We start from the raw sequence: 70606 nt of genomic DNA, 5'->3' as shown, positions 1-70606 counted from the left end.
AACATGCAATGCCAGCTTGGTGTTTGGGGCAGCACGCCACGTAAATGCATTATTGGGGAAGCCCTTATGAGGCCACGCCACTGTTAGTGTATAATCACGAAATGTTCTGCTACTAATTAAGTAGTTCAGGGCATGATGCTTATACTTTTCTCGGTTCATCCATCATCAGCATCTTATGTCCACATAATTTCGTAATTATTACAAGTATATGGAATAAAAATATAGTAAATTTATGTAATAAAATCATAGTATATCATACAATCTAGAACGGTTTCTAGTGTAATTCAATATACAAGATTCTTGGAATGACTTATAGTTTCTTGGAATGACTTATAGATTCTTGGAATGACTTATAGATTCTTGAAAAACTTTGACTCTCCAAGATTCTTGGAATGACTTATAGTTTGGAGCGGATGGAGTATATAAAAAATGTAGATCTTGAGTTGTATAATCTTAGTTTTCAAAAGTTTTTCATTTAAGGTCATTTAGTGTCTCATTTGACCAATTTTGTCCAAAATCACTCTAGGGGCAGCTGATGATTGAGCCGCCCCTATAGTGTTTAACTGTAAGAGCGGCTGGTAATACAACCACCCTTACTGCGACCCACCACTGAGTCGCCCTTATAGTGGCCACGGTAGGGGCCGCTAACTAGCTGGGGCCCACTCGAGCCAATGTAAGGGCGGCTCCAAAGCTAGCCGCCCCTATAATGGATGGGGGTGGCGTTCTTTTAGTGCTTTTTTCACGTAGTGACCCTACAGATGTCACATGGTCGGACACTCCGTGAATACATGCATTAAATGAACAAAAATAGATGCAGCTAGTATGTGAACATATCTGTCAAAGTATGTGTGTCTTTGACCCTATATATATAAACCTGATGGGCATAAGCTTCAAAGCACAAAAATGATAGGAAGAGGCAAAAATCTGCATGGTGACGATGTGCTCTTTAGCGTCAAAGAGGGTAACATGACAAATGTTTTTTTTTCTGACTGTCTTAGTAGGCATGTGAGGCGTTGGGAGGACATGCAAAAGGTAAGAAGTCGACCCATGATGTGATACTGATACCACACGGGTGCAGCTAGTACCAACCAGTTCAACTTGAGCGGATATGCATGGGTCGAACACCCAACAACTTAGTTGCTCCTTCTTATATGACATAGCAGTGCTCCTGCTAATTTTTCAAAAAAAAAAACTTAGTTGCAGTACTAGGGAATGTTCTTGGGAAGTTGAAGCAGGCGCATATTTTGCCCAACCGAGACAAGTGGATGGTGCTTTAATTTCTTCTTTTGTCCTCCAACCTCCATATGCAGTTTTGTGCTACATGTTCTATCTGATTTCCAAATCTGACCAGAACATTTGATTTCCAAATTAAATGTGCTTCACCCTACTGCGCAGTCAAGTGCTATTTTCCGAATCGTTCACATAAAGATGTGTCGAAAAACTCATTTCACATTAGGTGTTCATCGGATATTCACAATGAGATGGTTAAACATCTTCGCATTTCGTTTAGTTTTTCTCATCTACCTTTAAGATTGCAATGTGCCTGAGATCATGGTTCCTCCAAACTCTTATCCAGAGGCATGAATTCATTAATTGAGATATCCAAATTGAATCATTGATTGTGATTCAGTCACTACGTACAATAAAAAATATTTTTTGGAGGCAGGTGCTTTTATTTTTTAAAAAATATTCTTTGCCGAGTGCCCTGTCTGGAGGCACTCGGCAAAGAAATTATTTTTTAAAAAAAACTTTGCCGAGTGCCCTGCCAGGAGGCACTCGGCAAAGAAATTATTTTTTTCTTTTAAACTCTTTGCCGAGTGCCCTGTCTGGAGGCACTCGGCAAAGCTGGGAAACCTACTGGGGCAAATGGTCACTTTGCCGAGTGTAATTTTTCCGGCACGTCTTGACATCACATGAGGAGGCTATGATAAAAATTTGAGAACATTTCACAAAAGTTGTCACGTACGATAGTTAGAGCATCTCCAACAACTTGGTAAAATTCACTTGTCAAATCTTGAGTTATAGCAAGTTGCTAATTTGTTTAGCAAAAGAAAAAATGATGTGTCTCCAATAAGTTGCTATTCTCACTTGGTAAAAATAGAGGATGACAGATGAGACCCGCTCACTTGGTAAAAGAATATGTGTCTCCAACAAGTTGCGCTCGGGATAGCAACTTGAGAAATCTTGACAGTAGAAACCTCTGGATAGCAACTTGGAAAATTTAGCAAGTTGAGATAAGGAGTTGTTGGAGGAGAATTTTTATGCTTTTAGCAAATTTGGTAGGATAGCATGTTGAAATACCAAGTTGTTGGAGATGCTCTTATAAACCTACGTCTCTCACTTCATTTCACATGTGATCACATGTGAGAATAGTAGGTTTATAACTAACGAATGTTATAACTTTTGTGAAACGTTCTCCAATTTTTATCATAACATCTACATATGATGTAAAGATGTGTCGACAGGTTTTAAGATTTTTGGACTTCATTTGTAATTTATATATTTAAAATACATTTCTCCCGTAGCTTTGTCGCCATGTTTCGTGTATATAACACGTTCGAAATTTCGAGTATGCTTTTGGAAATGGTCTCAAATTATAATAAGTATCATGAATATTATTTTTCCAGTCATCGAAATCTATGATTTAATGCACCGGTAGTTCAATATTGTATTTTCCGGAAAAATATGTTCAAAAGAAATAAATTAAAGATATATAGCAAATATATTAAGAACTGTGCTAAATTTGAACATGCACTTAAAATAAAGTGTAAAGTTAGTAGAAAAAAATTGAAGGCAAAAAAAAATCTTTGCTGAGTGCCAAATTTGGCTCTCGACAAAGACTATCTGTGCCGAGTGTCACACTTCTGGCACTCAGCAAAGGGTGACGGTATGTACCACCGTCAACCTTTGCCGAGTGTCTCGCTTTGCCGAGGGTCCGACACTCGGCAAAGACCATCTTTGCCGAGGGCCGGCCTTTGCCGAGTGTTTGGCACTCGACAAAGAGGCTCTTCGCCGAGTGTCTGCCTTTGCCGAGTGCCCGACTTTTGGCACTCGGCAAAGCATTTGACACTCGGCAAAGCTCTGATTTCCTGTAGTGGTGGCCTTGTTAGTTTGCAAAAAGTGCTCATAATTTTTCAAGATTCTCTATCACATCGAATCTTGTGGTACATGCTTAGAGCATTAAATATAAATACAAGAAATAACTAATTTTACAGTTTGTCTGTAATTTGCTAGATAAATCTTTTAAGCCTAGTTAGTCTATGATTGAATAATATTTGTCAAATAAAAACAAAAGTGCTACAGTAGCCAAAGCTAAAACTTTTCCCCAACTAAATAAGGCCCAAAATCTAAAAACTTTTCAAGATTCTTCATCACATCGAAACTTAGGACACATGTATGGAGTATTAAATATAGACAAAATCAAAAACTAATTACGCAGTTTATTAATTCGCGAGACGAATCTTTTGAGACTAGTTGGTCTATAATTGGACAATAATTTTTAAATACAAACGAAAGTGCTATAGTGTCAAAAAGAAATTCGGGGACGAACTAAACAAGACCTCTACTAGCTGCATCTATTTTTGTTCATTTAATGCATGTATTCACAAGCTCAATCTGAAAATACTGCAGACAGGGCGGCACACATGTTCTGTACTATCATTTGCATGCAAACAAAGTATAATTACATAGCGATTCATTTTTAAAAATAAAACTTAAATAAATCACTCAAAATTCTGGTTCTCTCGAAGATGCAAAGGAGTCGGATATATTTTCAAGAAGACAGACATATATATTATGCTTGATCATCCATGCATGTTTAAGTTGCACGCAGCACCTAACCATATACAAGAAGAGCTCCACAACACCTTTGTCTGTTCTACCGGGCCACCATCTACATCCTGACATGCCTACCAATAAGATCTGTTTACCATCCCTTTATTTTATAGTGTGGATCCTTTTACCACACGACATAATTTTATTTTCCCTGAGATATAAATTTCTACTTCTCGAGTCAATGACCTGTGAAGATGTGTGTCACCATGAAGTTTTGCTAACATGGAGATGCATGCATGCCTATACTGGGCCGGAGCTGACACTGCAAGATAGCTGCAGGGAGCCAGGGTGCATATGTGGCATGTACACAAAGTTCACGGTTCTCGTCCGGTCTGATTTAATGGGTCACGGTGGTTTGGGATAAAAATCTGAAGAGGCTTATTTCAATCACTGAAGATCCTTGGACCTGTTCAAATTTCACTTCACCTTCAACGAACCTAGAGTCAGTGGTTCGAGAAAGGGTGTGTATTGCGGTGCATACTTAGATGTGGCTATGGTGAAAAGCTTAGTCGTCCATGATAAATATATAACTGTCAAGAACAGACGGTTCCAGTGTCACTGAACAACATTAAAAAGGTGGTAGTTAGGTTTCCAACATCTGTTGTAACTGTTCCCGATATATATTGAAGTTGTTTCAACACGACCACAACGGTAGTTTTAGCTGTGCCAGAGGATGATGCTCAGTGTAGAGATCGTGGAGAAGTTCAGTGCATTTACTTGACTGTAGTAGGTCTGTAAGGCATAGGGAACATGCATGTTGGGAAGAGGCTCTCCGCACTCCCCAGCAACACAGTAGATCGAGAACCTTCTCACTCGGTGCCGTGAGAGGCTTGAGCAGTAACGGACAGTGGGCTCAACAGTAGGTGAATGCGGTGAATGCTCTCTCTCCTTATTAATGGCGGCATCGCGCCCCTTATATAGGGCCCGGAAACCGACCCAACGACATTTACATAAGTGCCCCGTGACGGTGGGGGAATATTCCAGCATATTCTTTCATCGCAGTCTACTGACCCCAATGTACTCGCGTAATTTCACGTCGCAAACCCTTCGTTCATCCTTTGACTGGGGCCTCAGCGGGTCGGAGGCTCGGATCCTCCGCCCAGTTGTGGATCCTCCGACGCTTTGGTGTCGGAGGTTCCGCAGCCCGGCTGGTCGGAGGTTGCTTCACCCGTCCACCCCGGGAGTTCCTCCTTGGTCTGGTCCAGTCGGAGGTTCCTTGGCCTGGCTGCGTTCTCCTGCCATCCTCGGACTCGGGAAGGTCGGAGGTTCCAACCTTTTCCTCACCCGTGGGCCTCCGCCGGCGCTTCAGTCCCTGCACACACCCTGCACGACCAGACGAGTCGTCAACATTAGCATTACCCGTCGAAGGATATCCTCCGACGTTTCAGGCGTCGGAGGTTCCACAGGTGAAGGATAACCTCCGGCGCTACCAGGGGGAAGGATGCAGCTTTTCCCCAACAGTTCCCCCCTTTTTGGGCTAATGGCACTCCTGCGGTCCATGTGCTCAAAAACATGCTACGCTGCGGAGGTCACGAGCATGGTTGCTGCCTTCCCCCCTGGTGCGCAGGATGTGTTTGTTAGCAAATGTTGGATAACTGTTTCTTTTACTTAGTCGCAATTTTTCTTGTTTCTTTATTTTGCCGGGATCCTCCGATTATTGCTGCTAAGTATCCTACGCGCGTTAGATTGCGGAGGATTGCGGAGGATTTTGTTGCCGTTGGAATTAGCCGTTGGCATTGATGAAGCGCACCGGTCTGGCCGATTCCTCCGCTTATAGCCGTTGGGCGCGGGGAATCGCAACGGCCGCGCGGTCGCAGGCCCCCCCCCTATAAAAGGAGGTGCTGGGGAGCTTTGAGCTCTCACCCCTGCTGCTCATTGCCTGCACACCTTCCTTCGCTACGTCTTTCTCTCTGAGCTGCTCGCGTGCGTTTAGTTCTAAAGTGTTGTCGGAGGTTTCACGGTGGCTCAGCTTCCTTCACCGCGTCCTTCGAGGTCAGATTTTTCTGGTCCTTTGCGCAGTTTCCTTAGCGTGAGGTCAGGAGGTTGGTTGCGTAGGTTTGAGGAGTGGATGCTTGAGGTGGCTGCAGCTCAAGATCTGGAGGAGACGTTGTCTGACGTCGAAGCTTCTGTCGGTGATCTGATCAGTGCGAAGGAGTTTGAGGGGATGGCGGCGATTACTTTTGAGTTCGGGCAGTCGACTGTGAGGGCGGAGGATATCGCTGACATGGTTGAGGCAAGATTTTTCAAGGAAGGTCGCGCGGAGGCTCCTCCTGCGGATCAGACTGTGCCCGCGCCTGAAGAGGGGTATGCGGTGGTATTCAGGGACTTCTTTACTTGCGGACTTCGGATGCCTCCGTATCATTTCCTTCGCGAAGTGATGGAGAGTTTCAACGTGGAGCTGCAGCATTTCAGCCCTAATGGGATACTGACCCTTAGCAAATTTGCCTGGGCATGCGAATCCTACGGAGCTATGCCCCACATCGACACTTTCTGCTCATACTTTGAGCTCCAGCGCCAGCCTAAAAAGGTGAAGGATGCCGAAGGTGTTGAGTGCATTGCGCAGTTTGGAAGCTGCGCGTTCATGCCGCGCCGCACGATGCCTGGGCCAAGGTGCGAGATCTCCTACTGCCAGAAGGGGAAGTGGGAGAAGGATTGGATGAGAGCTTGGTTCTACGTGAGGACCCCTGCCGCGTCGAAGACTTTGGATGATGGCAGTGTTGATAAGGTTTATCCTTACGCGTCGCTGATGAAGGAGTTGAAACCTTTCTCGAAGGTTGATCCTTCGCAGGAGATGTCGGAGGAGCGAATTGCTTGTGATAAGGCATTTGCGCTGGCATGCCGATATTCCGGAGGTCGGGATTTGGTTGAGGAGATGGTCGCTGCTGACTATTGGCCACTTGGCCGCAGGACAGATGAGTTCACCATTGAGATGGTGCAAGTTCCTGTTTTTGGTCCTCCGGAGGGGTTGCCGTTTCCCCGGTTTGGTGCGGGTATTCCGGAGGATGAGACCAAGGAGTCCTTTCTTGATCGGGTGGAGGTTTCTGCCCGAAGGATCGTCGGGAAGATCACGGAGAAGGAGTTTCTTCAGCGAAGGTCTGCGCTTGGGACGATGCCCCGGTTCAACCGCGTTTTTGAGGAATTGGGGATCCAGTATGAGGATTATGTTATTCCTCCGGATGTTTTGCTTGGGTTGGAAAAGAAGAAGGACTCCTCGAAGGCTGTTGCCTTGGCGGAGTCGAAGAAGAGGAAGGGGGGTGGCGCAGTTAAGCAACTTGCGAAGAAGCGGAGGGCGGAGGTTGTGCTAGAGGCTCCTGTGGAGTCTTCCTCCGCTCGCTCATCTGGTGCCGAGTCGAACTCGGTGGCTTCTGCGCCTGCGGAGGCAGCTGCTGCCGGTGGAGCTCCTGAGGCTGAAGCTTCGCGTGCGGTCTCCTCCGTGCGCGCGCCTTTCGCGTCTCTTCTTGGGGAAGAATCTTCCGACGCGGAGGCCCCTGAGGCGAGCCCTGTGCGGGAGGCAATTCCTGCAGCGCCTGAGGGTCCGCGCGTTGCTTCAGCTGGCGGAGGGTCTCCGCCTAAGGAGGTTCAGGTGGAGTCCAGCGACGAAGCTGAGTCCGCCTCCGTTCGGAGGATCAGGAGGGCGGAGGCTCCCCTTCGTTCGGCTGGTGACGGTATTAACTCGTTATACATGGGTAATGATTTTTTGCTGATTATTAGTTTTTCTGCAAGTTTTGATTGACCTGGTCTCATGTTTTTGGTTCATCTTTCAGCGGATGTTTTTGCTGGGCTGGCCACCGCGGAGGAGTTGGCTAAAGGCGCCAGCGTTGCGCAGGAGGGGCTTGCCGTTCCTCCGCCGCGTGAGCCTGCGCCTTCTGCGTTGGCCAACAGGCCTTCGCCTGCTGATGTTCTTGGTCCCGGTGAGTTTCCTCTTTTTTGGTTTCAACGGTTTGGTTTGCTTTTGGCATTTTATTCTAAGGTTTGTTTTTGTTATGTGCAGGCGCTTCTGAACCTTCGATCACAGGTTGGACTGATGCCTTGCGCGAGGTTCATTCCTTGGTCGGAGGTTAGTGTTCTGGCCTCCGCCAATGGTTTTTTGTTTCTTACGATGGTTTTTCTTAATTGTTTTTGGTTTACAGATCGTTTTCGTCAGAAGCTTCGGGGCATGGACTTTGACACGCTCCTTCGCGTGCAATATGAGCACCATAGCCTTGTATGTTTGCGCTTTGTTGTATCTTCCTTCGCGGTTTTTCACTCGGAGGTTTGTTGTAAGTAATTATTTTTGAGTAGGGTCATCACATGGCTGCCGCCTTGGAGGAGCGTTGCTCCCGGGAAGTCATCTGCCGTGATGAGGCGATCGGTGCTCTGAAAAAGGAGAACGAGACCTTGGAAGCTGAGAAGGCTCGTTTGTCGGAGGAGGTTAAGGAGTTTTCCTCCGTCAGGAGGGAGGTTGACTCCCTAAAAAAGGAGAGGGATGACTACAAGGCTGGGTCGGAGGCTCTGAGGAAGGAGAAGGAGGATGCCGAAGCTTCGTTGGCGGTCCTCCGCACAAGTGTTGCTGAGGCGGGGAGAGTTAGAGACGTAGCCCTGCAGCGAGCCGAGAAGGCGGAGGACATTGCTGAACGCCTTCGCAAAGAGCTTGACGCTGAGCGGACGTCTGCAGCTGAGCTGCAGACTCGCATACAGAAGGCGGAAGCGGAGGCTGCAGCTATTGTCGGACTCTATGCCGACTCGCTTGCGAAGTTTGGGGGTAGCACCTCTGCTCCTCCGCCCGGCGGCGATGTTGGGGCTTCCCTCGCATGGCTGAAGTCCCATATCCGCATGCTCCCCGACTTTGTCGGGGGTGCTGTTGATTTTGGGGCTTTGGCCGCGGTTAGCTCCTTCGCTAGGCTTTTACGCCGCGGAGGTTGCTCTCACGCGGAGGGAGTCGCCAAGGAGGAATTTGCCGCGGCGGAGGACGTTGGCGAAGGGACCCCTTCCCTGCGCAAATCTGTCCGGAACTTTATCAGTTCGTTCTGGATTAGGTTTGGGCGGGATGAGGCGAAGAAAATGGCGGAGGATCGTCGAGCTGAGGTTTGTTCTATTCGGTTATTTCTTTTTGCATTTGCTTCGTTACTTTGCGATGTAACTTAAGATGGGTGTTTGGTAGGAGGTTGCGAAGAAGAAAGCTAAGGTTGTCAAGGCCGGTCCTTCGCGTCCACCGAGTGAGGCGTGTCCTCCGACCCAGCCTGAAGCGGAGGCTCGTGATGCTGGTGCCAAAGCTCCGGAGGGATCTGGTGCCAAGGTTTCAGAGACGGCCGAGGCTCCTGCTCCTCCTCCGCCTCAGGTGTGAGGCTTTTTAGTTTTTAGGTTTTTCTTAGTCTTTTTTGCGTCCAAGCATGTGTGACGCTTTTTTGTAAGTAAGGCCGGAGGTTGTGCTTTAATTTGTAAAGACTGTTGAAAATATAATATATTGAGTTGTTTTCAGATAAGCCTTTGTTTTACATTTTGATCCTGCGCAGGTCTCTGGCGGAGGACCTGCGCAGGATCGTTTCATTACTCCCCTTTCGTATTTTTACAAAGGAATTTATGTTTCTGGCGAATTGTGGGAGTATTGGCGAGTTGCCTTCCCTAACATGAGATTGGTGGATATGTTCGAGTTTGTTGGGTATGATATTGATGGCGAAGGATCTGGATTTATCCAGTCGCTTGCTCGCCGAGGTTCATGGCCTCCGGCTTAGGTGGATGTTTTTGTTTTTCTTTTCGTTTATCGTAGGTTTTGGTTATATTTTTTATGACATGATTTGATGTGTTTATGTAGTTGCCATATCCTATCCTTCGCATCTTTGGTGAAAGGGATAGGGTACGCTGGGTGGCGGAGGCTTCTGAGGATGTTGCAGAGCCTTTTCTTCAAGGTTTTCCGGAGGTTCGAGAGCTTCGTTTGGCTTTTTAGTTTTATCCTTCGTTTTTGTTGGATTTGAAGTTATTTACTTCGCGCAGGTTGTGAATTCCCCTCCGTTGGAAGATCTTCCTTCGAACTTTGTTGAAGGAAGTTACGTTACCCCGGTGACGTTCAAGCGTGGAGATTTGTACGCGAGGGGTTATCTAATTGACTGGTGGCGCCACAAGTATCCTACGCGTAGTATAGATGACTTAGTTGATTTCCTTGTGCAGGATTACTGTGATGATCTTAGGCTTTTTCCAGATTCGTATGTTAGAATTGTGCGAGGGTCTTAGAACCTTCGGAGTTTTACGGTCGGAGGATGTTTTTCATTTCATTTTTTTTTTTGTTGTAAGCTTGTGTTATGTACATTGTGTACCGTTAATAAAGATCAAATATTTTTACCACATGGATTCGAACCGTTTAACTTTGACAGCCTTCGCGCTATAGTTTGTACGTGAGTCATGGATCCTTCGGTTGTTTAGTTGAGGGATTGTTGGAAATTTGAACTTGTACAAGCTACCCATAACCTTCGACTTTTTATGGGTAGAAGGATGATTTTATTCATTGAACTTTTGTAATGATTTCTTCATCGATAGTAAAGTTTGCTACAACCTTCGATCTCATTCTTGTTGCAACCTTCGCGCTACAGCACTTATATATTGCAACGTTACGGTGGTGTTGATCCTAAGGATATTTGTGTTGCTGTGGCTTGCTTGTTCTTGATGTTTGTTGTTGCGAAGGAGTTCTTGATTTTTTCTTGCGCGGAGGATCGTTGCTTCTTGGGCTTGGAGCCTTCGAGCTTTTTGATGCGAAGGATCCTTCGATGAATTGTGCTATTTTTTTCCTTTGCTCGACTCCCGTGGAGTGTTGTCGAGGAGAACCTTCGGCTATTTAAGTCGGAGGTTCTGAAGGGATGTTACGAGACTTCGTGCGATACCCTTCAGAGACCTCTGAGTCTGACTTCCATTGTTTCTGTTGTGGCTGTACACGACTTTGTGGTCGATGTTCATCACAACGCCGTAGTTCTAATATTACGAAGCTTCGTGCGATACAAAGTTTTGTTGCTGTTGTGAGGCTAACTCCTGCCTCCATGGTGGCCTAGGATTTTTGCTTTTTGACTGCTAGGTTTGCACTCGATGATCGGGTCTTTGTATACTGATCCTGGTTGAGGGTGGGGGGCAGGCTTAGTCGGGTTTTATAGGTTGTCGTGCATTTATTTTATGTACTTAGTTAGGTTAAAACTTATTGACGGGTTATTGACGGTTGTTGTGGTAGTTGGTTTTGCTGTGCCTGACTGAGGGTTATTGTATTCACACTTTGTTTGTTGGGGTCTGCTTAGAGTAGCAAGATACCTTCGACCTTATTTTGGTGAAGGTTATGTGAATTTTGTTGAGGTCTGTATTGTGAATGTTAAACGTACGATGCCTTTTGGCAAAAACAATATAGTTCCTGATGCCTGATTCTCCTCAGGTCTTTGTCAGGTTTGAAGGTTTTGCTCCTTCCGGTCGTGTTGTGATGCCTGAGAAGGACAGGACTTTTTCACTTTTTGGCCATGCTATCCTTGCTGCCCGGCTCTTGGCTAGGTCTTTTGCTAAGGATTTGGTGTTTTTTCACCTTTGAGGACGTTCCGAGCTTTCTTAGCCTTTGGATGAAAGCTACGGAGGGTCCTTGTGATAACGTGATGTTTTGTCGAATGCTACAGCCTCGTTGCTGGCTGTTTTTCGACTTTTGGGCCTTGGTTCTGGGGTGGATTCCTCTTTATATTTCAGAGGTTTTTACATAGGTTCTGCCTCGTTAAAAACCTCACCTCCTGGTAGGAGTACCCCTGTGAGGAAAAGAGTGCAGACCTTGGAATGCGAAAAGGTAGAGAAAAAGAAAACAAGCATATTTAGGGATGTGGATGCCGCCGCTTATTTTGCAGGGGTCATCCTTACACTTAAATGTAAAATCTACGTAGATTGTCGACGTTCCACGTGTGGGTGGAGGTTCTTCCTTCGAGGTCTTTCAGGTAGAAGGATCCCGACCTTCCCGCTTGTATTGCTGTATAAGGTCCTTCCCACTTGGGTTGCAATTTACCAGCGTTTGGGTGATCTCCTTTTTTCCTGAGCACCAGGTCCCCATTTTGTATGTCTTTTCGTACTACCTTGCGGTCTCTCCAATTCTTGGTTTCTTGTTGATACCTGGTAATATTCTCCACTGCCTCAAGTCTTATTGATTCTAAGGTTTCCTTGCAGTACTCTTCATCTTCAGCCAACTGCTGCTTCATGGAACGCAGGCTTTGGTGTTTGATTTCTTCGGGCAACATTGCCTCTTCCCCGTACAAGAGCTTGAATGGAGTGAACCCAGTTGCTCTTGAAACTGTTGTGTTATGTGACCATACAACTCTTGGTAGTTCTTCAACCCATTTCCCCTTGCGTAGGTTGAGTAAGGTCTTGGAGATTGCGGAGAATATTGTTCTGTTTGCTCTCTCCACGGCCCCGTTTGATTCTGGGTGATAAACAGACGCGAAAGCAATTTTGGTTCCTATGAGATGGCAGAATTCTTTGAAATTGTCTGAATCAAACTGCTTCCCGTTGTCAACTGTGAGCAAGCGTGGAACTCCGAATCTGCAGACTATGTTCTGCCAGAAAAATTTCCTGATTGTTTCAGAGGTTATGGTTGTCAGTGGTTTAGCTTCGATCCATCTTGTGAAGTATTCGATGGCCACGACGGCGAATTTGTTTCCCCCCTGGGCAGTTGGCATTGGTCCTACCAGGTCCATTCCCCATCTCTGCAACGGCCATGATGCTGGTATGAGCTGAGTTAGTGCTGAAGGTCCTGACTGAATTGGTGAGAAGGTTTGGCAGGCTTTGCACGTCTTCACTATTTCTTCAGCATCTCTAATGTGAGTTGGCCAGTAGAATCCTTGTCTTAATGCTTTAGCAGACAACGCGCGAGGTCCAATGTGAGACCCGCACATCCCGGAGTGTATCTCTCGTAGGAGTTCTCTGCCCTCGCTTTGTGATATGCACTTCAGCAAAGGTTGGACTACGCCTTTCTTGTACAGGATCCCGTCAATGGAGGTGTAATTCCTTGCTCTTGCCTCCATCCTCTTGGCTGTTGCTTCGTCGTCTACAGTTGTCTTGCCTTTGAGGCAATCAGCTATTGCCTGCCTCCAATCTTCGCTTTCTGTCAGCAGGACTGAGCGAAAGGCTTTTGGCAACGTTTCGGTTGCGGGTGTTGTAACAATCTGGTGGAAGGTTCCTTCTGGCAAGGGGGTGTTGTTGGCTGCTGCTTTCGCTAGCTCATCTGCCTCGTAGTTTTCGGCTCTTGGAATGTACTGCAGAGTGAATCCCTTAAACCTTCTCTCCAGGCCTCTTACGACGGCCAGATACCTTGCTAACTCCGGGTTGTGTGCTAGGTATTCCTTCTCCACTTGCCCTGCCACCACCTGGGAGTCTGTTTTGATGACTAATGTCTTTGCTCCCGAAGCCTTAGCTTTGTTCAGCCCGAGGATGAGACCTTCATACTCAGCTATGTTGTTTGTTGCTTTGAATTCGAGTCGTATAGCAAACTTTAGTTTGAGTCCAGATGGTGCGATTAGAACGGCTGCCGCTCCTGCTCCCGCTTGACCCCAGGCGCCGTCTGTATACAGCGTCCACGGCTGATCGATTACCTTCTCCTCGTTTTTGTTCGAAGGTGTCCAGTCTGCCATGAAGTCAGCCAGGGCTTGAGATTTGATGGAGGTTCTGGGGACATAGGTGATATCAAACTGTGATAGTTCGGCTGCCCACTTTCCTATACGTCCGGAAGCCTCTTTGTTCCTAAGGATATCTCCCAATGGCTGTGAAGTGGGCACTTTAATCTCATGGCTTTGGAAGTAGTGCTTGAGTTTCCTTGATGCACACAGAACCGCGTATGCGATTTTTTCTATCTCCGTGTAGTTCAGCTTTGCTCCCGACAAAGCTTCGGATACGTAGTAAACGGGTCTTTGCACCGTTCCTTTAGTGTCGCTTGTCTCGTGCACTAGAACACCACTGACAGCGTGCTCGGAGGCAGCTACATACAATAGTAGTGGAGTGTCTGGTTCGGGCACTGTTACCAGCAGGTTGGTCGCAATATAATTCTTGAGCTGCCTGAAGGCCTCTGATTGCTCTGGACCCCATTCTGTTTTACCTTCTCTCAGCACCTTGAAGAATGGGAGGCTCCGTTCTGCCGATCTTGAAATGAATCTGTTGAGGGCTGCTATTCGGCCTGTCAGTCTTTGCACCTCTTTCTTATTTGAAGGTTCTGCCATTGACATGATTGCTTTTGTCTTGTCTGGGTTAGCTCTGATTCCTTCGGAGCTGATGATATACCCCAGCATTTTTCCCTTGCTGACCCCGAACACACACTTCTCCGGGTTAAGTTTCAGCCCGGCAGATCTAAGGTTGACGAAGGTTTCCTGCAGGTCCTTGATATGATCTTCCTTGCGCTTGCTCATGACGACAACATCGTCGACGTAGGCTATAATGTTTCTCTGTAACTGACTTCCTAGAACCTTCCCCATCATTCTGGAGAAGGTTGCTCCAGCGTTTTTGAGACCTTCTGGCATTCTTGTATAGCAATATGTGCCGAATGGGGTAGTGAAGCTTGCCTTTCCTTCGTCTTCTTTTTTGAGCCAAATTTGGTGGTATCCAGAGAAACAGTCCAGCAGTGAGAATCTCTGACAACCAGCTGCTTTGTCCACAGAGGTATCTATCCTTGGCAAGGGGAAGGAGTCTTTGACACAAGCCTTGTTGAGATCCGTAAAATCTATGCACATTCTCATTTTGCCATTTTTCTTGGGGACCAAGACCACGTTTGCCAACCATTCCGGGTATATGACTTCTCTAATGACCTTTGCGTCCAGGAGTCTTTGTACCTCTGCCTTTGCGGCTAAGGTTCTTTCTTCGGACATTTTTCTCTGTCTCTGCTTTTTCGGCCTCATTCTCGGATCAATGTCCAGCGAATGCTCTATTATATCTCTGCTGACTCCTTGTAGGTCAGCGGCGCTCCAAGCGAAGATATCTTGGTTCTTTTGCAATACGTCTAGCAATTCGAGCTCCTCCTCTCTACTAAGGGTGGCGGAGATGGTGACCTTCTTATCTGGAACAGCTTCCTGCAGAGGGATACACTTCGTTTCCTCCTGATCGGCCAGGTTTGTTTTCCCCCTTGGCATGTCTGGTGGCTGGGAGGCTTCATGTTGCGTAGAGTCTACGGAGTTTATGTTCCGGAAGGACTTGTAGATTGCTTTCTCTATGTTCCTTGCCTCCTTTTGACTTCCGTGAACCGTTATCACTCCGTGCAGAGCCGGGATTTTCATGCACAGGTATCCCATGTGAGCGGCCGCATTGAACTTGTTTAAGAATCCTCGCCCGAATATGGCATTATATGGGTAGTGCAAGTCTACCACATCGAAGGTGACGTACTCTGTTCTTGCGTTCTCTGTTGTGCCGAAGGATACGGGTAATGCGACCTTTCCCAAAGCATGTATCTGTTTTCCTCCGAACCCGATCAAAGGTGATTCCGAAGGTTGGAGTTGGCTTCTGCTGAGCTTCATTTGGTCGAAGGTTCCAGCAAATATTATGTCTGCGGAACTCCCTGAATCCACTAAGATCCTGCTTACTCCCCAACCCGCAACATTTGTTGTTATGACCAAGGCGTCTGTGTGAGGGTAGCTTTCCAATCTTAGGTCTTCCTCGGTGAAGGTTATTGGGGTTCTGGACCAATCAGTGCATCTTACTGGCCCTTGAACTGCAACGTTGTTGACGAGCCTGAGGTGATCCTTCTTTTGTTTCTTTGTCTGGAACTCCATTGAGGACCCCCCGGCTATTGGTAAGATCATTCCAATCGTGGGCAGGGGTGTATGGGGGCCGATTTGATTATCAGGGTGGGGTTCGGTCTTTGGTGGTGGTGGGGCTTGGAGTAGCTGTAGCTGGTTTGGGGGAGGAGGTAGTGACTGAGTCTCGATGTACGTGATGTGTGGAGGTCGTGGAGGAACATAGTTTGGTGGAAGGTTGTGGTCCGCGGTTTGCTGGGCTGGGCGCCAAGCTGGTAGGAAGCTGGGATAGTAAGCGGAGGCTAGCGCGCTGGGTTGAAGTGGAGCTGGGTGCTGCTGGCTTGAACCTCCGACATATGAATGGTAGAAGGTTTGAGGGAATGTGTGGTTTACTTCCCGAGGCTGAGCAACTGGTATCGGAGGTTGCGGAGCCGACCTGCTCTTGATCCTCTCTTGAGTTTCTTTTGCATCTGGGCAATCTCTGGTGGAGTGACCCTTCTCTTCTCCATGGAAGAAACAATACTGTTTCCGTGGTCGCTGACTTTGATTTTTTCGCCATCCCGCATTTCGACCCCCTCTTCCGGCTTGATTGGGTACGCGCTCCGAGCTCCGCGCCTCCACTGGTGGACGGTTATTTTCCGGCCTGTCATTTTTCGGTTGCTCGATATTCATCATCTGTCCACCAGCCTCTCGCTGTGGCCGGCGTTCATCCCGGCTGAGGTCCTTCTTCTGTGAATTTCTATCATTGCTCTGCCTCTTCTGAGAGTTTTGGTCTTCCAACCTTTTGCGGTAGTCGTTGTCTGACCTGCAATACTTCTCAAACTCGTGGTACAGCTCGTGCATGGATGCTGGCTTTTCTCTGGCCAAATGAGCCGCGAAGGGTCCTATGCGAAGGCCCTTGATGGCCGCTTCGATGGCAACCTCCTTCGGCACACCGGGTGCTCTCGCCTTAGTCTGCACGAACCTCTGGAAGTATTCCCGCAGTGCCTCTCCCTGATTCTGGCGACACTGGAACAGGTCTGTGGAGGTTAGTGATTCAACCGCGAATCCCTGGAAGTTCGCTAAAATCTTGTCTCGAAGGTTCTCCCATGAATAGATCGACCCGGGTCTGAGCATCGAGTACCACGCTAAGGCATCTCCCTCGGCTGCGATCACGAAGGATTTTGCCATCACAGTCTCGTTCCCTCCAGCTGAGGCCACGGCTGCCTCGAAACTCATCAGGAATTGGCGCGGATCGGCCTTTCCGCTGAATTTAGGGAGCGTGATTGGTTTGTAGGTTGTTGGCCAAGGCGAGGTCTGCAATCCTTCGGACAGAGGGGAACGAAGGTCCAACGTGCCCCGCAACATGCCGCCGTAGTTCGTCGGTTGCACATCTAATGTTGGGCCGGCGCTGTTCAGAACAGCGGGCTGAATTGTCGGCTGAGCTGGGGGTTGCATGCTAAGGATTTCTGCCTGCAGGAGTGAAAGCTGCTGCCTGATCTCAGCCGCCTGCGTCGCGGTTACCGCTGCCTCTTGGCTGGCGGCGTAGGCAGCAGCGATCCGGTCTCGCTCTTGCTGAAGGTTCCGCAATTGTGCTTGAAGCTGCTGGAGCTCTTGCGTGGCCGAGGGCTGCGCCGGGTCTGCGGCGGGAGGAGGTTCCTGGCGTGTTTCCGGCTGCTCGTTCTCTGGCTGCTCGCCCTCAGAACCTTCTCCCTCCACGGTCGCGTACGTGCTCCGCACGGCCCTCCTTGGCCTTCCTCTCCTGGAGGGCTCTCCCCGAGGTCTTGTGGTGCTTGTTCTCTTTCCAGCCATCGCAGGTTATAGTTCCGGCCCCACGGTGGGCGCCAATGTTGGGAAGAGGCTCTCCGCACTCCCCAGCAACACAGTAGATCGAGAACCTTCTCACTCGGTGCCGTGAGAGGCTTGAGCAGTAACGGACAGTGGGCTCAACAGTAGGTGAATGCGGTGAATGCTCTCTCTCCTTATTAATGGCGGCATCGCGCCCCTTATATAGGGCCCGGAAACCGACCCAACGACATTTACATAAGTGCCCCGTGACGGTGGGGGAATATTCCAGCATATTCTTTCATCGCAGTCTACTGACCCCAATGTACTCGCGTAATTTCACGTCGCAAACCCTTCGTTCATCCTTTGACTGGGGCCTCAGCGGGTCGGAGGCTCGGATCCTCCGCCCAGTTGTGGATCCTCCGACGCTTTGGTGTCGGAGGTTCCGCAGCCCGGCTGGTCGGAGGTTGCTTCACCCGTCCACCCCGGGAGTTCCTCCTTGGTCTGGTCCAGTCGGAGGTTCCTTGGCCTGGCTGCGTTCTCCTGCCATCCTCGGACTCGGGAAGGTCGGAGGTTCCAACCTTTTCCTCACCCGTGGGCCTCCGCCGGCGCTTCAGTCCCTGCACACACCCTGCACGACCAGACGAGTCGTCAACATTAGCATTACCCGTCGAAGGATATCCTCCGACGTTTCAGGCGTCGGAGGTTCCACAGGTGAAGGATAACCTCCGGCGCTACCAGGGGGAAGGATGCAGCTTTTCCCCAACAATGCATGTGCATTGCATGTGATTCATTTGTTGTGATAAAAGGAAGCCAGGAACTGGCATCCAATCCCTTTAATCTGTGGCGTGCAATTGTCAAGGCTAGCTGCATAGTTGATTTAAGCATGCATGGCAGCAGGGCTGACCATGGCACAATACAAATAATTACCCCTTGCATTTTAGCTTCAATTGCAGCCCACCTTGCGGCCATGCTAAATGAATGTGGCGGAGAGCAGGCTATAGTATGTTAGAAAACAAAATTTACAACAGAAAGAAAAACATGGTTTTATTATCGAAGTTCCGATCCTAACTGGTACCTGGACATACAGGGATCTCCATAAAATGCGACGTCAATGTGCTAGCGAGTTGTATCTTGTCTTCGAAACTCTAGTTGACAGTCCTTATAGCTTTGCAGGTAATAATATTGTATATGTGTACACATAGCCATATTCTTTATTTTTAAGAATATGCAAAGTGATCCCAAAGCCTCATGAGTGTTGTGACCATGTTGGTTTATTTGATGAGACAAATAAAGTAGAGTAATCGTCGATTTTTTTATGTCTACCGCTTTAATATTTCCACCCCCAGGCATGCTTCCATATACCGTATACTTTGCTAGATGCCTACATACATCTGGCCACAAATAAGTGCATTCATTCACAATTAATGTGCCCCCTATATCTGACATTAGTCCGGTCTCCATTGGGTCTGTACAAAAACAGGATGATAACCAAAAAGTTTTTAAGATTTCTCGTCACATTAAATCTTACGACACATACATAAAGCATTAAATATAGATAAAAATAAAAACTAATTAAACCGTTTGCTTGTAAATTGCGAGACGAATCTTTTGACCTTAGTTAGTTCATGATTAGGCAATATTTGTCACAAACAAACGAAAGTGCTATAGTGGCCAAAACTTTTTGTTTCGGCGACTGAACAAGGCCTTAGCTGTCTCTTCGGCCTCCAAAGAAATTTGAACTAGAGAACGCTATGTATTCTTGAGAAATTTATACACGAATGTGATAATAGATGCATGAATATACACCCAAGTTCATGAAATTAGCTATACTAGCTAGCTTGCTTCGCCTTTTCTTGTTCAATATATTGACTGTATGTATAATTAACGTACTAGGAGCTTAAACTTCTTTATCATCTTTCATCCAGGCCAAACATACATATAGGGATCCGGGTGCAAAACAACATTGTTAGGTTAGCACTGCCCCTTCTCAAAATATGCACCAGCCTGATCTGAATGTTATCATCTTGTGTGCCATTAAGAAAGATGGTGTCTGCCCTTATGCCACTAAAAAATTGAAACGGACCTCTATGCCATGACACTTATCTCTTTTGTCCAGTACGCCATTCCGTCCATCTCTGCTCTTAACAGTGTTAAATTGTGGTGGAAAATATCTAAACTACCCTTTCCATCACCACGGTGGCAACCACTCGTCTGGAAAATTCCCCTGTCTCTAATTGGATAGCTCTGCTGCTCGATTCGACTGCATGAAGGTCTCTGCTTGCTCTGCTCGACAACCTCGTCGCCGGTGCTCCACATCCGGTCCGAGGACTCGACTGAGGTGGGCTCCTAGGAGGGAGTCCACGGGTGGGCGGAGACACTGTTGCTCCGACTAACTCCTGAAGCCCGGTTTCCGTGCGGACGTCCCGCACCGGCGACAGCACGTGCTTGGCTCGACGAAGTCATCACTGTCGGCCGGCGCGTCTCTGTGGTAGAGACAACGGAGCCTTCATGGTGTCATGCCTCGAGCTCCCCTGCCCGGCGCGTAGGCGAGCTCCCGATCTCGGCCGCCTCCAGCCCTCCTCCGCCCTGTCTCGGAAGATCTAGAGTATGCCACCGTTGTCGGTCGTTCTCCACCCCACGACGACAGCCTCTCTTGCTTTCACCGCTTTACCGTTGACAGCGCCATGGCCCTCCTACTGATTCTACTGCCTTGATCAATGTGGTCGACCATGAGGAGCTCGCTGAGGTTCTCGGCGCTGTCCTTGACCCTATCTTGCGGCTCGCAGAAGGAGGAGGTTGTAGTAGGATCACGCGACAAGGAGGAGCATTCCGGGTGGGACATGGATCTGGATCGACAGGGGGCACGGATCTGGGCCCGGTTGTGGCGCCCATCCCTGCTCCGGCGAATAGCTCGCTGGAGGAAGGCGAGGAGGGGGTGTCGCATTGGGGAGCGTGGTAGGTGGGGAAGAAGATGTCGATGGGGAAGAAAGGGCAACATGGACATTTTTCCTGCCTGGTCCCACACGTCAGAGCTGCTAAACGGTCAAAAACAAACATAATGGGGACAGAATGGCATGCCGGGCAAAAGAGATAAGTGTCATGGCATCAGGATCCGTCACAACTTTTTAATGATATGGAAACAGACACCATCTTTCTTCTCCGTGTTCTCAGATAGATCACATTTTCCGAATCAAGTTAATTAAGGTGCATGTGCATGTCCACGTGTCCCAAGAGGCTGATATGGCAGGGGCATGTGCCCCTCAAGCTTTTGGAAGCATGCATTTTAAAGAGGCAAAAGGTAACATATTCATTTGTGAAGAGTAAACTCCAAAGGTTGAGGCAATTACCACTTTTTTGCATGGTAAAGGCAATACATAAAACAAAATCCAGCGTATATGGGTTGTTTGACCCATTTATATCTAATTCCTCCTTGTTCCACTCCTGATTCTAGTGCTGTTCCCTCCGTGGTAGATCCCGCTCTTTAGGGAACACTTTACAGTGTACGTTTGCCTCCAATATATGCATGATCCTCGTCACACACTCACTTTAGCCTTATGAAGCGTATTTTCTGCTTCCTATAGTTTTCAACCTACTCTCACTGCTCAGATCTTGTGGATTATTCTAAGGTCATCCTCAGTAGGGGTTTGCTAGTTTTCAACACCTCCATATTTTGGAAATAGTGCAGATGAGTTTCATCCTTATAAAACTCTCTACTCTTATGAAACTCTTATCACCTCTCTCTTCATTAATATAGTGTCACATCAGCATATTTAGTGTCTATGAAACTATGATAAAACACTATTAAGCCTGGGCTAACAGTGATTATGCCGGCCACCCCGACACTCAGATTTTTCTGCAATAATCTTCTTTATTGGCCGTTCATGTGGCAGGCCATCTCGTTCCACATAGCACTGAGATTGAGGCAAAGGCGATTGCCGAAGCATGTTGGTTGCACCAACTCCTTGCTTACAAAAATTCATCCACTATGTACGTTGTAATAATGTCTTGGTGGTATACCAGTCCACTAACACTGTGCAACGGCATGTACATAAAAACATATGGAGATTGACATTTACTTGTAGGTGGACGTGTCACTTGGTGAGTACATGTCTTTCATGTGCCTTCGTCATCTCATTACACTGACAAGGGGGTATTGGGATCGATTGTCAAGTCCACTGTTACTTGGGATTGCTTAACTTATCACCATAAAACTAAAATTTCATGTTTTTGTGACAGTAGTAATGTACACTTAATGTTCCATGTGTAACACACTGTAGTTTTGATGAGATGGTGAAATTAATCCCCTACTTGTATGCCTAATCCTTTTTTTATTTTATCTTATTATCCTATAACTTCAGTAGGTAACTTTTAGGGACAAAAGCATTTTTTAGCATCGCTTTCAATCATTACTATAACTTTGGCACTAATAGTAACCTAACTGCAAAAATCTACCGCCAGAATTTACAAGCACCACTTGCAAAACTCTGCCACCGGAAATTACAGGCACCACTTGCTTGGGATGACGGGTTGGGCACCACCATATATTAGCTGTGTTCCAAGAACCATGGCACCATTACTGAATAGATTCAGGAGACAGCGGTACGTTACAAAACTTGGAAGTAGAGCAGAGACCGCTAGCTGTTGCTGATGAGTTGTACGTACCCACTGCAGGTCAACCCAAAAGCTTAATCCAATGACAGAGACTAGCCCAATTCATTTGTCTTCGACGGGTGACGAACTCACGAGATCAGGCTTGAATAGATGCTCCTTAATATTTGTGGTACCATCCTATCATGCTATTGCAAACGGAGTCGTACTTTTCCATACTAGTCACTCCTTACCCTTTGCTCACATGTGTGATCCTGATGCCTCACAAGCCTAACACAGGCTACTGTAATCAAGTGATGACTCCATCCTTTAGAAAGAGGAGCCAACAATATAAGAGTCACATAGTACATATTACTACACCCATATATTTCCCTTGCTCACCTTTCTGAGCTCCTGGGTCACAACTCACAACTCTTCTTCTACTTCCCCATTTGCTGGCACCTGCAATATATATTGGCAAAAGGAAACCACATCGTATCTAATATGTCATATGTTTTGATCATTCAATGCAAGTATCTACCACAGAGTATCCCAATGTACCATAACAGTGCTACTTTCTTCATCTCCTTTAAAAAAACATTAGAATATATATAAAAAAGAAATTATTTGCTAGGGAAAACATGGTCGGAGAGCCTTGAAGCATGTCAAGTGGTGGCTTAGTGTTCCAGAGCTAGGATGGGTAACTCAACCAGTTATACTATCTAAATCTTAATTATGTTTGGAGGGAAGGAACATAGCAGCACATTATACAGGGTTGCTCAAGGGTCAAATTCAGAATATATGTTGACGCATCATATACCTGACTTTTTTCCTCTGGTGTATTCAGCATGATTATCATACTAAGAACTAAAGTAACTAAAAGCTCTTGTTTCTTGAAAAAAATACTAAAAGGGTACCATTGCATGAGTTCATTGCAATGTCATCCGTGTTCATTGCAGCACTTTAGCTTCAATATGTCAGGTGTTAGCCAGCGGCTCTACAACACCTTTGTCTGTTCTACTGCTGAGAGTTCAGAGATAGCAACATAGGTAGCTCTAGTTCGGTTCTCAGACAAATGGAAAAGGCTGGTTCCTATATATTGCACTGTATCAGGTTTAAACTGAATCCAGACCTCCTCTTCGACGAAGGCCATAGATGGAAGATCAGGCATGGATACTCAAAATGAAAATGGAGGACCCCGTCTGCATTTGAGAAAACTGATTGGTTTGCCAAACGAAAGCAGGGTCATACTGTCCACCTGTTCCATCTGACATGAGGAAAAAGTAAATTAAATTCCACAGAAGCTAAGCCTTTTGCAGTGTCTGATATATTCTCTCTTTGCCATCTCTGTCAAAATATCATGTAACTAAATACACACTGCACAGTATGAAACCAAGTAAAACTGACCGCACATGAACCGAAAACAGAGAGAAACAAATACTGACCTCAAGGCTATAAACCAAATCCAGTTTCTATTGTTACAGAGGTACCAAACAAGCCAAGATTTGCTTAAAGCTACAGTGTATTCGAAGATTGTCAAAGGCAGCTCGCTTGTTGACTAATTCTTCATCCTTTCTCGGATCTCAATTACTCAAAAATATCCTCAGGGCAGAGACTAACAAAATACAAGTTTTTTTATTGTTCCCTTTTCCTCCCAGGCCTACTGCATGCTTGCAAAACCCCACAGAGTACTCTGCCCATTTGTTTTTAGAGAAAAGAAAACATTTAATTTCTATCGTATGGTAACCTAACTAATCACAAGAAGTACAGCTCTAGTTGCTTCCTCAATCGTGTATGCACATATCCCTTCCTCTTCTTCTAACAGCTGAACCACTAAGCTGAACATGTAACTTCTGTATGTTCAATATATGGCCAATATCTAGGCCCAAAAGCTTCTCCCACTTGTCTACCAGGATAACTCCACTGAGACATATAACATGTTTATTGGCACCCATCAATCACCTGGAACATTGCATCCTATGGCTCTCTTCATTTATTAAAGGGAAGATATATAATGTGAGAATCATTTTCTAGTATGAACCTTTTGCACAGTGGCAACTACACAGCAGTAAATTAAGGTAAAAAAATAGTTTGTTCAAAGTTTTACCACATCTATCCTCAATTATTGTTCTTTGTTTGTCTGGAATGGTTCGGACTAGTTTATGCTGACCAGCAATAATGTTATATTTTTTACGGCCCAAAGAAACAAATTCCTTAAGATTTTCTTTTACTTCTTGGGCTAACATCCTATAAAGATTTGTAACCTGTAGCCCATCTAACTATCTTGGACCTGGTATAAAAGAACTATCTTGGACCGTGGAGCGTTTTAGTCTATAGCCTTTTTATATTAGCAAAGACCAAGTGAACATCAAAAAGATTTGAAGCCCAATTGAATCATGAAAGAAAATATTTTCTTTATGAACCATGAAAGAAAAAAATATATGGATAGATACTTCACTAGATAAATTGATCGTAACAGTTGGACAATCCAATGATCATAGTGGTCATCGAAGTTAACACCCGGTGAGTTTAACCCACGAGATGATCCAGTGATGACGCTGTTTCCAAGAATTGATTGTGGCTGACAAGAAAAGAGCACCAAGCCCAACAGAACGGTGATGAAGTCAATGCAATCAAGATATTCTATCAAGTGATCAGAAAAGGCATGCAGAAAAGTTAAGTTAATGTCAAAACTTTAGTGATGTTTGCTGCAACATTAAACTTTGTCACTAAAGATTTCATGCTACAACCACTGCACAATTCTTATGATGTTGTGTTGAAATTTTATAATAATTGATGCACATTTGTCCGTTGTCACAAGGAAGGAGTACATCGCAAAAGGTGATATATCTTGTTGTGGTGCATTGTTCTCATATCTAGCGACAAGGTCTATTCAACAAATCTTCATTTGCAAAGACATGCAAAATCTTGCATGTCCTATATAAAAAAACTCTAATCTGTACGGGGTAAGACATCCCCCGGGCAATGCATTCAGAAGACCTTCTCAATCGAGAAAACCCCAAACCTCTGCGTCCCAGTGGCATCATGCTCCATGTGCGAATGACCACGACCACGACCAAGGCTAGACCTTAGACTTGTGCCTTTGTGTGGGACAAACAAGGGGATTGTTTTAACCTTATCTTGAAAATTCGTTCCAATGGAGAGTTGAACTCAAGACCAAAGGAGTTCTAGTCAATGCAATCCACCTAACCAACTTCGACAAAATGAATGTATGTTGATCTAGCTAGTAGTCTGTAATCTAGCCCCTCACCACCTTATTAATTTTTCCTGAGTCCACCAACTTCGACGAAAGGGATCAAACATGATTTAGCCTACCACTCAACCATGTTTGATCCCTTTCGTCGCATGTGTAGACCTGTACCCTCTCGTTGCATGTGTGATCCTGATGCCTCATAGGCCTAACTGACATAGGCTACTCTAACCTAGTGATGACTCCATTGGAAAGAGCAGACTTATAGCACCCATAGTTCACTTTGTTCTCCTTTCTCTCAGCTCGGGCCATCACGGCTCTAGTTCTACTTTCCCCTTGTGCATCAGCTATATATATTGGCCAAACGAAACCACCCCTTACCCTATGTGTCATAATTCATTCAATGCAACTATCCACCGCTTAGGATCCCAATGGACAGCAGTACTGCTTCCTTCATTTTATCTCCAAACGAGCATTTGAAAATATAACGTACGTTTAAGTTATTACAAATATTTGAAGATATTGGCCAAAACACAAAACTGCTTGGATACAACAAGAGATGATTTCACTTTAATTTGCAGAGTTATCATACCAAATAGATGGGTACCGTATTCAAATAAACAAGAGTAAATATGAAGAAATTTGATTTGTTGTGTGTACTAAATTTATCCACGTAACAAGTTATGTAGCATAACAATCTATATATCTATACCATGATGGAGCATGGGTTCATGGGTTGGTATATAACTAATTAATCTCTACCATGTATACTCCCTACTCTACTTCTGATGAAAAAACTGAAATTGCTTTTTCTGTTTGTCCAACTAATTCAAACTTTTCAGGGCCAAATGCATTTGTTTTAAGGATTCACTGGAACAGCGTTAGACCATCAATAAACTTGTAAATTCACAAGCACTGCTTAGTTGCTGCTGTGCACGGGCTGCAGTTATGGGGATGCACTTCATCCACACACGCCCTGCCGATGCCCTGCCTTGCAAAAATTAAAATTGCTCCGTGAAGCCATTCCCTTCAACCAGTGCACAACATGTGGCAAAGCTCAACTTCTTGGTCGCCTAACCTTGCTTCTGCTCACCACCTGACCTTGTTTTTCTTTCAACCGTTGCACTATCGGTCAGATGAGTACATGAGGCAGCGGTAGGAAGCAGAGTAACTCCATAATGGATAGGCAACCAGCAGTGGAGTTGTATGTACAAATCAGTTCAACCCAAAAACTTATGTTTATTATGGGCAAGAGACCTAGCAGCTGATCTGATCACCTTGAGAAATCATACTTTTTCATACTAGTCACTCCTTACGATTTGCTCAAATCTGTAATCCTGATGCCTCATACGACTAAGACAAGCTAATGATCTGATCAAGACAGCATTCTTTGGAAAGAGCACACAGCAATAGCCACATACGTATTGCACCCATAATTCCCTCATCAGCTCGGGTCACAGCTCTTCTTCCATTTCCCCATTTGCTTCTGCTATATATATTGGCCAAAGGAAACCACATCCTTACCTAATATTTCGTGCTTCGTTCAATGCAACATTTTGAGATGTTAAAAGAAAGGATTTTTTTTGTTACTGAAGATTTGGATGGAGCCTTGATGTGAAGTGACTTTATTGTAACTATTACATGTTCCAGTGCTATGACGGGTAATTATTCAACCAGTTAAACTATCTAAATCTTGCACATGTGTTCTTACACAGTTAACCCTCATCAATATAAATAAAGAAAAAAAGCACTGGTAATGAGTTCAGACACATGCATGTATCATTTGTAGATGCAGGTCTTCTTTGAAGGTCACCTCAAAATCAAACAGTCAGACACTCTCCGAATGGAATTTTACTCAAGAACCCCAAAGTGGTAACAGGTTGAGGATTTCAAGCATTATGCACAACACAAGTGATGCTCGGAGAAAACTTGCCAGGTGTCATGATTCCCCAATGAGTCATGCAACACATGAGCCAGAAACAGAGATGATAATAACGTAGGCATGTAGCAGGAGATTAACATAGAAGATGGAAGCAAGACTTTCCCTCCTCGGCAAAACAACAGAAACTTGGAATAGCTAGACATATCTGGTACGATATGAGCAACTAGTGAAGCAGAAAAGTACACTGTGGGGCATATGAAAAATTTGCTATGACATCTATCATTAACTTGGAAGCAAATAAAACGGTTACATGTAAAACATAATCTAAAGATGGCTCTATCTTGTAAGGATTCGTCCTCTGTTCGGCAGCCGAGCACTGACCAAGCTGCCATCAACATGATTCGATCTGCTAGTCCTCTACTGGGTCTTTCTTGAATCCATGCCTCTGGAGACAGAAGCAGCTCAATCCAATATATCAATCCCACATTCTACTCCATGTGGGGAAGTGGGCCTAAAGGCCAACTCGAGCCTTCGCATGCAGCCCAATGATACAACTGCAGCAAAAGAGGAATCAGAAACTGAGCAAACTGTGCTTCCCTTGTCCTATTTACAGTTGTTGATAAAAATGAGGAAATTTTTGTTAATTTGAAGAAATATTGTTCCTGTATCTCCATATGTCAAAGAACATTCACCCAGCAAAAATAAAAGAGCAAAAGTTCTATAATAGGAGGAATTATGCTCTTGCAAAACTGTAAATATCAGCCTAGCTGCAGGCTGCTCTGGTCCCCTCTCTTAAATGCTTCAGACCATGGGCTTTTTTGCATGATAAAAGCAATAGTCCATACCTTAAGACACTTGGGAGAACAACGCAAGGCTTATTAGCTGCTTCTTGTCCTCCTCATGTCGCTGCTTCTCCATTACTGTGTCATTCTTTTACCAGTTCTGACTCAAGAAATCTGTGCAAAGCTGGTGTAGGATGATTAGGAAGCATACTGGCTGCACTCCGGATAGCAGCCTCCAGTGCCTCCACCTCTTTAACTCTGGAACCTTCACAGTGAACATTGACAACAAGATTCCTTAGGGTGGAGAGGTGGCTGATGCCAAAATCTGGAGGACCAAATCTGCATGCAGTCTGCACCTCATGCACTATGATTTGAAATTCAAGAGTTTCAAGCACTGGAACAGCTCCTTCCTTGAACATCATATTTACCCAACCAACAAAACTAAACTTCTTCAAACATCGGAATCCACTGTTGCTGACAACAAGGCACTTTACCTCAGATCCTGCTGCATTTGAGCACAACTTCAGGAATTGTAAGGCAGGGAAATCTCCAAGGATCTGGAGAGTTTCCTGTCTAACTTTAACCTCAACGTCCAGGTAGGTGAGGTTGGTTAACGAGACCATCCACACCGGAATTTTGTTGAGATGCCATCCTTTGATCACTAACTCCTGAAGGAGATGTGGAGTTGGGGACCAAGGTTCCAACAAGAAGTCTAGTGACCATGGACTGATGAGTTTTAAATATCGAAGGTTCGAACTGCCTAGTTTGCCAAGTGAAGAAACAAAATTATCCTCATAAGTTTTTTTATCCCTGTGCAGGGGATTGATGCGCCAATCCAACTCAAGAGTTCTCAATTTGGTCAAGCTGCCCAGCTCTTGCAATAAGGATGTTGAAATAGTGTAGTCAACAACTATAAGTGAAAGAAACTCTAGCGCTTGCATGTTCCCAACTCCATCTGGCAAGTTCATTCGAGGAACAATTAACCATTTCAAGTGCCGAAGTTCAACAATACTTGTAGGCAATTCACCTAGATTAAGACAACTCACAAGATCCAGTATGACCAAACACTGAAGCTCTCCTATGCTTTCTGGAAGTGTAATATTACTTGCCTTAATCCGTAGGTATCGCAACTGATATAACTTCCCTATATCTTTAAGATAACAACTTTCCAAATTCTCATTGCCGTCTAGATCAAGCACCCTTAAGGAGCGAAAGCCTGAAAGAGGAAGCATTTCTTCAGAGTATCTAAATATGTCCAGGGACCGAACATGAGTAGTAACAATGGGATTTGTTCTTAAAGTTTCAAGACCATGGTATTCAAGTGAGAGTCGGTGGACCTTGCCATGTGAGGGCAACATTTGTTTTCCATTAGTAACAACAGTTACGAAATTTTCTTCAACTGCCTTGCATGTAATGAGATCAAGAATCACATCATGAACCCGGCATGTATATACTCTACCATCATACTGGAAATCTACCGGCTGTATTAAGCTTCTGTTGATAAGTTCATTAAAATAGCATTCGCCTTCATCCTCCAAATTTTTTCTACCATGTGCACTAATGAATCCTTCTGCTACCCACCTTCTTACCAAATAATCCCTCTTGATCACATAATCTTCTGGAAACATACTTAGATACAATAAACAAGTCTTTAAATGATGAGGAAGGTGATTATAACTCAGAGATAATATCATGTTCATTTCCTCCACATCACAATTTTTCTCAAGCCTGCAACCAATTGAATTACAAATCTTCAACCAGTCAGCTCTGGTATCCGATTTAGTAGTCAACAAACTCGCCATAGTAATGATTGCCAATGGTAAACCACCACACTTCTTAATTATTTCAACCGAAACGTCTTTTAGCTGGTGAGGGCACTTGTCCTCAGAGCCAAAAATTCTTCTAAAGAATAGCCTTTTGGAGTCATCTTCACTTAGCATCCGTAATTTGAATACGAGATCATGGAATGGGGATGAACAAATTTTGGCAACAGTACCAATTCTTGTTGTCACTATTATTCTACTGCCACAAGTATTCTCAACCAAAGCAAATTTAATTGTCTTCCATACTTGGGTGCTCCATATGTCATCAATTACAATAAAGTACCTAAATATGAAATAGAGCTATGGTTCAATTGAAACTGTAGATTGATATATGCACACTATATTGTGGAAAGTGTGAGAAAAAGCCTCATATCTCACCTTTAAATTTAATAGTCCTAATGTAATATGTTACGGAGAAGTTAATTTCTAGTGTTTGTTGTCTTTGAATTCCTATTAATACTAGTATTGATTTCAGGAGAATCTAAACAATTTGATGTATGGATTAATATTCAGTTTGTGACATAACAACAAAAGGTAATTTTTAAAAGGTGGTGACTTGAAACAATGCCTCAATGCATGTATAAATAATAAAAACAATAACTAACAAAAAAATATAAAGAGAATTTCCTTAAACAAACAAGGTTAACAGTATTCCAGGCTAGTGTAGATAAATTTAAGATACCTCTTGTCCTTTAGGAAATCCCTCAATTCACTAATGAGAAGTTCCTTGTCACATGAGCTGGTGCTATCACACTCATCCTTCTTGACTTGAGTCAGTATGGATTGAAATATGATCACCATATCAGGATTTTGGGTTAAGGACACAAAAGCTTGGCAATCAAATTTCTCAGCAATGTTTATGTAAACTTGATTCGCAATAGTAGTCTTTCCCAGTCCTCCACAACCCACAATAGACACCACCTTTACCCCCTGCGCCCCATCATCAACTAGCTTGATGACCTCATCTCTGGGAACACTGATACCAACAAGGCCACCCAATTCTGCATAGAGTGCTGGCAACCGACGGTCAACAGGGATCACATTGGTGCCACCAAAATTAACTGTATCATCAATCTTGTACCTCTTCCTTCTGTGTCCCACCTCAACAATTCGAGCCTTGAGCTCCTGAATCTGCTCGGCAATCTCATGGCGGGTAATAAGGTCCTTCACTTTCTGGACATACCCAAAGAAAAATCCCACAACTCCACTGTGCCTCTGTGGCTCATTCTGCAGCTGGCGCATGTAATCGTCGACACAATCCTCAATGTCATAGCTCATCTCCCTCACCTGGTCCCTCCACTCCTTCGTCTGCAGATCGAGCATCTCCGAGTCGGCTAGCCTCTCAAGCAACGTGTTCATGCTGCTCAGCTCATCCTTGAGGAAGGCGATCTCACGCCTCATGCCTCTCTGCATATTATAGTCCTCCCCGAGCAGCTCGGCGAGCTTGGCCAGAAGGGAGCTCATCGCCCCCGTCGCTGCACTCGCCATGAACCCGTCCATCTCTCGCTGTGTTACTGCAAAGAGTCAATGAACTGCTAAAGTGCTTCCCCTCGCCGCGGTTAGCTCGACGATTCCTGCAATGTAAATTCAGAAGTCTGAATACTTCAAGACCCCAAATTTCCCCAATCAGGCTATAGCAATCGAGGAGGATGGCGAAAATGAAGTACGCAGGCCTTGGTGTAGGCAGAGCAGAGCCTCCTGGCGAAAAATGAATTACCTGACCAGCAGCCCCGCCCCGCAGCCTCGTCGAGGTGGGCGACGAGGGAAACCTCCACCACCTTCTTGCTCAGCGCCGTGCAGAGGGCCGCAGAACAAGGGATGCGGAAGGAGCCCGGCTTCAAGTCGTGGAGAGGAAGAAAGGGGCACCGTCGAGTCAACGCGGCAAAAGTAAGAAAAGTCACCCCGCGTCTGGTTGTTGAGCTGGGACGCTGGGCCATCGATTCCAATGGATGCCCGCCCACCTGGCCACCCCTGCGGATGCGCGCCGCCGTGGACCCCGCCGCCGCCTCCTTCCCCCTCGCACCGCCATTGCCGCCGCCGGCACGGAATCGAGAGAAGAGGATGCTACTGATAATTCCAGAGAGAGTACTGTGGGACCACTCCTGGAGTTGAGAGACTGTTCGCTGGGACCCACCGCGGGTAGGTGTGGCCATGTGGGTGGGTAGGTGGGCCCTGGGCAACAACTGATGGCACAAAGTTGCCACCAACGGCAGTAGTTGGTCTGGGATTTCAACGAGCACGAACAGCGGCGCCGCGCGTTCGTTCCTCCCTTCGCTTTCGAATCTCCTGGCGCAGGTGAGCTCATGATCCGTTCGTTCTTTGTCCTGGTTTTTCCCCTCTCCCGGACTACTCCCCTGTGGACTTTCAATTCCACTGCTCAAGCGGGGGAGATTTCCGGTCGTTGCGTTCGGTTGTTGTAGCGGACGCGCGTGAGGTGTTCGATGCTTTGTGCCAGTGAAAGCTTTCAGGAATCAGCGGGGGCGATGCAGCCTTTCCTGCTGTCATTCAAACTTCAGGTCGCCTTGTCTGATTTGCAGGTGCGCATGGTATGGCCGGCATGATCAGCTTGCGCACCGGCCCGAGGAGTTCGCCGGCACTTCCTCGGCTGTCGTCTGCTCGGCCACCACAAGTTGCAGTTCGTTTTACAAGCCCGCTGTTTCGTTGTGCCAAACTTTGTAAGAGCCGTAATCTACTGGCAGCAGCACTGGAGGTCTCTAAGGACGGGCCCTCCGCGGTTCTGGCCAATACCCTGCCTTCTGAAGGTTCTTCATTTTCTTCTTGTTTGGGTTGAAAGCCTTCTAAACGATGTTTAATTAGGATATTATACCATGGCATGTGGCTGACCAGTGTCCATTCCAGCGTCCTTAACTGCAGTGTGAGTGAGTTGGGGGAGTAACTTGCGTATTGCTTGCCTGCTTGATGACAGGGGCTATTGAGACATTGCGGAATGCTGATGCGGTATGTTTCGATGTCGATAGCACCGTCATCCTGGATGAGGGCATTGACGAGCTTGCTGATTTCTGTGGGGCAGGGAAAGCTGTTGCTGAATGGACAGCAAAGTAAATTCTCCATTGTGTAGATTGATTCATCTGGGCGGTTGATTTTGTGGGAAGAAGTAACCTTGGCTCAATGTTCTCAGGGCCATGACAGGGACTGTTCCATTTGAGGAGGCGCTGGCAGCCAGGCTGTCTTTAATCAAGCCATCTCTCTCCCAGGTGGAGGAATGCCTGGAGAAGAGGCCACCAAGGTAAGATCACCTTATTCTAAACTTCATGTTAGTCTGTATGGTAGCCACTATTTTAACGTCATTGCTTTCCTTCCTTGTTGATCCATTTGGATTCTGCACTTCTGTTATTTACCTTTTCGAAATAATGGGTATGTGTTATAGGTGTTTAGCCTTTTGCTGTTTGCACCCTAATACATGACTCTGAGGAGAACAAAAAGTAATTAGTAACAATAATTCATTGTCCGAGTTTCTCTTTTTACAGCTAGACAAAATAATAAGTGTAGTTAATACTTTAAATTTGTAAAGCCAACCACAGTGTTATTGTTTTGGCCAATTTTCCTTATGGCTTCTGTAGTAGTGCCCTAAGATTTCTCAAAAATAGTATAAAACCAAGAGAGAACTCACTCAATATTGTTTTCCCCACACTGCAATAGAGTTAACTATTGTGTTTCTACTTACAAACCAGCATTGGACAATTTCTTTTTTCCATTCACAAGATTATCACTAGAACTGTCTTTTGGTTTGCAGGATTTCTCCTGGAATGGCTGATTTAGTTAAGAAGCTAAAATCCAATAATATTGATGTGTTCCTTGTGTCAGGAGGCTTCCGACAAATGATCAAGGTAGGTCCTGCAATATCATAGCATGATTCATTTGTGTTGGCTTGTACTCGAATTTGTATGCTCGTTATATTCTGATGATGGAGCAAACTGTATTTTAATGTATCTGTAGTTTAATATAGACCTACATTATCAGTTGCAATAATAAATAGGGATATAGCTTCTGCTACAAGATCCAAAAAGTACAATTTCTTTAAACCATACTTTATTTTCAGTTGCGAATGTGATGAATTTAATGTGCAAGTGATTCTCACATGTATATATAATGGGTTATCATTGAGTGGCCCACAATCATCACTTTTATGTTTGTCTTGTTTCCAGCCTGTGGCATTTCAGCTTGGTATTCCTCCTGAAAACATCACTGCAAACCAATTGTTATTTGGCACTTCGGGGGAGTATGCTGGATTTGATCCCACAGAGCCCACTTCACGCAGTGGGGGTAAAGCAAAAGCAGTGCAGAAAATAAAACAGGTTTAGTTAAACTGTATATATTTTGGTTGCAGCTTTTTACTACTAGTGCGCTAACCTTTGTTTCTGTTCAGGACCATGGCTACAAGACAGTTGTTATGATTGGTGATGGTGCAACTGATCTGGAGGTATATGACTGGATAATGCCTTTAAAACTTCTATCCTGAGAATAGATATGAACATGGATAATTTGTCTTATTGGGTAAACGGTAGTTGTTAATACTAACTTCATTTTGGTAATGATATGGATGCTTCCTGGCTGATTCAATTAATCAGGCATGCAAACCTTTCTCACTGTTTGTGTTTATCACCCAAATTTCGTAATGTTGTTTCTCTTGTTCATGTAGCATGAGATAGAAACAATAGGTGAGTGAACTTATAATTTATCATGTTGTTACAATGAGTGGGCCAAAGAGTTAAGTTTGCTTAAGTCCTATTGAAATAAATTGGTTTGAAGCTAATCTGGCAGCTGAATGTTTCAGAGAAAGAAATAACTAGCAAAGTGTATTCAAATTAATGATACAAGACTCCTCTGATATATCAGTGTATAGGAATTTTATCTACAATACTGTACCAAAATAGAAAAATATACAGTTACCCTAATTTGCCGTGTCTTTGCAGGCTCGGCAACCTGGTGGAGCGGACTTGTTCATCTGTTACGCTGGTGTTCAGATGAGAGAGCCAGTCGCAGCATTAGCTGACTGGGTGGTCTTTGATTTTCAAGAGCTGATCACTAAGTTGCCATAAATTGATTACTTACCGCAATTTATGAACCTTGCATTCTTGGTGCTGAGCGGCTGAATAATTGCGGCCACATTTCAAGTTGTAGATTTCACTAGTAATTGTTGGAGTTCACTGAATTATCTTGTTGTAAAGTATGTTTTTTTCTCAACTTTATTTGCATGATCCTGAACCACAGATGTGGTTGTTGTGTTCCGAAGTTGTCAGTGAAGTTGAAGTATCCTCTAAGCAATTGTTGAGTAGTATATGTTACATCACAGTTTAAATGCTGAATGCATGAATTACGCCTTTGTTTTGGCAAGTATTGTTGATTTGTCTTAAAATTAAACCAAGAAGGGTGACTTGCTATGTCTGTTGCTATTTGAAGCCTTCGTTGATTTCTCATAATACTTCTATTAGGAAACAGACTATCGACCTTTTGAAACCGAACTATTGGCAAAAACGATACCATTCAATCTCGATGCTTTATTACAGCATCTTCTCTTCTCTTCTTTTCTTTTTCTTTTTGAAAGAGAATGTTCTTTTCTTTTTTGTTGGCATAAAGGCAGAAGCGATCAGGTTGAAGAAAATACAGCACTGCGAGGATGGATGCACACCACTGAATAAAGTACAGGCACTAACACGGTAGGATACACCGACAGAGGTCACCTTATTGCAGAACAAAATATACAATTCCACCAACAGATCATGCAATTGATATGTTCCAAGTCTCCATCACAAAGATGGTTCTGCTAATAGTCAGGTTCACTAATAAGCCATGGATTCCTCCATCTGACCTAATGATGCTTAGTGCCTTTATCTCCTTTCCTATCCAATCTATCTTTCTTTAAATCTGATCTTTTATTCTTTTTGGCTATAGATAGAATACCTAACTCTCAGAACCTTGTTTTAAGAAAAAAAAACCTCAGAACCTTGTGATTGCAATAGCTTAGATAGGGACATATATGGGGTAGCTAGTTGCTGCAGTGCACGAGCAGATGAGACGTCCCTTTCCCCAACTTGTGGCCTCCGATGCTTTCTCCAACCACAAGCTATTCAGCCACCAATTGTGGCCTTTCAGCCTCATCAGCTAGCTTTGCACCTGCCGTATCAAACTCTTCTGGACGCAGCCCACAGCATCAGCTGGGGACCCGAGTTGGGTAATTTTTCCAAATTTGGTCTTACGTTGAGATCGACAAAATTCAGCCAAGTTCAAGCCATAATCTTAAAAGACGTAGCATCATGTGCAGTTTACATCGAGGGCTTGTTTGAATATAAGAGTTTTTACATCAAAAACTCTGATTAAAAACGGCAAAATAGCCATTTTTGTCCCTAAACTATTGCCGAAGGCTCAGTTTGGTCCCTGGCCAGCACTGCATGTGAAATGTCACTCCTACCCTCGCTCCCTGCTTTACCTGTTGGTCAAGCTCCACAGCATTTCCAAGAGACTAGAAGAATCCAAGAAAATAGGAGTAACAATGAGAGGTGGATAATGACAATGTGTCCTAACATTAACAGGAAATTCAACAAGATTAGGCATAGGACACAGTATTTGTCATGTCTTGTGGAATCGAGATGCTGGATTTAAAGTGAGAGAGAAATGGTGGTTCACAATATACATGAGAAGCAAGACATGCGCATGTAGGTGCTGGCAAGTGTTTAGGATTCCATGCCAATATTGTGCTGCTTTATTCAAAAGAGCCTAACAATTACATACATATGTGCTTCTCACTTCAGCCTGGCCAATAGGTAAAGGAAGGAGCGAGGCGTAGGAGCGACATTTCGCATGCCATGTTGGTCATGTGGCGAGACATGAAGGGGGATGGATGTGATTGAGCTGCAAATTCATTGTTTAAGGACTAAAGTGGACAATTCAGAAGTTCAGGGACTGAACTGAGCCTCGGGGAATAATTTAGGGATGAAAATGACTATTTTGCCAAACATAAACTAAATGTAGCTCAGTTGATTTTGTATTACGAGTATTTGGGTCCTAGCTACTGGCTAAACACACCTTCTCAATATTTGGGTCCTCCTCTATGTTGGGAAAAACATGTTTGGATTCCTTTGGTTCTGCTGACCAGCCTAACCTAGCCTCACCCAGCAATAAACAAAAGATAAAAACATATTTGGATTTCTTACCTTGCCGTCTCGATTCCTGTGTAAATGAGTTTTTCCTTGATAGGTAGGGAGAGCCAAATTGGCTTGCTAGGCAAGCAAGTTTAGCCTCACCTAGCCAAGCAAGGCTAGGCAAAACTTGCCATCCATCCAAACGTGTCCCAAGTTACTGAAAGCTTCATACCCAATCCCTCAGAAGTATAGACCCACCAAATCCCTTGCTCCTACTTTTTTACTAGTTATTTTAACACTTGCCATACCCCCCTCCATCTAGTGACACACTACCACCTTGTTGCACTTTCGTGTCGCGATGCACCTATTGTTGGCCCCTACTCGTTCCCGTTTGCCACTATGCCACTTCCATCATCGTTGAAAGGTCCTTGTTTGGTTTTGGTAATTGAGTGACAACTTAGGTGGACTAATAGTGTTTATGTGAGATACACAGGAGATTAGTCCACAGGTGATGATGTGATGATGGAGGAGCTCATTACATATGAGACATGACATGGAGTCATATGACCAAGGTGGAGAAGATCAAGATGAGGCTTGGCTTGATGGACCGGTTGCAAGAGTGAAGGGCAAGTCGGAGGCTTTGAAGCGAGGGACCGCGTGTGACGGTGAAGCTTGAGCAAGACTTGGCGCCGATGGACCGAGGCAACGGTGAAGAGCAAGTGAGGTCAAGATCGATGAACCAATATGGTCACGTGATGATATGAAGTGGATCATATCATTTTGTAATTGGTTGGTGCATGTGTTGCATCAACATTGGAGGAGATGGAATGGAAAGCGCAAGGCAAAGGTATAACCTAGGGTTTTTCCATTTCACCGGTCATAGGTGTGTAGAGAAGTTTATGACCGGATTTAGGATAGATGGCCGTACTATCAAGAGGGGCAAACTTGTTTGCATATCGGTCATCTAGTGCCACTTGAGCGATCTAACTTTGCATACGTGTTAGGATCGAGTGGCGTGGCAAGTTTGAGAGGCTAACTCCTTTGGGAAAATGTTTGTGAAAATGCTAACACACATGCACTTTGGTGGTGTACACTTGTTGGTGTTGGCACTCTTTACAAAGGAGGTGGAGTTCCTAGGGTAGAGAGGGGTGTGGGTTCCTCTCTCCCTCCCGCCGAGCTTGCGAGGCGGGATTCGCCGCTTTCGAGAAAATGAAGTGCATATTTTATATTGCGCCGGTGGGAAATTTGGAGAAGTCGCGGGAGTGTTTCTCTCTAAGAAACACTCACCGGACGCTGGCCTTTAGCGTCCGGTGTGCTGTCGGGTGTAGCAGAGTGCACCGGACGCACCAGAGAGAGTCTGGTGCTCAGCGTCCGGTGTGCGGGCGATTTGGCAACCCTCTCTGCGCATGAGTTCAGTGAGCACCGGACGCTCAGGGTGCGTCCGGTGGCTTGCGTCCGGTGACCGTGCGAGTTTGCGGAGCTCTCTGCGCACGAGTTCGGTGAGCACCGGACGCGTCCGGTGTGGACTAGTTGAGCGTCTGGTGGTGCTGTGTCAGGTGCGAGCGCGTGGTAGCCGTTGGCGGTAACGGTCGACTTCAAACGGCTAGTGACATGTGGCTGACACCTGAGCACCGGACGCTGCGGGTTGAGCGTTCGGTGGCTCCCTATGAGCGTCCGGTGCCCTCGTGTTTTGCCCAGTGAAGGGGCAACGGCTAGTTTAGCCCTTGGGGCTATAAATAGAAGTGGTGGCCAGCCTTGGCTGGTGCTGAGCACCCTTGGGACTTAGTGTCCATGCTTGGGGAGTGCTAGGAAAGCCTCTAACTCACATATGCTTGATAGTGATCATCCGATTGTGTGAGTGAGCGATTCTAGTGCGTTGCATTGAGAGATTGCATCGAGTGGCACTAGGTGTTCATATTGCAAGCCGGTGGTGCTTGTTACTCTTGGAGGTTGCCACCTCCTAGACGGCTTGGTGGCTTGTGACTCCGTCGAAGCACGCAAGGAGATTGTGCGGTGCTCCGGAGAAGAGATTGTGAGGGGTACGGTGCTCACCCCGCGGGGATCGCGAAGAGCAACTCTAGTTGAGCGAGACGTGAAGAGCGACAAGTGGTCCGGCCGGGTCAAGTGCTAGAGCTTGTGGTAAGCACTCCACGTGGGAGAGTGTGACTTGCGGGTCACCACTAGCAAGAGGACCGGTGGCAACCTTGGAGCTTGTCTCAACGGGGACGTAGCTTGGTGGCAACCAAGTGAACCTCGGGAGAAAATCTTCGTGTCAATATTGTTCTTCCCGTTGGTTTGCAAGTCCCTAACACAAGCTTGTTCTTACGTTCATATACTTGTGCTTGTGTAGTTGCTCTTGTAATTAGTCAGCTTGTGTAGCTTGCTAGTTACCTTCTTGCTTGTGTAGCTAGAAGTAGTTCCCTTGTGTGACTAATTTGGTTTGTGTAACCTTGTTAGTCACATTGCTTAGTTTGTGTAGCTAAGTAAGTTGCGCTCTCTAATTTGGCATTAGTTGCCTTGTTATTGAGCTTGCTAGTGAGCTTAGGCTTTGTGAGCTTTGCCTCACTAGTTTGAGTAGGAGCTCCCCCGGTTTGCAAAGTACTAGTTGCATAGGTTTGTGTGACCTTGCTCCTAGAATTGGTTAGGTGAGCTCTTGATAAGGTAGCACCTTGCTTGCTTGTTTAGGATCTTTTCAAGGTGCTAGAGAAATTAGATAGAAGGGTGTAGTCTTGGCTAGACCGATAGTTTTAATTCCGCACTTATTTCGGTTAGTCGGTGCGATAAGTTTTAGAAAGGACTATTCACCCCCCTCTAGTCCACCATCTCGACCCTTCAATCGTCTCCACCCCATCTATCACCACACCATCAGCCTCACTGCCAAACCTTGTCCATCATCCTCTCCACCCAATCCTCCTCCTAGTGCTACCCCTCTTCTCGACACCTCGTCCACCTAGTTGGTAGATGGAGCAACCACTATGGCAGGGTGCGACCCGAGGTAGAGAAACCCTCCTCATCAAATGTAACTGTTGGGGGAGCCCATATGTAATATGGGCTAACTCCCCCTTGAAGAGGCTCCGTGAAGGTAAGTCAAAGATCATGATGAAGGATCATAGGTTGAAGCACTATGAAGATCAGTCAAAGGCTATGATGAAGATTCAAATGTCTAAGGAATATGAGGATCGGTCAGAAGAATCTCAAGTGGAGCCTTCGCCTAGGATCGGGAACAAGGCGAAGGCTACAATAGCCCGATCAACAAAACGGAGGCAAAGGATCCCTGGGTGCCTTTGTTGTGATGAATGCAAAGTCGCTTGGCAAAATAGTCGACAAGAGTCTCTGCACCAACAATGACGGCAAGAAGCTTTCGTACCATGAATGGTGCAAGCGTCGGTGAAACAGCTGACGGGAGTCTCTAGACCAACAACAATGGCTGAAAGCCTTTGCACCATGAATGGCGCGAGTGTCGGTGAAACAACCGATGGGAGTCTCTGCACCACGAACGACGGTAGGAAGTCTTTGCACCATAAATGTTGCTAGCATAAGCGAAATGGCTGACAGGAGCCTTTGCTCCAAGAGCAACGGTAGGTGGTCTCTGCACCATGAAGGGTGCCAAGTCTTCGCGCTAAGACAACAAAGATGGTGCGAAGACCGACACTCTGTGAAGACTGCACAAGGGTTATTGGCTAGGCCTCTTCATGGGTCGAGATGTTAGTATCGGCAAAAGCCCATTAGCGAGAGTGGCTATAGAAGTAAAATACTTTTATGCCCTAGGAGTATATGTAAGAGAGCATAATATTCTGGCATATGTAGTAGTTGTTGCAAGGGCATTTTGTACCACCAAAAGATTGTAACCGTACTCTATAAAAGGAGGAGCTCAACCATCAGGATAAGGGGGCAATTTTGAGTGACTTAAAACTTTCATTATTATCTCAATAAACGTGCAAGTCCCACCTTGATATCTGAACCTCTGCTTGTCGAAGGCCTTCGCCCTCGAGCAAAGCCTCTGACCCCTCAGGTGTCGAGCAGAAGCGAGCTCGCCCCTCACCTTCAATCTCTGTTGAGATCCTCATTTTCCAATAGTAACCACCGGTCAAAGGGTGACGTGGTCGTGCAGAAGAGGTAATAGATAAGAAAGAACGGGAGAAAAAGCAATCAATCCTAATAGTTGAAGGTCTAGGTTTAAATAGTGCCACCTCTCACAAGGCTACTTAAATACGAAAACTGAGAACATGTTTTAGGTAATACTACTGAAAATGTTTTTTAAATTCTTTATGATAGAACATGCCTACTTGACATAGACGCTCGTATTTTTTTTTGTATATATTATATTAAATACTTAACAACATTACTTTTTGTAGACGATGTATATATCATCAACACATACCCCCCATACATCATCAATAAAATCACAGAAACACAAAAAAAAATCGTCAATTAAACGGGAAACCAAAGACAGCCGACACCAAAATATGGCTTTGCTTTGAACGAACGAGATTTGAAATCCAAAAACCCTCGTGCGTTTCGTACGATTTTATGACAAATTCGTTCACAAAATTGAATTCGCGGAGGAAACTTTCCTCTCTGTTGAATCTTGTGATCTCACGGCAACGAACCGGGGGTCGGTCAGGTCAGGTCAAACGGTCAGTGACTCACTCACTCACTCGTAGGGTGGGGCCCACCCAAGCACCCGCTCCATCATTTGGGAATCATGGCGACGCGCCGCCAACCGGATCGGAAATTTCCGAACCGCCGCCCGCGCGGGCCCCTACCCACCCTCGCACCGACGCCGACGCGGTTCCTCGCCGTCCGATCCGCGGACGTCCCGATACCGACGGCCGCGATGCGTCGCGGCGCCGGGGCGGCCGCCGGGCGCGCCGCTATTAATACCGTCGGCCTCCGGCGACCCAAGCTGGAGAAGGATTCAGTAACTTTACTCAGCAAAGTTACGTCGTAACTTTCCTTCCATCGTGTACGTCCATTCAAGATCCAACAGACTCCGTGATTTTAAGTAAAAACACCTCTCACACTTAGGCCTTGTTTAGATACGAAAAGATTTTGGTTTTCGCTACTGTAGCACTTTCGTTTGTTTGTGACAAATATTGTCTAATTATAGACTAACTAGCATCAAAAGATTTGTGTCACGATTTACAGGTAAATTTTGCAATTAGTTTTTATTTTTGTCTATATTTAATGCTTCATGCATGTGTCGAAAGATTCGATGTGACAGGGAATCTTGAGAACTTTTTGGTTTTCGGGATGAACTAAACAAGGCCTTAGCCATTTTCAGCCTGGGCTGCTGGGCACGCTATGCAGGTTTTGTTTAGTTCCCAAAAAAATTCAAGATCCTTTGTCACATTAAATTTTTTGGACGTATGCATAAAGTATTAAATATAGATAAAATAAATACTCTCTTCATCTTAAATTATAAGTTATTTCTAAAATTTTCAAGAGTCAAACCATCTCAAGTCTGACCAAATTTATATAGTAAAATAATAATATTTATGATGTGAATTTAATATCATTACATTCTTCATTAGTTATATTTTCATAATATACCTATTTGATGTTATAAATCTTTGTAATTTTTCTCTATAATTTTGGTCAAAGTTAAAATGCTTTTACTCTCCAATATTCTTAGAATGACTTATAATTTGGGATGGAGAGAGTAACTAATTAGACAGTTTGCATATAATTTGCGAGACGAATCTTTTGAGCCTAGTTAATCCATGATTGAACAAGAATTGTCAAATACAAATAAAAGTGCTACAGTAGATAACATCAAAAATTTTCGCCAACTAAACAAGGCCGCAGTCATGCAGGTAGCATGTACCGAGCGCGCACAGGCAGAGGGAGGCAAAAACAAAGTAGAACTGGTACGAGTCTTTTGACACATGCATGGAGTACTTTACTGTCTGTCACATCGAATATTTGGACACATATATGGAGTACTAAATATAGATTATTTATAAAATTTAAATACAGTTAGAGAGTAATTTGCAAGATAAATCTTTTAAACCTAATTAGTTCATAAATGAACACTAATTGTCAAATAAAATAAAAATACTACAGTATCAGTTAAACTTTAATAACGGACGTGCGGTATGGAGGGCTCAAAGGGCCAACGTACCGGCCAAGGCAGCGACCATGTGATGCACTCTCGTGTGAAGAAAAGAGTCACAACTTGATCTCCACCGTTCGACCTTGATTGGAGGGTGGATGACAGAGGTAAAGTTACGACGTGACTTGAAGGAGTAAAGTCACCGAATCTGTGTCCACCCAAGCTGGCACTGGTGCAAGCAAAGCAGCTTCCTTTCGTTTCCTAGCGGAGCACTAGTCGAGCGGCGAGCGAGGAGGCGGAGGATGGGCCGCGGCAGGGGCGTCAGCTACGGCGGCGGGCAGAGCTCGCTGAGCTACCTCTTCGGCGGCGGTGGCGACGAGCCCGCCGCGGCGCCCGCCAAGCCGACCCCCGCGGCGGTGGAGCAGAGGGCGCAGCAACCTGCGGCTGCTGCGGCGGCGCCGACGCCGGCGGCAACCGTAGACGGCGAGAAGCAGAAGGGGATCCCGGCCGGCGTCCGCGGCAGCCAGACCAACAACTACTTCCGGGCGCAGGGGCAGAACTGCGGCAACTTCCTCACGGTCAGTCAGCCAGCCGCCGGCGACCTAGTATTCCTCCTCTTCCCTCTTGCCTCTCCGGTCCTGACATCGTTGTCTGCCTCTGCCACGGCGTGACTCACAGGACCGTCCGTCGACCAAGGTGCACGCGGCGCCCGGCGGCGGCTCGTCGCTCGGCTACCTGTTCGGCGGCGGGCCTCCCGGCAGCAAGTGATGTGATGGCCACCTAATCCGAGTCCGAGCAGAGCTTCATCGAGAGCGCCTCCTGCTGGGCAAGCTTGATTTTAACTAGTTCACCGTAACCTGCTGGATGTGCCGTGCCGTTAATTTCCATGGAGAAATGTATGTTCATGTGTATTTCTGTGATTTAGAAATGTTCATGTGTATCTCTATCTCTGCAATTTCGTTGGAATCGGTCTCATCAGTACCTGTATGTGTGTGTGTGTGTGAAAAACTGACTTTGTCATGCTTGTTGTTTGCATCTGCTCATCAGAAAGTTCAGAGCATGTGTTCATCAGAAGTTCAGAACATGTGTAAAGTGTTCTTGCAATACTAATGGTCTAGATTCTGTTTACGCTTGAAATTTGGCACATGTGTCCATCTACCATTTCATTTCAGGTTCAGGCTTGAATACTACAGGTGCAGAACATCTTGTCTGCATTTGTTCATCACGCTTGAATAGCACAGGTTCAGAACCTGCATAAAGGGGTGGACCATCTCAGGTTCCAAAACTTTTTATAACCTGCCTACTCTCTTGTAAAATAAGCAGAATTCTATGTGGCCTACAGCACCTCACTACTGCCGAGTCCAAAGTTCAGCACAACACTTTTGCTTCATAAAAAACATCTCACGTTGCAGTTCAAAAAGGTTGGAGCAACTGAAGACCTGCATTTGCTTACATATAACGCACACCAGCCCCAGAATTTTGGACTTCAACAACACCTGGCTAGGATAGAAGGAACCGTGTGTGGCCATGAAGCACAATTAGCGACACCACAGAAGCAAACGATGATCCGTGGAACACCACTACAATGCCAACATTTCAGTCTCTGATGCCAAATAGCTATTATTGCAAAAACTTCCAGAGGGACTCCATATTATGATTATATGAGCGTAGTTCTTTAGTCTACAGCTTTCCGATGAAACTATCACCGGACAACTAAGGCACCTCTAAGCCTCCACAAGGCAGAGGCAGGGGCACAGACAGCGCAAAGGGGGGCAACCCTTCCCTGCTGACTATTTGGAAGAAATCGTAAAAGAATGTTTATGTGCACCATTCCAGCATTTGGAGAGCACTCGTATGGCCAAGAGGAACCCACTACCAATTCAGTATTTACAGGGCGTATTTACAGAGAACTTGCTGGGCTAGACCATCTGTATTTTCAGAATGTCATATGAGATGGTTGTTAATCCATGGTGTAGACTCCAGCCAGAGCATTATGTTGTCTCGTCAAACTCCATCTTCTGCATTGAATTACAAAGTGGGTGGTCAATTAAGTGTCCATCAGAGAGAATAACATTTCGTGAGGGAATGGTAAAATTGATCACAATTGCCATCAGCTATTATACATTTATTTATCAGAGACTATTAATTCTGGATGAAACTTGAGACAACACAAGCCCAGCTTACAATTGACAAAAATCAGACAACAATCAGTGAGCATCAAACTATTACTAATACTTCTTTAGTTTTTAATCTGACTCAAAATAAAATTATCTGCAAACAAATCCCTAATGCAGATAGTCCACGACTCCATGTTCCTTGTGATGTATTTCAGCCTACTTTTATATTGCAGACAGTGCAGATTTCTTGTAGATTTATTTCAGTTCAGCCTACCTTTACATAATTCCAATGACACAACATTCAAACTAAAGGCTTTATTGCATGTTTTATAGCATGTATGTAAAGAAACTGGAATGCAGATATGAGGCGATGACTTCAGTTCCTGTAAGTAAAAAGTTACTGGCTTCATAGCAGAACATGTGAAATAAATTTTGTGTGGTGCTTGATATATGCGTGACAGAAATAATAAACTAAAGTTATAAGGGTGGGTAAAGAAATAAACAAATTACCTTTCCACAGACAGGGCATGCCTCACTTCTTTCCATCCACTCATAAATACAGCCAAGGTGGAAATGGTGTGAGCACTGCATTACTATCTTAGGATTCTCAGAATCATAATCTGCAATTCAGTTACATTAACATATAACAATAGTGAGAATGTGATTATAAAGTATCAAAAGAGAAAAATTTAACATCTTTCGGTCAATTCACATGTACCAAAGTTCTGATGTCATGGAAATGTTACTGTAGCGTTTTGCAAAATAACAGGACATCTCTAGAGAAAAAAAATGATTATTGCTATAATATACCTTCAAGACATGTTGGGCAGACATCTTCATCTTCAGCAGATGGGGAAAAATAGCTGAAGTAATTTCCATGTTCCTTTGGCGGAACCTTATCTCCATAAGCAGAGCTGCAAATTTTCATTTTTGTGTTGTAGTTTGTTTTACTTGCCTTGTCTATTCTACTAGGTGTTTCCATTTCCTCATCAACATCATTTGATCTAAGTGGTTCTGATTCCTCTGGGGAATGGCTTGGGCTCTCACGCCTTAGCCAATCACGAGCAGGAGGGGAAAATCGTGGATCATCATAGGGCAGAGGTCTTGGCGGTGAACGATATGTATCGAAGGAACTTTCACTTGTGTCAACAGGAGTGGCTTCAATAGCTGGAGAAACAGAATGCACTGCTCCAGCTCGGAACAAAACAGTGTACTGAAAACAAAAGAGGAGATCAATATGTAACTAACCATTTCCCATCTGTATCATCTCAACTTAAATCAGCTATTTATTCCAAATCAGAGTTTATGTCAGTATATACAATTAAACACTTTTTTGTATGAGTTCCGCATGCTTGCTATCAGCCAGCCAAACATACTTATATTCATGACAAAAGGTGTTGTTACTAGAGAGCAATGCAATTTTTTTTAACTCAGTACATCGGTATGTAGTACAATATGGCAATTAATTTTGTCCAAGCACTGAAACAACTAATGCAATGTTGCCAATGAGAACAGTATAATACATATACACTATAAAGTGTTAAGTATCCATTCCATAACAAATTTCAATCATTTTGCGTAACTGATTAAAATTGCATTTCATTCTTTCATTTTGAAATATTTACACGAGATATCATTGCATATTTAAGTTTAACAGAAACAGTGAATGAAGTTAACTGCTTGCAATGTGCAGTGGTGGCAAACGTTGTTCCACCGATAAACTGAATTAAAAGGATGTCAGCTATTATTTTCTTATTATCCCAACTCTATCATGTGCTTACCACTAGCTAGAACAAAATTCAGTCAATAAGGAATCGAGCATTCATGAAAGAAAAACATACCGCATTGATCAGCTGCTGGGTAAAGCATCTGAGGCACATGCAGTTCCTAAACGCCGAAGAATTTCCATGGTGGTCAGAATAATCAGGTTGCAGACATGAACAGAAAGCTCCCATAGTCCAAGGAAACCTCAGAAAGGGGTTCCTTGAACCAGAACCAGTGAACCCAACCAGATACCAAATGCTCAAAGAAAGTGAACTGATGCAGATGGTGCACAATCCAAGCTCCCTCCAAAATCCCAAATCGATTCACTACAGATGGATGTCGAAAGTAGGAATGAAGCAACTGCTCCGTCTGCTGCTCGCCGATACCTATCAATGGCAGCCAACAAAATGGGGTCATTCCACAGAAGGTGCTGGACAGACGCATCCACATCCACATCCACAGAAAAGAAAAAGAATCTGATTCAATTGACAACAAAGTTTCATCTTCCTGAAAATTGGGACTTGGACGCAAAGCTCTGGCTCCAGGAGCACCAAAATCCCATCCACTTAATCCCAATCCAATGGCAACATAACAACGTCAAAATCCATACCATCCCATTCGACGCAAGAAAAAAATACTTAAGAAAAAACAATCAGGCCAGGGGGCTCCCAATTCGATTGTAGCGTCTACAAATCGACCAACTCAATCGTATATATATATATATATATATATATATATATATATATATATATATATATATATATATATATATATATATATATATATATATATATATATATATATATATATATATATATATCTATCTATCTATCACGGGAAAACACGAACAGCAAAGGATCGACAGACGCGTAACGCACGAACGGCAAGAAACCGTCGACAATCCAACAACCTTGGCGCAGCGCAGCAGGCCCCCGGAAACAAGATCAAAATCCCACCTTCTACGCCGATTGCCTCGCCTCCGTCCACCGGCGCCGAATCGAGAAGCGAGATCCGGGGAGAGCTGGAGGAGGAGAGGAGGAAGGATGAGGAAAAGAGGGGAACGGCGGATTCACCTGCAAGAAAGAAAGGGAAGGGGCGACGGGTTTACGGAAACCTCGAGAGGAGCCGCAGAGAAGGAAGGAGAAAGAATATCTGCGGCGTTGACCGATCGGCTAAGGAAAGAAAGATCCCAGCGTGTCGGGCGGCCAGATTGGGGTGGGTGGATTCGGCGCGGCGGCAGCCAGGCAGCTGTTCCTTGCGATTCCGGCTGTCCCCTCCCCTTGCCCTGTTCGTGTGTCTCTCTGTGTGTTTATAGGTGGACGCGAGAGACAGGGAGGAGAGCCGAGCAGCAGCCAGCAGGGGCTTATCGGGTCCGGGACCCGGTACGGAGCGGCGCCGTGGCCGTGGTGGTGGTGGTGGTGGTGGCGCCGACGCCGATGCCGACGGCCAGCGAAAGGGAAGGGAAGGAGACAGACGGAAGCTGCGTTGACTCCGTCGCCCTGTGATTGAAGATTCTCTAGCTCTTCTTGCTTGGCTGCTTCCCTCGCTCTCGCTTCTCCAGGGACAGGGCAGGGGAAGAGGGGGGCGGCAGGAGGGAGGAAGGATTAGGTGGTGGGGTGAGCACCGACGCGTGTTGAGCCATCACCATGTGAGGTCCAGCAGCTACAGCTTCGCGCTCACCATGCGGGCGTGGCGTGGCCAGGCCGCGCGGTGCTGTGGCAACGTGGCGTCACGGGATGACGTGTGGGTACAACGGAAATGGCCCAATCCACGTCTACCCACACCCATGTCCAAAAAAAAAAGATACAGTTATAAGATTTGTGCTAGTTGACAAACTCAAATCAAATCTGATTAAACTTAGGCTAGTCTCAATGCATGTTTCATAAGAGTGCCATGCACATTAAATAGAGTGACACATAAGCAAAATTGCTGACTTGGCAGAGTCATTAAATGAATGAGTTTCATCAGATGAGAGAGAAGTTTCATCTCATGAAACTCATCTGGCTCGGTTACCTAGTTTAAAGTCTTGGTAACTGTACCATAAAACTATGCATCGAGACTGGCCTTATAGTTAACTAGGTAGCGTGCCCGTGCTTTGCTACGAGATAGCTAAATTTTTGTTCAAAAACACACAGATCGCATGATAAAATAGCAATAGTAAAAAATTAAATGTCGACATTGAAGTAACTTTTAATCCAAAAATCAAAGTTGGACAATACCCCACGCATTCTCGTGGGTCAACCAAAGGAAGTGATTGGTTGAATACATGATTTTATTGTATATATATATATATATATATATATATATATATATATATATATATATATATATATATATATATATATATATATATATATATGAAGACTTTAAAAACATATATCAAGACTTTAAGTTAACTACCTTTTATAAGTGCATAACAAAGAAAAGCTGCCTGTCATATACACTATTATTTGAAACAATACTTTTTTTAAAAAAAATTGATCAATCGAAAAGAAGACTAAGAGGGGTCTGCACAAAGCAATATCGTAATGTATGTCACGTACATATAGATAAAGCCTTTACAGAGTGTGAAGATCAGAAATTTGATGACGCCAGATTTGAGAGGTACTCAAAGTAGTCCCATCTCTATGTTTCAATCAGCAAAACCGTTGAGTTAAAGTGATTACAAATGCAGAATTATAGGAAGGAGATCAGTAACCATAAATTCACAAACACATTGCTGGAGCTCGGCTTCTGTATTTTTCTTTCTACTTTATCTCTATTGCAATTCCTTTTCTCAGACAGATAAGCATAATGGGGCGAGGTAAACTCTAGATGCACTGAGTGTTCAATTAATATTGGCCATTCTAGCTCTGCTATGATACCTGACATTAAATGCAGCTAGACTTATTTGTAGTTGCTAATTCAATCCTTTATTCTTAAAGAGATCCAAATATCAAATATCAGAGAGGATCCAAAACACGAAAAGTGCACACAAATATTACTGGATTATACCTTAGTAAAGGGGAAGAAATACCTTAGCTCTAAATTGCTCTTAGGTGTTGCCATGCAAATTAGAGTTTGTAAAGAGCTAAACCGCAACCACTTAAGACCAGTAAGCTAATCATATACATATCATATATTAATCAAAGTATCAGTGCATTCTCATGATTGCAACCAAATCATTCTTTATTTAACAACTGCAAGATAGTGTTACGTTCATTATCAGGTAGCGAGCTAGTAACCACAAGGCATGAGAGGATAGATGAATTGCTTTTGCTAGTGCGGAGATGGAGTCATCGGCGTACTTGTATCAGGTCCAGACTCTGGAGCTAGATCGAAATTCTTGTATAATAGACTTAATTCTACAAATAAACAAAGCACATGAGAAGAGATGAAAACCCTTTGCTATGGCTGAGATGGAGTCGATGGCATACCTGTATCAGCTCCAAACACTGGAGGTGGCAGAAAATTATTTAGTATCTGTATTTGTACAGTGGACTTAATTTTACAAGTAAACAAAGCTCATTCTGAATAAACATAAATATATTTATCTCGATAATACTTGCAAAATGGATCATCATTACAAGTTCAACTAAACCAAAAAAATATTTTGATAACTTGTTGCAATTTATTACTGAATCAAGGGATAACACAAACTACTTATCGGTATACAAAGGATTGGAAAACACTAATTTTGGATTAGAAAACACTGATTCAACACTGGAGAACTCGGTTAGCTCTGCATGTGAACTTGTTAAAGCACAGACTACTTAATTTAATGGTTTGCTTGGCATAGGAATTCCTTGCTTTAACCCTTATCTCTGCTTGCTCTTTGCTTTTTTGTTTAGCTTTGCACAAGAATTTGTTGCTTTAGTTGTTAGCTCTACATCAAAAAAATTTAAATCATTGAACCAAGCATGCAGTCCTGAATAACTTTAATCCATGTCTCTTGTTAATTTTTACTTAAACTTAGATGGTACTTGACCAAATCTATATAATATGGAGTGTTGAACGAACAACAAAAGATCAGAAGATCGAACAATCTATCATCTGTCACTTCAGTCCTCACTGTCTAATTACATATAAGTAATCAGTAGCAACTTTTTTTGAGTACAAATAGCAGCACCCTGTCTTCTGTCAGCCTACAAACAGGGCATGAGAACAAACTCAGATGATAGATTGTTTTGCAACCAGAGTTACCAGTAAACCTATTCCAATCATTGTTTCTTCGGCTCTTAAATGTACATGAAAATTTGAGACGTTCATGGACTGTTTGCAAAGGACCTTCTATTTGGAGTTAGAACCTTGTAGATAATCATTTCTACATCTAAATACCATAAAATAAATTTGTGCTTATAGTTCCTGACCTTAAACATTTCATATAGCAAAGCATTCTTGCTGTCCTGCCAGTTTGACTGCAAAGTGCGAACTCACCGTTAGAGAAGCAAAGCAGGCTTACGGAAAGGTGCATTTGGCTAACTGTGCTGCAGCTATGTGATTTTGAACGATTTACAAATTTTGACATCTCAAGAGTCAAGAGAGAAATTGGCCCTCAGGAGAGAAATTATGGCTCATTAGACAGAAAGTTAATTAGTTTCTTACATATTTTGACATCTCAAGAGTCAAGAGCATTAGCTTAGCAATACCAGTACAAGCCCTCAGGAGCATGAGGGCAGCAGGGATCAAAATGTGTTCTTTACCCATAACATAATGTACAAAATGATCAAAAGGTTATCTCTACAAAAGCAAAAGCAAAGCATAAACTGAAAGCCGCAGAAAGCAAAAATAATGGATCCTACCATTGTAGAAAAGATCTTCAAATTAAAAAAAGAAAACATAAGTAAATTTAAATGATCTACAAGTAAAATAACCATTCTTAGTAGATGAGCAATACTGAAGTATGGCTTGTACTGCTCCAAAGATGCCACCTGCAGAGGGCTATGAAGACGAGAGGGGCTATGTCTCTAAAGTCTGAACCGAATGCAACACAAATAATAGAAGGCGACACATCACAGGGAACACAATGTCTAGCTAAACGAGGATTCCTTCAGTTATAAAACCATTTGAATCCAAATAGCTTAGAGATCACACATAATGAAATTTAAATGCAGTGAGATATATAAAGGCACGTTCTCGAAAAGAAATGGATCACAGGATGAAAATTATAAATAAATGAAATATACCTGTTAACACAGATGATTCTCAGATGGAAACGCTGATGACAATGAAGTCAGTGTGCTGACAGTGTGGGATGTGGGCATGTGGCAGTAGACTTCACGATGCAAATGACATAAAATTGGTTTGGGAAATGTGAATAATAGCATAAAACAACAGCAAAAAATAGTAGAAAATGTGACATGGTAGAGACAAATTGAAAAAAAGATAAAAGAAATAACACCAGCCTCACACATTATGCCTAATTTTCAAAACAAAATGTATGATAAACAGGATATAGTAGCCAAACAACAAAGCATGGAACTGCTAGATGAGGACCAAAAAGACATAACATAGAACAATTTTCCTAATAATAATGCAAATAGTTTGCACATTGCAAGTCTGTCAAAACTATGCATCCCAGATATTTACAATAATCAAGTAGCATGAAACTACAGATTTACTGTATTATTATCTCAATTTAACATGAATAAAATATTTGTTTTGCACTATTTCACTAAATAAAAGTGACTCATAAAGCCTCTATGAACCTACATGCTTGAATCTGGATGAATCAGTCAAAAAATTTAAAGCTGATAATAGAGAACTCTGAGAAAACATGGATAGATTTTACATTCCTTCAAGCATTGGCAAACAAAATGATAACACGTGAAAGAATGAGGGACATCTGGTAAAGCACAACAATATCATAATCTAATTCACAAGGCATGACTCAAAGGTTCTCTAAGCTTCCTTTATAACATATCTGTCTTCCCACCTAAAAACAAATGTGCGAATTCATTTTTTCTATGTGCTTCCTATTGATAAATTTATTATCCATGCTCTTTAGGCATAATCAATAATTTTTCATCACCAAGTTGTGAACCTACCATGATACAATATGCATACACATGGAGATTAAAGGACACATTGTTTACCTCATGGGAATTCCCTCAAACACCTGCTATGCAAGTCTGATGTTGCAGATGCAATGGAGGTGGCGGGGTGGTACCAGGACTGTGAACGTTGGTGTAGATGGCCGGGATGCCATGGCTGTTGTCCCCTTCATCTTGGTGCCTGCTAGAAGCCCCATGTTGACAACCATCGCTATGGCATACCTGTCGGCTTCACAAGGGAGGGGGCACGCCCTGGAGGTCCACACCGCCGCATCCACCGCGAGCTGCCTGGCCCGGCTGACCACCGCACTGGCCGTGCACAGGCCAAAAGCAAACCCACAATGGGGGCCAGGCTCTGGCTTCGTTGGGCGATGAAGCCACTGCAAGCCATGTCATGTAGGAAAGGCAGCGCCGAGGGAGAAGGGGATCAACCGGTGAGGACGACGGCAGATCAGGGTGGGTCGAGGACGATGGAGGACGACGACATCGAGCGAGGGCCTTCTCCATCTTGGCAATGCCTTTCAGTGGCAGCGCAACTTCATGGCGAGGAGGGAGAAGAGGCAGCGTTGTGGGCGAGCGTGGGCACAAACCTCGATGGTCCTTCTCCTTCTCGGTGATCTGTCGACCGCGGATCGGGGCGAGGCGAGGATGAGAGCACGAGCACGAAGGGTGAGGTCGAGCTCTGCTTCTTGGTGCTCCATCGGCGGCGGCGGCGACACCGTAGGGAGGAAGAGGATGCGGCAACGTCGATCTGACGAATGGAAGACAGGCAACGGCGAGATCGATGGCGTGGGGAGAGGAGGCGACTGCGTGAACAAGAGAGGGATCTTGAGCGTGATTATGGGAGGAGATCGCACAGGTAGGAGGAAATACCGAGGGCGACATCGATTGCGTGACTTTCCTTCGCAGGAGGCGGGGGATCGCATTGTCGCACGAGAGGGGAGACAGAAGCGACCCCAAAAAATGTCGCACCATCTGGTGGTCTTACTTTTAGTTTTTTTATTAGTTGTAGGAGATGCTTTTTAATATTTATCTTTCTAAACAAATGTATTACAAGTGTTAGTACTTTTTGTTATAACTTCAATTAAAGTTTAAATTATTTGACTCCTACAATTATACTTCCTTCGTCCTAAAATAATTGTCGTTCTCACTTCCTGAGAAATAACTTTGATTAAATATATATTCAAAAATATTAATATTTATGTTACATAATTACTATTAAATGTAACGATCTCTGAATCTAGTTTTTTAACATAATTATTTGGAGATATAAATATTACACGTATTTTCTACGAATCGAATTAAAATTATGATAGAAAAAACTAAAAATGATACTTGATTTGAGACAGAGAGTACGTCATCTCAGATGACGGAGGGAGTACGCTTCACATGACGGGTGCGTGGCATGGCAAGATTTCATGCTCCTAAACTTGTTTTAGATTATTTTAAAACAAGATATTCATAGATGGCAAGAGAGCAAGATTAGACATGAGCCTATTCACATAGTAGAAAAGTTATAGCTAAAATTACAATTTACTAATTTATTATAAAGAAAAATACTACTAAATAATTGCTAGATTTGGTAAATAAGCTTAATCAAACAAGTAGTATAAGTGAATCTCAAAAAAAAAAAAAACAAGTAGTATAAGTGGAGGGAAAGGCACATCGTGGTGAGGAGAGCTTGAGTGAGCCTTGCTAGGCCTGACAAGCTCGGCATCTCTAAGAGGTGCGTGGCATCGCGAGGAGGTAGGCTGGAGTGAGTAGCAGGCGGTAAAAAGGCCTGAGCAGGTGCCGGCGGGCGCTTAAAGAAGAAATATATAGCCCCGTTTGGTTTCAAGCCATAAATTTTAACTTATATCACACTGAATATTTGATATAATGATATGAAATTAAAAATATAGCTAGAAAATAATTAGTCTATAATTAGACACTAATTGCTATAATTACAAATATGCTATAGTACTGGTTAAACTTTACTCTCTTTAGCTAAACATTGCCATAATAGTCCTGTTTGGATCCAGGGGCTAGAGCTAGTTTACACTCAACTAGCCCAAAACTAGCCAAATAGGAGGGCTAAGCTAGTTTTCTACAACTAGCCCACCAAAAAAACTATCTCTCCAAAGGGTTGATTATTTGGGCTAGTTTTGGTAGGGCCCACAATTCCTTTTTTCTCTAAGGTCTTGTTTAGTTTCGAAAATTTTTTGGTTTTCGGAACTGTAGCACTTTCGTTTTTATTTGGCAAACATTGTCTAATCATGGAGTAACTAGGCTTAAAAGATTCATTTCACGATTTACAGGTAAACTGTGTAATTAGTTTTTATTTTCGTCTATATTTAGTGCTCCATGCATGTGCCGCAAGATTTGATGCGACGGGAAATTTTGAAAAGTTTTTTTATTTTTAGGGTGAACTAAACAAGGCCTAACTCAGGCCGCACGGGATCGAGCTTATCCTCTTCCCTAGTCACCAATCATCCGCCACACCGATTCACTGTATTTGTTGTTATTATAATTCTTATATCCAAACATGTCTTTAGCTAGAGCTCTGAGTTAAAAACTAACTCTAACCTTCGGTCAAGCTAGAGTATCAAACACAGTCAATGTGTGATGAGAAAAGTAGTGACACAAATGATAGGCGGGCTCATGTAACTATTTTTGTTGACGGTGTTAAAGACACCATTATCTTCTTTTCAATCCCTTGTACCAAAGAAAAGGAACTGATGAACCTTTCCCCATAATCAAACATTGAAATGGAATACTTTTTTTAAAAAAAATAATATTATACTGGAACGATCTTTATTAACAAGTTTAGAAAGTTAGAAATGCATTTTTATAGTTCTTGGGCCTAAGTGCTTAAGTAGCACCCCTTGACAAGTTTTAGGGGTAAGGATGGCAGCGGGGCGGTTTCGGATCGGATATCCGCGGGTTTCGGTTCTCGTAGGTTCGGGTTTGGGGATCATTTTTCACCCATGGTTTTCGGGTTCGGGACTCTGAAACCTATCGGGTTCGGTTTCAGGTTTGGTTTCCCACCCGCGGATATCCAATGGATATCCAAAATAAGTCATTAGAATTATTTTTCATATTTTATTATGGTAATAATAACTTGTTTACTTAGATTATGAAATTTATTTTAAGCTAACTCGAAAATATTTATGTTTTATTGCCTCTTGTTTATACATGTAAATATGTGTATATATATCATGTATATATTTATAGAAAGTCCTTATTGCTATTATTATGTTGACATAGAAAGCGGGTTTCTTGAATCGATTTTTTTAGACACAGATGCACAACTGCCTAGTTACACCTTCTATTCAAGATATCCATGTGGCTTCCTGAAACTCCCATTGTCTGTTCTGTCATTATTTTGTTTTACTAGCACTCATTAAAATGTACCCTTTTTTTATTCATATATATTTACTCTCTTGTTTACTATAATGATTACATCTATAACTTAGGACCCTTTTGTTTTGAAGCTATCTCACGGTTTCTCTGTATGCCTATCTCTTCCCTTGAAGTGCCTGTTCTCTCCTTGCAGTGCGTGAATTAGATGTTCCTGGTGAAATATATGAACGGAAGACTTATGCATTTGAGTTTGCTACAGTTGAAATGCCATATGAGTCATATAATGGGACAAATGTTAGGTTGAGGTAAGACAGAGATCTTAAATTGCTTGTGTTATGGTACACACGGCTTATCCTAACTAGCTTGCATGATGTGCAGCATCAGCCACTCTAATAATACAAATTCTAAAATAAAGTTTATATTGCAGGTACATCCTGAAAGTAACAATTGGCAGAAATTATGTTGGCAGCATTGTGGAATCGCGGGACTTCTGTGTAAGTGTGGACATCGTCTCATTGATCTATTATTTGTCTGTGTCAGTGCAAACTTTAGTATCTCCAACTTAGAACTGTTGGGTTTTAATTTGAATTGAGCTTTGGCAAATTAAATGCCACATGGCATATATCTCTTCTTTTCATGCACCAATATTTTTTTCAATTTTTTTCATGAATGGCTCCTAGGATTTTATTAAGGTTTTGTAGTTTGTGTTTCTTCTGCACCACCCAATCATACTTCTAATGTTTGTTTTCAGGTAAGAAACTACTCTCCAGTTCCCACAATCAACAACAGCATCAAGGTGTGTCCTCATAACTCTGTGGCTTATTCCACTTTTAAAGCCTTAGCAATTTGACCCAGCTTAATAAGTCATGATGCCTTTTGGGCCATGTAATGAGACTTATCAAGTGTATCAATTAGGGCTTACATAATCATATACTAATTTCAATTCATGTTCATAATTATATGAGCTACCATTTAGCTGCGTCTCAAATACCGTATCAGTATTATTATTAATAGTTTAAAGAGAAGATAAGAGTGCACCCTAATAGATTGCCTGGTGAATTGTTTATACCACCAATTTGCGTAACTTCTGTTACAAATATTGGAGTTAAATACTTGGATGTTTTCATTGGATGAGCATAATGGTCTTTCCTTTTCAGATGGAAGTTGGCATTGAAGATTGCTTGCATATTGAATTTGAGTACAGCAAAAGCAAGTAAGCACTACATACTGTTTTAACAGTCTACACTTATTTTCACCTGGTTTGGCAAGTCAGGAACTCATACTCTCGTATGGTCCAAACCTAATTCAGGTATCATCTCAAAGATGTCATCATAGGAAAGATATATTTTCTTCTGGTCAGAATTAAGATAAAGAACATGGAGCTTGAGATTCGTCGCCGTGAATCTACAGGGTCTGGTCCCAACACATACGTTGAGACTGAGACACTAGCAAAATTTGAGCTGATGGATGGCGCCCCAGTTAGAGGTATTGCTCATATTTCCCCCCCTCTTGTATTTTTAAAGGCATGCATAGCTTTCACGCAAACTTGCTGTCACTTGATTCTTGTTAAATGGTAACAGGTAAACATTATTTTTTGACATTTGAGAAGACTACGTTGTGCTAAGTTTACCAACAATGATTGTGCAGGAGAATCGATTCCAGTGAGACTATTCTTGACTCCATATGAGCTTACCCCAACTTACCGAAACATAAACAACAAGTTCAGTGTCAAGTACTACCTGAACCTGGTCCTTGTCGATGAGGAAGACCACAGGTATTTCAAGCAACAAGAAATCACGATGTATCGCCTTCTGGAAACTCCACAATCTTCATAGGCTCCTATCCTTGCTAAGAGTTGGAACCAGGCAAAGGCATTTTGGTTTAACCTTGCAACAGAACACCAACATTAGTGACCTTAGTTTTGGCCCCGCCCTGTACATAACTCTGAGGAGCAATGCAGTTCTTATGTAAGTTAGATACATAAAAATGCAGTTCTACCATATGGTCTTGCTGTGTTACTTCTTTGAATCTACTTAGTATAAATCCATGAAAAATGTTTGTATCAATGTGCCTTCACCTTCTTTCTTTCTTGTCCCTGTTGGACTTGTATAACTTTAGATAATTCTCCATGTATATGATGTTGATATTCGTGCCATGTTTGGGTTTTCTTTGTTTATTTTCCATTTTCCTTGAAGTCATTGTTTATATACTATTGTTCGAAGATAATTTCATGATATTTGATTACGCTCATCTCTTTGTGAAGATGCGGCTGTGTTTCAAGCCCAAGCCCAAGCCCCCCCCCCCCACCCCACACAGGCACACACACACACACACAGAAAAAAAAGAGAAGTGGCTATGGCCCAGCACACAAGCTTTTGGATCAAAGCTCTCCACATAGCATGACTCTAATTTGTGTGTCCTGGTGGATAGCGCAGGGTTTATTATCCAAACTTCACTACAATGTGACATTGACAGTCTAACATCTTGGCAGCTGTTTGTCAATACCAAAACCATTTCTTTTAACACCTTTTCAACAAGGGATGCATGCATTCCTGATGATATGGTACCAAGTAACATTTGCTAGATCTTGCTAAGATGTTGGTGAGAGCTGAAAGGTCTAGTAAGGTGAAATCAGGGAGAGCTGAAAGGCCTAGTAAGGTGAAATCAGGGAGTGGTAGCACTGAACAGAACAATCAAACACAATGGATAGAGAAGCAATAGTCAGCCTGAATTAGTGTCATGGACACCCGAGGGTTTGTTGTTTGCTGATTTCGTTTTCCCTGATGAACTGTAGTCTGTGGGTCTTTTTTCACTCTAAAATCAGCATTTGCTCTGTAATATTTTTGCATAAGCTCATGGACCGCAGCAATGGTGGTCACAGATTTGCATGGAAACACTGAAGCCAAGCAAAAAGGTTTCCAATGCAATGACTGTAGGAGCTCTGTAACCTCCCTTGTTCTGCTGCCAACACCGGTTGCTGTATCCATGTGGCTGTAGCCTGCACGAGAGGAAGCTCTTTGATGAGTCCCTTTCACCGTACTGCTCATGACCCCCATGGCCAGCCGCTCGACAATGCTGGTGATCCTAGCCGCTGTGCTAAGCTCAACAAGCGGGCATATACTGCTGACTGTCGCAACGATGGGCTCAGGGTTGGAGAGTTTCCATGGATTTGTATTAGCTCGATATAATGCTTTTGATAATACATAACAAGCAAAATCTGGTGTTTCTCTCTGCCTTTTTTTGTCATAGAACATAATATGGTTCGTCTAGACTTTAGTCTGTTTATTACATAGTATTGGCCAATCTGGTGTTTTCCACCATCCATAGCTTGATTGCACTCTCACAGATATGGATGTAGGTAGAAAAAAAATTTAGAGGAGGCTGAACAAAAGAGCTACATCGACTTAGTTCTACTATAACCCTCCACAATAGAAAAGATAATAGCTTGAAGTGGTTTTATATTAAAAACATCAATAAGGATGAAATAAAAAATGCAGTAGGAGTAGGACCAACTTTGATGGTATATGGTGTTGAACGGCAGACGCCGATGACTACGTCCTTCCAGCAAAATGGTTGTATTAATCCTCGAGTTAGGGTTATAAATGGCCTAAGATCCTATATATACGGCCCTCATTATTGGTAAGTTTGTCTTTAAGAACCTTCATATAAATAACCTGGAAAGGGTGAACACATACTACTTTATTTCTTCTCTACACCACCAATCCGCTGCTGGTTTTTTGCTCCAACCTTTCGTCACCACCGATGTGCTGTTGTCTCTTTGCTCCAATAGTTAGTACACAGGGCTTTTCACCAGATTGGGTATGAGAGGTGTTGGGACACATAGAGCTACAGATGGTAGACATGATGCTTCCATGAAAGCTAGAATAATACTACTAACCAGGTCTTACACTGCTCTATTGTTGCAGATAGGCTAGCGAAGACTAATGCCTAAGGCTGCACAGCAGTATAACAAAATGGAACAGTTAAGGCTAGCGAAGACTAATCCTGCAGCAACGGGCTAGTATCGTTTAGTACGCATTAACCCATACTCTCTTTGAACAAAAACTATGTTACTTAAAGTACCCAATGTTTTTGTGCATGTACAAAAAACAATCTCTTTTGTTTAGAGAAGAGGATTTTGCACAAGGACTAGCTGCCTTAGGTAGGTACAGACAATAATGCAAGAATGCCATGTGTGCGGCATAATAAAACCATCACACAATCAGGTGCACTACATCACATTCTGTTTCCATTATCTATTTGGTCCATGAGAGCAGTGTCCATAGGCTTAGGAAGCATCAGGAAATAACTTTGACCAAGGATGCAGTTTGATAGAACATACATGATGTAGCTCCAAATCGCGGTCCAAGTCTGGATTTTTTTGTGTTTCCTGGTGTGTTGGACACTAGCTATCACATCGACTCTAAAAAATGTCAGTGCTCTGTAAATGAAGCACTGAGAGGCCTTGTGGACCTCGACTTCATTGTATTCAGTGACATTCATATCAATTTAAAATGGCACAATATAAATATTTGTTGAGAGGCCTTGTGGTTTTTTATTTTCTTCTAACGAATACTCTATTTAACAAAGTTATTCATCACAAACTGGCTTTTGTTTAATCTACTATAGGTATTCTGGTTTACTAAACTCCCATACTTGAACACAATATCACAGGATGAGTCTCATATCCTCTATTTTGACATCACCATATCCCCGGAAACAATCACAATGCCACGTTTGTAACCAGTGATGCGGCCAGGGCCATGCAACCCGTGCGATCGAATGGCCCCCTGGATTCTAGGTGGCCAAACAAAAAAATCAGTCCATTACTTAATAGTCGAAGTCTTCTGTAGTAAATCCATGATGAGCGCATGTCCCAACTCTGAATAGCTAAATGACTACATCCCTTCCTATTCTGCAGTTCTGTCTACCATCGTGGTTCCATCCATCCCCGATCAAACTCTATCATCGACTCAGCGGCAGCAACCGCCTTATCCGCTAGGAAGCCAAGCTAGGGAATATCAAGACTGTTGATTTGTTGAACTGTCCTTGTTACCACTGCTGCATGATCGGGCATTAGCACCGGTCGGGAAGGGCCTGTTGCCCCGGTTCCCGAGCCGGTGCTGCCCTTCCGGGACTAAAGGCCCACCCTTTAGTCCCGGTTCGGCCAACCGGGGCTAAAGGCCCCCCCTTTAACACCGGTTGGTAACACCAACCGGTGTTAAAGGGTCCTGCCAGGGCTGCCACGTTGCAGGACCCTTTAACACCGGTTGGTAACACCAACCGGTGTTAAAGGGTTTCTTTTTCTTTTTTTTTAGTTCACTTCTTCAGTTCTGTTTATTGTTTATATATAATATATAATAATAGGTTTTTCAATACATGTTTTGCTGATACAATAATATATTTATATTACACGCATATTAAGCATATATAAATAAAAATTATAGGCTTAGCTTAATAATTAAGCTTTGCCTATAATAAAATGAATAGACCACATCAAAAATTAAATAGATATGTAAAAAGTGCTAATATATATATATATAGTTTTATATGTACAAAATTCGTAACACATATATACATAGAGTTTTTTCTCCCAATGTCTACAAACGATACAAATGATCATCGTTGTTTGGAATAAGAGTTTCGTTGCCGTTGAAGTGAAACTCGCCGTTTGGATTGATCACTTGGTCGCGGAGAAATCCTGCTATCGACTCTTGGATAGCTTTGATTCGGTCTGGTTGTAGGACCTTTTCCCTCAGCCATTCCGTCTTTAATTTGAAATAAATAAAAAAGGTATTAGTTATCTAAGTTATTCAATATAATTCAGGAGATAATGAAAAGAGACATGTAACGTACTCTGAGCGTCTCTGTGGGTGTTTGATTGACTTGTGCCATCATGAATTTGCACACGTAATATGCACATAGATTGTTCCCCCCTTCTTGTCTTAAACACCACTGTACGATATATATATAAAAATATTCACGACCACGACAATAAGAAGGCTAAAAGTTAGCGAAAGTTTGTTAGCTAGTAGAACTTACTTGTGGATGTATTATGTTAAGCGGCGCTTTACATCCACTGAGATGTTCACGGTCAATGAATCTTTCCCAAACCCTATACACAGCCATTATATATCGTGAAATAATAATTACAGAGTCATATTATGATATTTTTGTAGCTGAGATCGACATTACGTACCTTTGAATAATGTTTACCATTTGTTGATAATTTTCTTGTGGTTTTCTCATTGAGTTAAAGATTATCAACCGGTTCTTGGGAATTTCAATGACCATGAGTATCCAGTGAAAGCTGTTTACACACATATATATATAGTCAGTCCTCTAATATAAAATAAAATATGCATACACTTAATAACTATATAACTCACTCGAAGTTGAAGGGGAAGAGTATTTTTTGTTTTTCTTTTTGGTTCACAAAGAACCTCATAAGATTGGTGCAGACTTCTGTCTCATGATCTGCTGTCCACACTGCCTGCGGAGCCTTGAAAACAATATAAGGGTCAACGAACCCAATACTATTGTCATTTTTCATTCTGAGCTCTCTCATTTGGTGCCTGCATATATACATACAAATCCTAAGTGTGTAAGGATTATATACATGTAATTAAAGAAGTTAGAAGTATAATAAAAAGAAAAAAATACTTACAGACAAAAGCAGCTGACAAGAGATTTGTCAAGAGCGTCGAGGTGGCATAATTGGTGCAATTCTTCGAACTGCACGTATATGAGGTCATCTCCACGGAAGTAGTGATGTTGTCTAATACGAACAGAAATCCAATTATCTCCCCTTTTAGACGCCTCAATGCACCATTTGTTTATTGCAAACATTTGTGTGCCGAGCTCGTGTAAACGCTTAGGGTCGAATAGACTCCTGCCCGGTTCATATCTTGCCCTCCATTGATCAACTACCTCGGCTTTTTCAAATGTTTGGCATCCAAGAATGGCGGTAATTTCTTCCATATTTAAACCGCTCTGTCCAAAGTAACGCTCAAGCGAGTCTAGCTCAGACAACGCTAAGGATTTCTTTGGCATCAAGTCTTCATTTGAGCCGTATTGATTTGGCACAATCAAAGGGGGCACCGGTTTTGATACTTCTCCGAGCTGTGGGACCCCCTTTCCTACTCTCTTCTTAGTAGGCTGTGAAGACTTGACCAGAGACCGCTCATAGTCCGAAAGTGCTGGCTTTTTCTGAGCTTCGCGTTGCTTCTTTTGATGGTCCGCCACCTTCTGCCTCAGTTCCGATGGCTTCACATAAAAGTACGGCTTTTCTGGGTTAAGCCGTTTTTTCCTATCCTCCTTTATTTTATCAAAAAATTGTTGGACCTCAGCTTTAGATGTAGCAATTACCTCCTCTTCACTCTTTTCGTAAGGTAATTTTTCTGGCGTCTTAGCTCTCTTTGCTGAGGCAGCCTTCTTTGGAGGTGGGACCGATGACTTCGGTCCTTCTTGGGCAGACCGCTTCTTACTACCTCGCTTTGGAGGCGAGGGGACCGACCGTGCACTCTTTGGAGAGGGCGGTGCAGGCGGTGGAGGGGGTGGGGCCGATCTTTTTGACGTTGGAGAACGCGGTGGAGGAGTTGGAGAACGCGGTGGAGGACTTGGAGACCTCGGTGGAGGAGGTGGAGACCGTGGTGGAGGCGGTGGCAGGGTCGGTTTGGCCGCCGCAGGTGTTGGAGGAGATCCAGCATTGTCACCGCCCGCAGCACTATGATGCGCTGGGGAGAGAATTGGACTTAGGTTGGAGGAGTCCCTGCAAAGAAAACAATTACAAGTTTTGTGAGTAAACTTTTTTTAAATTTCAATACATAATAAATAATATAAGAAGTAAAATCACACACAAACCTATGCTGAGGAATAATTATGAAGCGCTTGCGCCAACAAATAAATGTCTTCTCAGCTTCACCTAAGGTCTTCTCTCCATCTCCCCCTTCTATGTCTAGTGGCACATTGCCACAACCTTTCTCAACCCTATCAACCGAGACGCTAGCATATCCACCAGGTACTGGTCGATTATGGATTCTTGGAGTGCCCGTTCGGTCGATAGGGTTGACAACAGCGATAGCCACCTTTTTGGTGGCATTCCCATCTGGTACATGCAGCTCACAGGTAGTAAAAGCCTCTGTGACATCATCCACGGGGAAGTGTAGCTTCGTGTCATCCTGAATGGTTGGTACTTCCGTGGATGCGCAGCTGCTTTTCAACTGGCCTGGGGGGCTAACATTGACCTCAGGCTGTGATGTACCTTGCCCTTTCGTCATTTGACTAAGTGCTGCTTGCACTTGCCTTTGAATCTCTGCCTGCATCCATTCTTCACGAGCTTTCTCGTGCTCTTGTGACTGCAGAACAAAAGCTTCCAGGCGGCGGATCCGCTCTGCCTCCTCATCCTTCTTTCTCTGGCGGCTTCTGTAGGTATCTTGATCGGCTTGGAATGATTGCAGCCATGGAACTGCCCCATAGCCTCTCGTACGCCCACCGTGCTCAGGATTTTCAAGCGCATAGGTGAGTTCATCCTTCTCCCTGTTAGGCCTGAACTCACCAGACTGAACCGCCTCTCGTGCACGGACTAGTCTCTCTGCTGCTCTAGAGATTTCTTGGCCCCAAACTAGAGCCCCGGTGTCTGGGTCCACGCTTCCCCCATGACCGTAGAACCAATGCTTGGAGCGCTCGCTCCAATTCTTTGCTATTGTCTCGGGTGTGACCCCCCTAGCAAGCATCTCCCGTTCCATTCGGTCCCACTTGGGAACAACACTCTTATAACCACCTGATCCCATATGATGGTGGTATGCCTTTTTACTGGCATTCTCTTTGTTTCTATTGGCTCGTTTCTCGCCCTCTTCTGATGTTTTGTACTGCACAAAGTCATCCCAGAAGGCCCTCATCTTTACATATTGCTTGAGGTTGAAATCTGGAGTCTCGTTTTTCTTGACATATTTATTGTACAAAGACTTCTTCCAATTCTGGAAGAGTACTGCCATCTTCTTCATAGTCCAGTCATAAATTCGCACCTTCAACTCTTCATCGTTGGTGTCGAAGGTGAAAACGTCTGTGACGGCTTTCCAAACTAACTCCTTGTCACGATCAGAGACAAAACTGATCTCAGGAGCACCTCGCTTCTCTCTCCATTCACGACAACTGATCGGTATTTGATCTCTCACAAGATATCCACAGTGACTAACATATTTATTTGCATGCTCACCAAGTGGTCTGCCTGTAGCTATCTCAAACTCAGAGATTACATAGCGGCCCTCCAACGGCTTCTTTGGCCCTCGTGGAGGTATGCTTCTCCCCGTAGAGGTCGATCCAGAAGGCTACACGTACATATAGAAACAAAAATACTAAATTAATAACCAAGTAATAAGTCTAAAACCTAATGTAAGAGATGCATTATTTATATATGTTTACATTTACATACCTCGCTAGTATTTTCTTCTTGTTGCACGACAAGTTGTTGCTCAGGGGCATTGCCCTCTTGTTGCTCAGGGGCATTGCCCTCTTGTTGCTCAGTAGGATTGCCTTGCATGATGTCGTGGTAATCAACGAAGTACTGACTACCGTCGTCGATTATATTTTGAATGGCAGCTTTCATATAATCAGGATCATCATGAGGACGGTCAGCCATTTCTATATCTGCAACCATACATATATATATATATTCTATATAAGATAAGAAATACACTAATACTACTACAAATAAAAGTGTTGGAGTGCTCTAAAAATAATACTAGGATCTTTTAAGCCAAGTAATACATTAGAATAAAAAACAATACTAGAATAATACATACATACAAAAAATATTACATATATATATGTGTGTGTATATGTACAAAAAATAATATACATACATACAAAAAATAATACATATATAAAAAAATATAACATACATACATACTATATATATACTAGAATAATATATTAAAAAATAATACATACATACATACATACATACATACAAACAAACAATTATAATTCATACATACAAACTATATATATGTGTGTATATGTACAAAAAATAATATACATACATACAAAAAATATTACATATATACAAAAAATAAAACATACATACAAAAAAAATTACATATATATACAAAAAAAATATATACAAAAAATTACATATATACATACTATATATACTATAAATATATACAAAAAATTACATATATATACAAAAAAATATATACATACTATATATAATATACATACTATATATAATACTACAAATCAAAACACCATATATATAATATACATATACACAAAAAAAATTACATATATATACATAAAAATATATACAAAAAATAATACTACAAATCAAAACACCATATATACATATATATATATATGTATATATATGGTGTTTTGATTTGTAGTATTATTTTTTGTATATATTTTTATGTATATATATGTAATATTTTTTGTGTGTATATATATATATATTTCTCTGGTCTAGTGTATATAAATACGTAATTAATCAATGGCGTCGTTCTCGATCTATACTTAGCACACAACCGGCCGGAGAAGATCGCGCGTGGGGAAGATGATGTACTGTGCAGTGGCCCGCGCGCTCGATCTGGCCGTGGCCCGCTACGGCGGCGTTGGCGGAGGGCCGCGGCGGCGCTGGTGGAGAGCCGCGGCGGCGCTGGTGGAGACGGTGGTCGCGGCGGCGAGGGAGTCGAAACGACGGCGGCGAAGATGAACCCGGCGGCGCTGGAACGAAGACGAAGACGATGAACTGCCGGATCCAGGGCTCCTGCGCATATTTATAGGGGCAGACCCTTTAGCACCGGTCCGTGGCTGGAACCGGTGCTAAAGGGTCTTTAACACCGGCTGGTAACACGAGCCGGTGTTAAAGGGTCACCCTTTAGCACCGGCTCGTGTTACCAGCCGGTGCTAAAGGGTCCCTTTAGCACCGGTTCCAGCCACGGACCAGTGCTAAAGGGTCCAGCGCGCGCTAGGGCGGGCTCCTGAAATTTTCAGGACCCTTTAGCACCGGTTCCCACTATGGGCCGGTGCTAAAGGCCCATTTTTTTAGTTTAGGGTTTTTCAATTGATTTATATATACAGTTTATATTATAAATTGTATAGTAAATTAAATATTTTGCATAATGTTTTTTAAATAGTGACATATATTGTAATTTGTTTTAATGTACACATGAAAATTTTTAAACTTAAATATCTTATTGTATTTTTATAATTTGCAATGATTTTGTAAGAAATGTTTAGTATTTTGTTAATGCAAAAATATATTATTCCAATAAATTTACAAAAATTATATCCAATGAACTGGAAATTTATTTTCACATCATATTGACGTAAAACTTTTTATTTTTGTTATTTATTACTAGGAATGCTAGTTGGGTATAATTTTCATCAAATAAAAAATCATATAAAAATATATATCTTGATGAACACACCCTTTGACCGAACCCTAAATTGTCCCAAATGGAAAAGTCATGAATATAAAGTTTGCTACACTCATCAAGTTCTACATTTTGTCTAATGGTCAACTTTTCATTTGGAAAAGTTTGAACCACTGAATTTTGAATTTTCATAGAACTCATAGCCACGCAGCGGTTTCGGAACCCTACATGGTCTCGAATGGAAAAGTCATGAATACCAATATTGTTTCACTCATCAAAATCTACATTTCATATATAGACCATTTTTGCATTTGACAAAGTTTTGGGAAGGTGTAGTTGAAAATCCACAATTGACACATATAGTTTCATATAGTTTGTGTGAGATTCAAGAATTGGTGGGTATTGTTAACTTAGACTTTCTCAAATGGAAAAGTTTTGTATATAAAAAGTTTAGATCTTGAAGATATCTAACAACTTGGTATTCAAAATATTTTCATTTGAAGTAATTTAGTTTGTCATTTGACCAAGTTTGACCAAAACCCGTCTTGGATTTTATAGAAATGTAATTAGGATTAGCTCAAAATTATCCAAATGGAAAAATGGACAATATATAAAATATAGATTTTGATGATCTCTAACAACTTTGTATTCAAACTTTTTTCATTTCAAGTCATCAAATGGGCTATTTGACCAAGTTTGACCAAAGTCAAAGCATTGGTTTTTACAAACACACCCTTTGACCGAACCCTAGATTGTCCCAAATGGAAAAGTCATGAATACAAAGTTTGCTACACTCATCAAGTTCTACATTTTGTCTAATGGTCAACTTTTCATTTGGAAAAGTTTGAACCACTGAATTTTGAATTTTCATAGAACTCATAGCCACGCAGCGGTTTCGGAACCCTACATGGTCTCGAATGGAAAAGTCATGAATACCAATATTGTTCCACTCATCAAAATCTACATTTCATATATAGACCATTTTTGCATTTGACAAAGTTTTGGGAAGGTGTAGTTGAAAATCCACAATTGACACATATAGTTTCATATAGTTTGTGTGAGATTCAAGAATTGGTGGGTATTGTTAACTTAGACTTTCTCAAATGGAAAAGTTGTGTATATAAAAAGTTTAGATCTTGAAGATATCTAACAACTTGGTATTCAAAATATTTTCATTCGAAGTAATTTAGTTTGTCATTTGACCAAGTTTGACCAAAACCCGTCTTGGATTTTATAGAAATGTAATTAGGATTGGCTCAAAATTATCCAAATGGAAAAATGGACAATATATAAAATATATATTTTGATGATCTCTAACAACTTTGTATTCAAACTTTTTTCATTTCAAGTCATCAAATGGGCTATTTGACCAAGTTTGACCAAAGTCAAAGCATTGGTTTTTACAAACACACCCTTTGACCGAACCCTAGATTGTACCAAATGGAAAAGTCATGAATACAAAGTTTGCTACACTCATCAAGTTCTACATTTTGTCTAATGGTCAACTTTTCATTTGGAAAAGTTTGAACCACTGAATTTTGAATTTTCATAGAACTCATAGCCACGCAGCGGTTTCGGAACCCTACATGGTCTCGAATGGAAAAGTCATGAATACCAATATTGTTCCACTCATCAAAATCTACATTTCATATATAGACCATTTTTGCATTTGACAAAGTTTTGGGAAGGTGTAGTTGAAAATCCACAATTGACACATATAGTTTCATATAGTTTGTGTGAGATTCAAGAATTGGTGGGTATTGTTAACTTAGACTTTCTCAAATGGAAAAGTTGTGTATATAAAAAGTTTAGATCTTGAAGATATCTAACAACTTGGTATTCAAAATATTTTCATTTGAAGTAATTTAGTTTGTCATTTGACCAAGTTTGACCAAAACCCGTCATGGATTTTATAGAAATGTAATTAGGATTAGCTCAAAATTATCCAAATGGAAAAATGGACAATATATAAAATATAGATTTTGATGATCTCTAACAACTTTGTATTCAAACTTTTTTCATTTCAAGTCATCAAATGGGCTATTTGACCAAGTTTGACCAAAGTCAAAGCATTGGTTTTTACAAACACACCCTTTGACCGAACCCTAGATTGTCCCAAATGGAAAAGTCATGAATACAAAGTTTGCTACACTCATCAAGTTCTACATTTTGTCTAATGGTCAACTTTTCATTTGGAAAAGTTTGAACCACTGAATTTTGAATTTTCATAGAACTCATAGCCACGCAGCGGTTTCGGAACCCTACATGGTCTCGAATGGAAAAGTCATGAATACCAATATTGTTCCACTCATCAAAATCTACATTTCATATATAGACCATTTTTGCATTTGACAAAGTTTTGGGAAGGTGTAGTTGAAAATCCACAATTGACACATATAGTTTCATATAGTTTGTGTGAGATTCAAGAATTGGTGGGTATTGTTAACTTAGACTTTCTCAAATGGAAAAGTTGTGTATATAAAAAGTTTAGATCTTGAAGATATCTAACAACTTGGTATTCAAAATATTTTCATTTGAAGTAATTTAGTTTGTCATTTGACCAAGTTTGACCAAAACCCGTCTTGGATTTTATAGAAATGTAATTAGGATTGGCTCAAAATTATCCAAATGGAAAAATGGACAATATATAAAATATATATTTTGATGATCTCTAACAACTTTGTATTCAAACTTTTTTCATTTCAAGTCATCAAATGGGCTATTTGACCAAGTTTGACCAAAGTCAAAGCATTGGTTTTTACAAACACACCCTTTGACCGAACCCTAGATTGTACCAAATGGAAAAGTCATAAATACAAAGTTTGCTACACTCATCAAGTTCTACATTTTGTCTAATGGTCAACTTTTCATTTGGAAAAGTTTGAACCACTGAATTTTGAATTTTCATAGAACTCATAGCCACGCAGCGGTTTCGGAACCCTACATGGTCTCGAATGGAAAAGTCATGAATACCAATATTGTTCCACTCATCAAAATCTACATTTCATATATAGACCATTTTTGCATTTGACAAAGTTTTGGGAAGGTGTAGTTGAAAATCCACAATTGACACATATAGTCATGACAAATTTTGCATTTGATGATCTCTAACAATTGGAAAAGTCATGAATACAAAGTCATGAATACAAAGTTTGTTACACACATCAAAATTCACAATTCTCAAATATAGTTTCATACAAAGTCAAGCCGACACAACAGTGAACTTCTTCTTGACGTAT

The 70606-nt window shown here is 43.0% G+C and overlaps 5 protein-coding genes across 14 annotated transcripts; 3 read left to right on the top strand and 2 right to left on the bottom strand.

Annotated features, from left to right (window-relative positions):
* On the bottom strand, window positions 27062–31586 carry LOC8079142 (putative disease resistance RPP13-like protein 2). Of its 5 annotated transcripts, none has more exons than XM_021461239.1 (4): window positions 31297–31578; window positions 30262–31181; window positions 27820–29862; window positions 27062–27528 (listed from the first exon to the last, which is right to left on the bottom strand). In XM_021461239.1, the coding sequence occupies exons 2-3, from the start codon at window positions 31077–31079 to the stop codon at window positions 27900–27902; spliced, it is 2781 nt and encodes a 926-aa protein (XP_021316914.1). In that variant the 5' UTR covers window positions 31080–31181; window positions 31297–31578; the 3' UTR covers window positions 27062–27528; window positions 27820–27899. The 5 variants fall into 5 exon arrangements, with proteins under 5 accessions (XP_021316914.1, XP_021316915.1, XP_021316917.1 ...); XM_021461240.1 differs by having other exon boundaries at window positions 30262–31174; XM_021461242.1 differs by having other exon boundaries at window positions 27820–29484; window positions 30262–31153; window positions 31297–31577.
* On the top strand, window positions 31734–34934 carry LOC8079141 (phosphoserine phosphatase, chloroplastic). The gene is made up of 8 exons (XM_002451119.2): window positions 31734–31874; window positions 32117–32341; window positions 32506–32638; window positions 32719–32826; window positions 33334–33427; window positions 33746–33895; window positions 33967–34020; window positions 34514–34934. The coding sequence occupies exons 2-8, from the start codon at window positions 32128–32130 to the stop codon at window positions 34637–34639; spliced, it is 879 nt and encodes a 292-aa protein (XP_002451164.1). The 5' UTR covers window positions 31734–31874; window positions 32117–32127; the 3' UTR covers window positions 34640–34934.
* LOC8079140 (protein SPIRAL1-like 2) lies at window positions 41455–43871 on the top strand. 2 transcript variants are annotated; one of them, XM_021460795.1, is made up of 3 exons: window positions 41455–41580; window positions 42953–43312; window positions 43413–43871. In XM_021460795.1, the coding sequence occupies exons 2-3, from the start codon at window positions 43037–43039 to the stop codon at window positions 43500–43502; spliced, it is 366 nt and encodes a 121-aa protein (XP_021316470.1). In that variant the 5' UTR covers window positions 41455–41580; window positions 42953–43036; the 3' UTR covers window positions 43503–43871. The 2 variants fall into 2 exon arrangements, with proteins under 2 accessions (XP_021316470.1, XP_002451163.1); XM_002451118.2 differs by lacking the exon at window positions 41455–41580 and having other exon boundaries at window positions 42946–43312.
* Window positions 44337–49892, bottom strand: LOC110435333 (E3 ubiquitin-protein ligase At3g02290-like). Of its 5 annotated transcripts, none has more exons than XM_021460793.1 (6): window positions 47730–48532; window positions 47526–47636; window positions 46693–47001; window positions 45662–46064; window positions 45362–45471; window positions 44337–44752 (listed from the first exon to the last, which is right to left on the bottom strand). In XM_021460793.1, exons 3-6 carry the CDS (start codon window positions 46804–46806, stop codon window positions 44726–44728), a joined length of 654 nt encoding a protein of 217 aa, XP_021316468.1. In that variant the 5' UTR covers window positions 46807–47001; window positions 47526–47636; window positions 47730–48532; the 3' UTR covers window positions 44337–44725. The 5 variants fall into 5 exon arrangements, with proteins under 5 accessions (XP_021316468.1, XP_021316466.1, XP_021316469.1 ...); XM_021460791.1 differs by having other exon boundaries at window positions 47572–47636; XM_021460794.1 differs by lacking the exons at window positions 47526–47636; window positions 47730–48532 and adding an exon at window positions 49159–49892.
* LOC8079138 (vacuolar protein sorting-associated protein 26A) lies at window positions 53242–58121 on the top strand. The gene is made up of 7 exons (XM_002451116.2): window positions 53242–53506; window positions 56183–56294; window positions 56417–56483; window positions 56741–56785; window positions 57147–57202; window positions 57299–57474; window positions 57637–58121. Exons 1-7 carry the CDS (start codon window positions 53242–53244, stop codon window positions 57822–57824), a joined length of 909 nt encoding a protein of 302 aa, XP_002451161.2. The 3' UTR covers window positions 57825–58121.

Source organism: Sorghum bicolor, chromosome 5, assembly GCF_000003195.3.
Source record: "Sorghum bicolor cultivar BTx623 chromosome 5, Sorghum_bicolor_NCBIv3, whole genome shotgun sequence".
In the NCBI taxonomy this organism is placed as follows: domain Eukaryota; kingdom Viridiplantae; phylum Streptophyta; class Magnoliopsida; order Poales; family Poaceae; genus Sorghum; species Sorghum bicolor.
This window is presented reverse-complemented; position numbering and strand designations above follow the sequence as displayed.

Coding starts and splice junctions, on each gene's coding strand:
- LOC8079142 (XM_021461239.1), bottom strand. CDS start 31,079: ATGGACGGGTTCATGGCGAGTGCAGCGACGGGGGCGATGAGCTCCCTT. Junction 29,863..30,261: donor GATTTCCTAAAGGACAAGAG/GTATCTTAAATT, acceptor TTTCATATTTAG/GTACTTTATTGTAATTGATG.
- LOC8079141 (XM_002451119.2), top strand. CDS start 32,128: ATGGCCGGCATGATCAGCTTGCGCACCGGCCCGAGGAGTTCGCCGGCA. Junction 33,428..33,745: donor GCTTCCGACAAATGATCAAG/GTAGGTCCTGCA, acceptor TCTTGTTTCCAG/CCTGTGGCATTTCAGCTTGG. Junction 33,896..33,966: donor CAGTGCAGAAAATAAAACAG/GTTTAGTTAAAC, acceptor GTTTCTGTTCAG/GACCATGGCTACAAGACAGT.
- LOC8079140 (XM_021460795.1), top strand. CDS start 43,037: ATGGGCCGCGGCAGGGGCGTCAGCTACGGCGGCGGGCAGAGCTCGCTG. Junction 43,313..43,412: donor ACTGCGGCAACTTCCTCACG/GTCAGTCAGCCA, acceptor CGTGACTCACAG/GACCGTCCGTCGACCAAGGT.
- LOC110435333 (XM_021460794.1), bottom strand. CDS start 46,806: ATGGGAGCTTTCTGTTCATGTCTGCAACCTGATTATTCTGACCACCAT. Junction 46,065..46,692: donor CCCAGCAGCTGATCAATGCG/GTATGTTTTTCT, acceptor TTTTGTTTTCAG/TACACTGTTTTGTTCCGAGC. Junction 44,753..45,361: donor CATGCCCTGTCTGTGGAAAG/GTAATTTGTTTA, acceptor AATTCAATGCAG/AAGATGGAGTTTGACGAGAC.
- LOC8079138 (XM_002451116.2), top strand. CDS start 53,242: ATGGTCCTTCTCCTTCTCGGTGATCTGTCGACCGCGGATCGGGGCGAG. Junction 56,484..56,740: donor TGGAATCGCGGGACTTCTGT/GTAAGTGTGGAC, acceptor GTTTGTTTTCAG/GTAAGAAACTACTCTCCAGT. Junction 56,786..57,146: donor CAATCAACAACAGCATCAAG/GTGTGTCCTCAT, acceptor TTTCCTTTTCAG/ATGGAAGTTGGCATTGAAGA.